The following is a 72,089-nucleotide window of genomic DNA, read 5'->3' on the forward strand; positions in this document are numbered from 1 at the left end:
GAGATTAAGACATAGACACTCACAAAGGGAGAATCATGTGAAGACACGGGAGAAGACAGTTACTGGTAAGCCAAGCAGAGAGGCCTCTGAGTAGTAAATCAATCCTCTGACACCCTGGTCTTGGACTTCTAGGCTCCTGGATTATGAGAAAATAAATTTCTGTTTCTTAAGCCCCTCAGTCGGTGGTACTTTGTTACAGCAGCCTGAAATGGTTTGGCTCTGTGTCCCCAGCCAAATCTCATCTCAAATTGTAATCCCCACATGTCAAGGGAGGGGCCTGATGGGAGGTCATTGGACCATGGGGGTGGTTCTCCCATGCCAACTCAAGATAGTGAGGGAGTTTTCAAGAGATCTTGATGGCTTAAAAGTGCCAGTTTCCCCTACGCATTTTTTTTTCTCTCTCTCCTGCTGCTATGTAAGACGTGCCTTGCTTCTTCTTCGCCTTCTGCCATGATTGCCATTTTCCTGAGGCCTCCCCAGCCATGCAGAACTGTGAGTCAATCAAACCTCTTTTGCTTATAAATTACCCAGTCTCAGGTAGTATCTTTATAGCAGGGTGAAAATGAACTAATACACAGCCCTAGCAAATGAATACATGGAGGGAGAGGTTCCCATTCAGGTCACCATTTTAAGGAATTCTATTTATCCCAATATAAAACCACTAGGCAACCTTGTATGTCTCCTCTCTGAGGAACTAAACCCATGCTCTTTACCAGGGAGATGCCCCTGGTCTCCCAAGAAATATGTCCCTGCCCTCGGGAGGATGATAAAAATGTTCTTGAGCTTGGCTATGTCTGGTAGGGGGTCTGGGTTTAGAGGGCATCCCCAGGGATGGTGATGGTGGAAAGAGCCCTGGGAAGGCCTCCCACTGGCTCCTGGTCTGTGAAAGTCTGGCTGTAGGAATATTTAACACCTGCTGGGACCAGAACCCAGGTTTCATTTTTTCCTAATCAGATTGTGCCCAAACTAATAATAGTTATCCAGATAGAGCTGTGCGAAACTAGCAATTTTCACTTCACAGGCATTTGTTTGGGAAAATCACAGTTTTTCACCTTTAGAACCTGCCATTTTGTTTCACAAAAAACTCAAGGTGAAAAGAAATGTAGGTGAGCATTTTCAATTTTTCATGAGCTGGATTTTGGCAGAGGTGGCAGCTCTCTCCAATCTTGTTTCATGGTAAAAGAAGCCACCATGGGGCTGGACCAGGGAAGAAGTTGGGGTGCTGGAAGACGATGAAAGGGGGTGTGCGGAGTCTAAGAGGTGCCCATCAGTGTCCTCCAAGGGAGTCTCTGGGGATTGGGTGGGACAGGGGTAGCACCAAGCTCTAGGCAAGCAAAGTGGGGCACAGGACCCTGGGACAAATGTCTGTCTCCTTTGATGCCTTGACCTGGGGTGTCTGGGAAAGAGTGAAGTGTTTATCCCCTCGTTTATGAAGGTCTCTGCACTCAAGTCTCAGCAATTGGCCATAGGCATCTGGGTCACGCCTCCTTGGAGTTTTAAAAATGCAGTGTTCATTTGTTCAGCCACTTGCCAAGTTTCTCTTTTCTATCTTTAGTGTAGTCATGATAGATACTGTACAGGTGTGCACATGTGTGGGAGAGAAAGAGAGATGGCAAAGCTGAGGGGCCAGACATACAACAGCAGAATAAGAGGAGGTCACATCTTTACACTCTAGGAATTGGCAGGCTGGTAGAAGACCAGGACAGAATTCCTGCTCAGGAAATATCTGGAAAACAGTGGCTTAGCAAGCAGAGGTACAGATCCAAGGGCAAGTCCTGGCTCAAAAATAAAATAATAAAATAAAATTAATGCCTACTGAATTTTTACATAGAACTCAAGAGTCTTAAAAATGCAATTCTTCTCCTGAGAAACTATCTGAAGGAAATAATCAGAAATGCAGTCAATAATTTGCACCAAGGTCTTCCCTGCTGATGTATTTATAATAGCCCCACATTGAGAACCAGCCTAAGCTCTAACAATAAGAAGGATTAGTTCAATAAATGGTGGTCTAGCCCAGAGATCAGCAAACTGTGGCCCTTGGATCAAACCCAGCTCTCCATCTGTTTTTGTAAATAAAGTTTTATTGGAACACAGCTATGCCCATTCTTGTGTGTATTGTCTGTGGCTGCTTTGATGCTACGATGGCAGAGCTAAGTAGTTGCCATAGGGACCATATATCCCGCAAAGCCTAAAAATATTTACTATCTAGTGCTTTAAGAAAACAATTTCTGACCTCTGGTTGAACCACATGAAGAAATGCCAGGTAAGCATTCAAAATTATGTTAAGTATTTTTTTTTTTTTTTTGAGAAAGAGTTTCACTCTATTGCCCAGGCTGAAGTGCAGTGGCATGATCTCAGCTCACTGCAACCTCCACCTCCTGGGTTCAAGCAGTTCTTCTGCCTCATTCTGCCTCATTCTCCCCAGTAGCTGGGATTACAGGTGCATGCCACCATGCCCAGCTAATTATTTTGTATTTTTAATAGAGATGGGGTTTCACCATGTTTGCCCAGGCTGGTCTCAAAGTCTTGACCTCAAGTGATCTGCCCGCCTTGGCCTCCCAAACTGCTGGGATTACAGGTGTGAGCCGCCACACCCAGCCTAGGATTTTTTATTGTCACGGAAGAATGCATATGGCATAATGGTAAGTTAAAAAGTAGGATATGACATTTTCGTATTAATAATAATAACATTTGTTAAGTGCATATGAAGTTTTAGGCACTGTTTAGATGATGATTACAAGGTGTCTTAAAAGCAAGGGAAAATGCCTGTGGTATAACGGCATGCAAGAAAGCAGGATATAAAATGCTGATGTTTAGTAAGAATTAATATGTATCAAGCACACATGAAGCTCATCACTTTGTGTATCATTTCACTAAGCCTTCAAAAAATTATATGTGGAGGCTACTATTATTGTACATTTACAGATCAAGAATGAAGACAGAGAAAGAGGTTAAGTCATTTGCTTTAGGGACCTACCTGGTGAGTGAAGGAGCCAGCATTCAAAGAAAGGGAGTCTTCTTCTACACAGAGAAAGGACTAGAAGGAAACAGGGCAAAATATTAGCAGTGGTTGTATGTGGGTGCTGGTGCGAGGACAGCTCTGTCCTTGGCATTGTCTTTGGCTCTGAGTAACTGAGAACCTAGAAAACAACAGCTTGAGCAAGTGAGGGGCTCATTTTCTTCCATTCCAAGAAGTCTGGGGGACACAGCCACGGTTGGATTGGAGGCTCTCTGACACCGGCAGAACCTGGCCTCAACCCTCTGAGCATGTGAGTTTTGTTCTCAGGTTTGTCACTTGTGTCTCAAGGTGACTGCCCACCTCTTGGGTCATTTCTTGCATTCAGAGCAGGAAGAGGGGGAAAGGTGAAGGGCTAGAGGTGGAAACTGGCTGAATGGCCCCTTTATCAAATAACCTTCCTGTAAGTTCCAACTAGCAACTAGTTTCACATATGTCTCATTGGCCAGAATGGGGTCACATGATCACCCACAGTTGCAAGGCTGGCTGGAATGCAAAGTCTTTTAGCTAAGCGCTTTACAACCCTGAACAAAATCAGGATTTTGTTAGTAAGGAAGAGAGGCAACTTGCCATGTTTGCAGCACGGATGGTTACTAACTTATCCTTTATTACTTCCTGAATTTTCCAAAATTAAACAAAGGCTTGCAGAATCTGAAGGCATCAGGATGGAGGAAAGGTGGGCAGAGGGAGTGATGGAGAGGAGTGGGTGAATTGGGGAGGTATCCCCAGAGCGGATATACTTTAATTTTCAGGGTGACTGGTGAAGAGACATGCCCGCACTTTCTTTTATTACAAGCCTTCTGAGGGCATGTAAGAGAAGCCCAGGACAGTCTGCCAGATTGGCTTCTCCCATCCTGCACAGGAACAGGAACTGCCGGGATCAACCAGCCCATGGTGAGGCTGCAGCACATGGACTCAGAAGCCATACTGATGGGGCTAAGAGGCCAGGAGGCCACTCTGACTAAGTTTTCATTGTCTCCTAGAGTGGGTAGGATTGTGTCCTCCCAAAAGTTATATTCAAGTCCTAATACCCCTATACCTGTTATCTTATTTGAAAATAGGGTCTTTGCTGATGTAATCAAGTTAAGATGAGGTCATACTAGATTAGTGTGACCCTAATCCAAGTCCTTATAAGGACCGGTGTCCTTATAAGGAAAGAGAAATTTGGACATAGATATAGAAGGCTCAGGAAAGAAGGCTGTATGAAGACAGAGGCATAGATTGCCATGAATCAGCTACAAGCCAAGGGACGCCAAGGATTGCCGGCAACCACCGGAAACAAGGAGAGAGGCATGGAACACATTCCTCCTTAGAGCCTCCGGAAGGAACCAGCCCTGTTAACACCCTGATTTTGAATTTCTGGCCTCGAGAACCATGAGAGAATAAAGTCCTATTGTTTTAAGCCACTCAGTGTGTGGCAATCTGTTATGGCAACCCTGGAAAATAAGTACTGCTCCTTCCAGGGAGGACTGGCAAGTTCTGGTCATCTTGTGTGTCCTGCACACAGGCGTCACCTGCCACTTGTTGTGCTCTACCCCAGGGGGCATGCCCTTCTTTGCAAAAGGCACAGAGGTGGCCTTTCAGCCTCCACCAAGGCCAGTGCCCAGGCTCGAGGCACGCACACAGTTCTTCACTCAGGGTTAGGGCACCTTTTCCTTTAAGTTCTCTCCAGCAACCCCAGCATCTGCATCTCCATCAGCACCGCCTCCAAAGACCCCTCCCAAATAGAACACGGTCTGCATCCATGCAGCAGGGGAGGTTTCAAGCTAAAAGCGGATACAATTTTGGGGAAGAATATAAAATTACAAATACAAAACCACAAGCAGGCTGGGTGCCGTGACTCACGCCTGTAATCCCAGCACTTTGGGAGGCCGAAGCAGGCAGATCACTAGAGGTCAGTCTGGCCAACTTGGTGAAACCCATCTCTACTAAAAATACAAAAATTAGCTGCGCATGGTGGCATGTGCCTTTAATCCCAGCTACTCAGAAGGCTGAGGCAGGAGAATTGCTTGAATCCAGAGGCAGAGGTTGCAGTGAGCTGAGATCGTGCCACTGTACTCCAGCCTGGATGACAGAATGAGACCCTGTCTCAAAAAATAAAAAATAAAATAAAATACACCCCGCATGCAGGGCCTTGAAATGGATTTCAGTGACGGGTCTCTAGGAGAAGCTTCTGGATTCCAGTGAACTCAACCCATTTGTTTTGCATGTGCACATTTAAGGCAGTGTGCCAGGCCCTTCCAACAGACAGCAGCCGCCTTGTCCTGCAAACCCTTCTGCTCGGAGTTGTACATGGCTGCTGTTAGACCCTTTCTTGGGGGCAGATTTTGAGGGAGCAAGAGTAGTTGAGGGTGTGGTGGAGAGTAGGGGAAGGAAGGGAGAGCCCAGCAGTTGCTGTGGCTTTCAGAGGGCATGAGAAGCCTGGCTCTGATACTTACCAGCTGCATGACTTGGTGTTCCCTTCTGTCAAATGGGAATAAGGGTTAGAGAAAGACCAGAGGTGGAGACTCTGGCAGATAGCCTGAAACTGTAGGTGCTAAATAAGCATCCATTCACTTCCACTTCCCTTCCCTGGAGGGAGCAAGAGTAGAGGGCCTGAATGTTAATATGGGAGTCATCAATCACAAACTCGACAGGATTCCCAAAATTTGACCTCACCTATGAGCCCTGAATTTCTTTTCTTCCCCAAAGCATCATGAGATTAGGGCTTTCCACTCGCTCTGACTTGTCTCTGAAACCCTGTTTGTCAAGACTCATCCTCGGGAGGGAAAGGGAGTTGCGCGTTCTGCATTAATTTGATGGGTTAGGCTCTTCTCGTGTTTACCAGGCGAGGCTGCCACCAGCCACGTGGCCTCAAGGCTGCCGACAGCAGGTGAGCTTCCCCTACTGGAAAGGAAAACTTGACATTTCTTCAGATTGGCTGAGTCTCTCATTCATGCAGAAAATGAGACATGATATCAAAAGCACATGGGGCTCAGAGGTATTAAGCAGCCTTTATGGGCCTGTCAAATCCCATTTGAGGGGCGGAACTTCCTTTACCTGATATCTGTAGTAACTTCGTGATGATTATAGTTCCTGGGCCCTGGGCCCTGATGCTTCTCTAGGATACAGTAACAGTTCCCTCTCTAAGTGGGACCTGGAAGCCAGTCTCTTTTCTGGGGCTACTGGGTACGGCGGCATCTAATGACAGAGTCTGCCTGATGCTAAGTCATAATTCAAGTGTGCAAAAATCTCTCCAAACTGGGATACATGGAGGGTGTTCTCCCTGCTATAGAGTGGAGCCAACCCCTTCAGTCCTCCTGCTCCTGGGCCTCTGTAGGTGGATGTGGAGACGAGAATGGGTTTCAGGCTGTATTTATGGCTGGCTTCTCCATGTGGAATCTACAAGTCCTGGTCCCTCCCACTCCCCTCGCATTGCATTGAAATACAACAGCCATTGGTCACTGTTTCCATTAGAGCTCCACTAACCTTATCAACGTCAATACTGAATCTGACCAGGTGATGTGTGAATGGCTGTGCGCATTGATGGGATTTGACTGTGTGCTTCTCTGGGGTGGGGTCTGACCTGCCTTCTCCTCTTTACATAGCATTTGGTTCAAAAATGAGGAATTTAAAGATGCCTCAATGTTCACCAAGGAGGCATCTGTGTCAGTGACTGGGAATGGTGGTGCACTGTGTTTGCCCCAAGCAACGGGTGTTTTCTAATTTGCCCAAAGGTGACATAAGGGCTAGCTGTGGTCTGGGGCAGCAGCACCCTAACATGTTAGCTCCTTAACATGAAGGATGTCAACAGAGAAAACTCTAGTACATAAATTCGAGTGGGCACTCTTCCTGGCAAAGATTTTCTTGTCAGCAGCAGGAAGAACGACCCATTACTTCTGCCTTTGCTACCACTCCTGATTCAGCTACCCTCTCTTGGGCTCCTACCAATGTGCTAGGAATATATGTGCTCTTTATACATGTGGCTTTTTACTTCTCATACGGGTATTTTTATCCCCATTATTTCAAAAAAAAGGAAATTGAGTCTCAGAAAAGCTCTGTAACTTGCCTAAATACACAGCTTGCCATGGGTGGAGTCAGGATTTGAACTCATGACTCCCTGACTCTGAGGTCAACATGTTAGGGGCCTCGAGCTGTCAGCTTTCCAGGGTCCCAGGAACATGAACGGCTCACAGATGAGGGGTCCACATTTATACACACACCCAAACATACATACGTGTTTAAATTGCAAAACATAACTTATATACAAAAATACATAAAATAAATTCACAAATACATAAATTATTGTAAAGAATACACCTTTCAACTTCCATTTAGGTCAGGAAACAGAACATGGCCAGCACCTGAGACACCCCCTCGTGTCCCTTCCAATGACCACCACAGCCTACTCTGACTCTTACAGAAATCACTTCCTTGCTTTTCTTTATTGTTTTATCACTTAAGTGAGTGTCCCCAAGCAGCACAGTTTCATTTTGCCTGTCTTTTGAACTTTCTGTAACTGCAATCATGCAGTGCAATTCAGCTATGCCTGGTTTCTTTCATCCAACAATGTGTGTGTGAGATTCATCCAGGTTGTCAGGTGTAGCAGTAGTTTATTTTCATGTATGTATACTATTTTATTATATGACTATTCTACCATTTATTTATTTCTTCTTCTTTTATAGCCCTTTGGGTTGTTCCAATTCAGGGTTATTATGAATACTGCTACTGTGACAATCTCTTATGTGTTCCTGGGTCATTATTGAGTATAGATCTGGGAATTAAATTTCAGGGTCGAAGGATGTGCCTATTTTCAGAAGATACTTGACCAAATGTTTACTAATGTCATTGACATTCCCATCAGCAATGTGGGACAATTCCAGTTACTCCTCCCCTTCACCAATACTCTGTGTTGTCAATCTTTGTAACTTTAGCCATTTTGGTAGGTATGTAATGATATTCCCTTGTGATTTCAGACACAATTTTTATGGCTATATTTATTCTGGTGAAGCACAACTTATCTTTCTCTGAGTGGATAGGACTCTGTGATATTGAGGGGAGCTTATTGCAGTACTCACCAGTCAGCTGGTGTCTGGGCATTTTGTACACACCACACATCACCCCTGTTTAAGCACAGAAGTACACAAGTGTTGAGGATTTCCCAGGCTGAGCTCTCTGCAACTTGCAAATAATGTTCTTGAAAAGTTGGCTTATGGGAAATCCACGTGGATGTCTGTGCTTCAGATCAACAAGCAGTCAAGCAGTGTGCACCTGGGCATGGATGGCAGCCCTGCTTCTTGAGGGTCCCCCATCCTCATCCCAGCTCTTCCTGTTTGTTGTCCTGGTGCCGTCAATCACCTAAGATTTCTGGGGGTGGCTAATGGTCATAGCTGACACTTTCTGGACATCTTTCTAGGCCTCAGTTTTCTCAACTGGAAAGAGGGGCTGTTGAGATGAGTGAATGAAATGGTGCATGCAAGCCCTGGGCTTGGTGCCTGGCATAGAATAGGTGCTCAGTCATGGGGCTGAGACTAGGGCGTGACAAGTGAGGTGCCTAAGGTACAAAATTTAAGGAGGCGCTCCCTGTCTGATGCCAAGCCTGCATTTGCAAGACCCTGTGAACCACTGCCTCCTTAAATTTCAGCTTTAGGCACCTTCATCCCTTCATCTACTCCCAACCCTGCTGGGTTTTGATGCTGTTGCTGATTCTCTGCCCTGGGCCTCACCCCATTCTGAGTCCTGCATTACTACTCATTATGAAACTTCAGGGGCTTCTAATACCAATTTGCTTGGTATTTTACACAACACTTATGAAACATGAAATAGAATGGAAGTTCATCTTACATAATAATTGAGTTGGGAAACTAAGGTTTCAGTTATACATACATATATGTGTACAAGTTCAGAGTGTGAAATGCATTTCTTACTGTGGGTCACAGTAAAAAGTTTAGAAAACTGCTGCTCTGTCAACCCTGCACCATCAACAGTGCCCAGAACACCACCCACTTTGTCCTCTGCCCCTGCTTCATCTGCCAAGTTAGTCCTGACCCTCAGGTATCCTGGACTGAGCACCCCACCCCTCTGAAGTCTGCCCTGCCTCCTGCAAGCAGAGGCCAGTTCCTGCTTCTTTGTGTTGCTGCCTTACATGCAACACGACAGTGAGACATCGGCGGTGGGGCCAGACGGCCTGGGTTCCAATCCCAGCCTGCTTCTTACTAGACATATGACCTGGGGCAAGTCACATGTGCTCTCTATTTCTCAGTTTCCCCTGTTTGTGAAATAGGGATAGCAACACCCACTGGTTGGACTGATGGAAGGATCAAATGAGTTAATACATGAGGGTGCTGAGACCAGCTGCTGGTGAGCTCTCATGGCGTGTTAGCAGTAGTTTTATTTACAGCTCAGGCCCTGGCGTGGGGACATTTCTTTGCCTTTCAATGATTTGTTTTCCTGTTTAACTGGTGTCCTGGACTGAGGCTCGTTGAAGGGAGAGTGTCCATCTGCTTAGAGTTTGTGGCTCTAGCTCCAAGCCCTAGGCCATGCACACGGTAGCCGTAGCCCAAGCCTCAGCCTTCCCCATGCTGAGTTTCCTCCATCCAGGACACACTGGGGAACCCAGGGTTTGTCTTGTGTCTGACTCTCCAGCAGTGCCCACTAGCATTTGCTGATCCCTTGGAACCTCCATGCACTTTGGGTCATCAACTGAGACTTCTGGGCCATGAACCTTTGGCAGGCAGGCCCTGGGCACCTGTGGGGAAGGAGGGTGAGGTGAGAACAACACAAGCTTTTGAGGCACTGTTTCCCCGTCCCCACCACTTTGTCACTTGTTGCTGCCCAGCTGGGTCAGATTTTATTGGAAAGATTGGAGTAACTCATAGGAATTACAATGCAGGGAGGGGAAGATGCAAAACTGCCCCATTCACAGGAATCCCACAGCTGTGGTCTGAATATTTGTCCCCTCCAGAACGGATGAATGCGTTATCATAGGAATGGGAGTCGTGGCTTTATAAGAAGAGGAAGAGAGACTGGAGTGGGCACGCTCAGCCCCCCTCCCCGTGTGATGCCCTGTGCCACCTTGGGACTCTGCAGAGGGTTCCCCCAGCAAGAAGGTCCTCACCAGATGCAGCCCTTTGGCTTTGGGCTCAGCCTTCACAGCTGTAAGAAATAAACTCCTTTTCTTTATGAATTACCAAATTTCAGATATTCAGGTATAAGCAACAGAAAACAGATCAAGGCACCCACAAATTCCCAAAGAAAGCCCAAAGAGGAGCTGGCTTCCTGGCTGTGGTGCCCTGTCCTTGGGTCCTCCCTTCCCTGAGAGCTGCCTCCTCCTTTAAGCCTTTTAGAGTTCATCTCTAGCCCCCATTGGGGAAGCACCATGATCTACTCAAAGGGATTGGCCTTGCCCTGGAATTAATCCACTTCCTTTCAGCAGCCAAACTGTAAACCTTGCAACTCATTTCCAGAGGCCTATCAATTTGTTGATGACTGACAAAAGGTGTATGTGTGTATGTGTGTGTGTTTTGGGGGAGACCAGAGGGTGTCTGAGCAGGACAATTTGGGGTAGAGCCATACCATGTCAGTTCTTTTTCCAGATTGCCCACCAAGGGAAGGTGTGAAGGGATGATCTGCCTATGGATCAGCATGTACACACAAGTACAAATGAACACACGCATGTAAATACACAGATGCTACATCCAATGTACAGTAGACATACACATCACACATATATCTTTACTTTTATAATACCATACACACAGCAAGAGACAAAGAAGTCAATACTAAATTCTGTGCCCATACACATATAACCACACATGCACACACATCTATGAAACATAAGTAAAAGCACGCACATGCTCAAATGCGAACCTCTTTCACTGACAAATAATAATTCTCAGAGATCAAACAGCTTAAAACATATTAAGGCATAAAGACATTTTCCTAAATGTAATTTCATCCTCACAGACTCCTGCCCTCCATGGGAAAAGCTTCTACAGCATTAATGAATGTGGTGTCAGTTTCTCTCTCTCTTTTTTCTTACTTTTTTTTAAAAAAGGGTTTAAAAATTATTTTATTTTAAATTGAGAAATAATAATTGTATATATTTATGGGGTACAGTGTGATGTTATGATGCATGCACACATTGTGGAATGATTGATTCATGGTAATTAACATATCCGTCACCTCACATACTTATCATTTCTTTGTGATGAGAACATTTAAAATCTACTCTTTTAGCAACTACGAAATACACAATATATGATCAATAACTAGTCACCAGGTTGTGCAATAGATCACTAGAACTTACCCATCTTGTCTAACTTTTAACCCTTGTTTGGCCAGCCCCAGGTTACTCTTTGGAACCCATTTGCATAAGGAACTGGGGCTATTTCAGAGCCCTTGACCCATTTATGGCTTCACAATAACTAGATAGAAGTTTTGATATTAACTCTCATCCGCCTCTCAGGACGACACACCTCCAGAGCACAGCGTTCTCTTGAGGGTGGAAGGGAGGGAGGCAGGGTGAGGATTTATGATCCACCTGTATGGGCAAAGCCTTGGGGTTCCTGCTTCTATTACATAGTCACTAAAGCTTAGAGGAATAAATGAGTAAATGAATCATATTGCAGAGGGTTTTGGAATCCAACAGACATGGGCTACAGTCCTTGTTCTGTATTTGTGTCAACTTGGGCAAGTCGCTTAATCTTTAGGAGCCTAAGTCCCCCACCTGCAAAATGGATATCATAATACTGCATTCATTAGAATAAAGAGGAAACTGTAGTAACAAAACAAAGAGACACCAAAAGACAGTGCCTCAAGAAGGGCATGTCTAATTCCCTCTCATGTATCCGTCCTGGGAGAACAGCCAAGGTCGATGGAGAAGTTCTGTCCGTGCGTTATGCCAGGACCTGGGCTCTTTCCATCTTGTTGCTCCACTTCCCCTAGGACATTGTCTTCATGTCCATGGTCAAAATCAAGTGATCACCACGTTTGCACAGGAGTGGGAGGGAGATGATAGAGATAGAGCTAAAGATAGAGACAGAGATAGAGATGGATAGAGACAGAGACAGAGAGAGATAGAGATGGAGATGGAGATGGAGATGGAGATAGAGTCAGAGATGGAGATGGAGATAGAGATATCGCAGCAAGGGGCTTGCCTTTGGAGTTGAAAATGACCCCAAAGTTGCACACATGGCTTGCAATAACATCCCATTGACCTAAATGTAGTCACTCAAGGTGCCTGAGAAATGCAGTCTAGTGGGGCAGCTACAACTCCCTTCCTATGAAAGAAGGGAAGATTGCTCTTTGGTGGATAACTAGTTGTCTCATCAAAAATAGCTACATCAGATGGCTGTAGTGAGAACTAAGTCATGTAATATGTATAACATGCAAAGCATAGGACCTGCCACTCCATCTGCATTTGAGAAATGGGAGCTATTATTTAATCATTTCAAAAGAATTCTTTTAGGGTGAATGTTATAATAATGTAATCAGAGTGCACATTTTCTTGGTACTTTAGTGGGGCAGGGTGGTATGGAAAAAATAAAACAACTCAGCTATAAATGAAATGTTTGGACAAGATTCAGGAAGTATATAACCTAGAAGCCAAAAGCCTTTCGTAGGATGTGACACCTGCTCCAGGTACCTCCCAAGGTGGAGTTGTGGATGAAGCATCGACTCAGATGAGGTGTCCCTCAGATGAGGCCTAGGATATAAGGATTTTGCAATGGCTGGTGGCAACCTGTGACTTGGTTCTCATGCCACTGGCAGATTCTGCCCGTCACATTCAGGAGGAAGTCTTCAGGACTGGGAGAAAAGCAGCAGGACATGCAGTACTCATGGGATACCTGTGTCTAGTCTTAGCCCTGGGCAAATCACCTCACCTTTCTGCGATTCGTTTTTGTCCATGAACAAAGTGGGGACCCAAATCATGCTTACCCTACGGGGTGGTCATGAGATGAAGCAAGATAATGGGTATGCTGTAAGCTCTGAAGGGCTCTGCAGATGTGAGGAATTAGGGTAATTAACTCAAAGTAGGGGAAATCCATCACCAGCAGTCAGGTGTGTCCCCCAGCCCCCACTGGGGCTCATGTGGTGGGTGGGTGGAGCCCACGTACCTGTCCAAGAGAAATGCCTACCCATTCCCCTGGGAGTGGCAACGAAGCTGTCAGTCTTAATCAGAACTTCCTTTCTGCAAGCCTCTTCCTTCATGTCATAAACTTGGCACAGTTCAAACCTCTGCTTCAAGAGTTATTTTCTTTGAGTTTCACAAGTTGTCTTTTACCCGGAGGAGACAGAAGCCTCCACATTTCTTTCCACCTGGAAATCACCACTGTTCTGAGGCTGTCCTTGTTTCTCTGCTAAAGACATATTTGTATATCTACACCCCACAATTTTCCCATCTAACTTTCATTAAAGTTAATTGGCATCACAAGATTAAGACAGGCAGCAAGAGACAAAGAAGTCAGTACTAAATTCTGTCTAGCCAGGTGGCTGGGAAAGTGACAAACTTCTGGAGGAAGGGACCACACCAAGTGTGAGTCCCAGGCTGCTGGCTTGCATCAAGTGTCTTCAGAGCAAGCTGCAAAAGTGTGCTCTGTACCCCCATGTTTATTGCAGTGCTAGTCAAGAGAGCCAAGATACGGAATCAACCCGGTGTCCAACAGCAGATGGATGCATAAAGAAAATGCAGTATACATACACAGTGGAATACTATTCAGCCACAAAAAAGGAAATCCTGTCATTCAAAGCACCATGGATGGAAGTGGAGGGCACTATATTAAAGGATATAAGCCAAGAACAGAAAATTAAACACCACACGTTCTCATTCATAGGTGGAAGTTAAGAAAAGTTGATCTCATAGAAGTAAAAATTAGACCAGAGGACACTAGAGGCTGGGAAGGGTAGGGGAAGGGAAGTTAAGGAGAGATTTGTTAAGGGACACAAAATTATGGCTAGATAGGAGGAATAAGCTCTAGTGTTCTATACCTCTGGAGGATGACTGTAGTTAACATTAAGATATCCTATAGTTTCAAATAGCTAGAAGGAGGATATTGAATGTTCCCAATACAAAAAAGGATAAATGTTTGAGATGATGGATATGCTGATTACCTTCACCTGATTGCCAAATATTATATGTATAGAAACATCACTAGGTACCTCACAAATATATACAAATATTATGTCAAAAATTAAAATAAAATTTAAAAGTGCACTTTGGATAGAGCCACAGCCTAGAATCCATGTGTGAGAAGGGAATTAGACATCTTCCCTCTTCACTTAAACTGGCCTGAAGGATATTCTCACCCTTTTCTCTCTCTCGCTCTCTCTTTTTTTTTTTTTTTGAGATGGAGTCTCGTTTTGTTGTCCAGGCTGGAGTACAGTGGCGTGATCTCGGCTCACTGCAAGCTCCGCCTCCCTGGCTCAAGCAATTCTCCTGCCTCAGCCTCCCGAGTAGCTGAGACTACAGGCATGTGTCACTATATCTGGCTAACTTTTGTATTTTTAGTAGAGATGGGGTTTCATCATGTTGGCCAGGCTGGTCTCAAACTCCTGACCTCAGGTGATCCACCTGCCTCGGCCTCCCAAAATGCTGGGATTACAGGCGTGAGCCACTGTGCCTGGCCCCTTTCTCTTTTTTATGGTAGTTGAAATAGTTAATTCACATTGCAGTTGTGACAGTAACTATTCATTGGGCATCTCCTGTGCTCCTCTCTGGGTTGGGGGCTGGACCCGCACTTGGGTTTCCACAGCGGCTGTAGGAAAGCTGGGGTTACCTGCATTTTACAGATGAGGAAGCCGAGGCTCAGAGACGTTTCATGGTTTGCCTGAGACTGCACAGACCAGTAGAGGGCAGAGTGAGGGTTTAAGCCCCAATCTATCGCGCTCCACAGCCAGGACACCAGCCAGTGGGGTGAAAGCGGGAAGGGAAGAGAAGACCTTATCTGGTGTCACGTCACTTGGAGATACCTTCCCAGGAAAGCTGTCTTTGGGCTGGCTGGACCTCCAGGCTTCCCTCTGTCCAGGGCTGATGTTTGCAGGGTCTATGAAAGGCTGGCTCAGGCCATCCTGGCTCAGCCCTTCTGTATCCTGCTTCAGGCCCTGGGCTCTCTGGAGCACAGAGTCCACAGAATCCACTGGCTTGTCACCCTCTTGGGAACAGGACCCATTTAACATGCAAACACTCCAAACATTTTCCTATCTGTTTAGTGTCTTAACTGAAAAAAGCAAAATGATTAAAAAGGTACTTTTGATTTAATAATGCAAGAAAATAGGCCTGTATTTTATTCATCATGACATCTAGGTAAATTGGCAATAATGGTACAGATATCATAGACAATTCACAGAGGAAATCCAAATGGCCAGTAAGTATATGAAAAGATGATCAATCTCACTGGTAATCAGGGAAATGCTAATTAACAATAAGACATGATTTCATTCATTAGATAGGCAAAAATTAAAAGTCTAATGTTATCTAGTGATGCTCAGGGTATGGGGAAATGTTTACTTTCATTTATTTTCTGTTCAGGGGAGTATAAATCAATGCAGCCCATTTGGAGGGGAATATAGTAGTGATTATTAAAACACACACACACACACACTGTGGCTTAGCAACTTCACTTCTTGATAACTCTTCCAGTGTACAAGGTGAGATACACATTGAATCACCATATGAAATAGCAAAACCACTGGAAATAAGTTAAATATCAATAGAGGCATGTTTACACGAATAACAGAATATTCATACAATGGAATACTAGGCAGCCATTACAATGAATTAACAGATCAATATGTGCTGAAAAAGAAAGATTTCCAAGGCATATTGTTGAGCAAAACAATAGTATCCCCTGTGATATTATGTGGCAGCCAAGAGAATGAGCCTTGTACACCCCTAGGGATCATAACTGATGGAGGGTCCTAATTGCCGCACTTTGAGATCCATCGCTGCGTCTGAGTCTAGGCCATGCCTCCCATGGGCTGCTGGCTGGCAGTGACTGGATGTGGGAAGGATGATACTAAAGCAACCCTGTCACTAGAAGAAATGGGACTCCTTTATCGGCCAACTTTGAGCCCAGAACTCTCGGGTGCAGTCTAGAATGATTCCACCTACCTTCCATTACCCTTTCTTCACTCCGGGAGACCACACTCCATTGTGGTCTGCTGGTTACCCCAGGGTTGTCCTTATTTCTTGTCTGTTTCCTCCCTATATGTCTCCTTCCTTGTTTTTTCTCATACAGGATTTTTCCTTAATAGGATTCTTACACATTTAATCCAGTTTTGATGTCTACTTCTGTGAAGGCCCCGGGTTATGCATGCTTTGAATGCAGTGGTTCTTAAACTTCAGTGAGCACTGAATCTCACAAATGGTTCTCAAACTTTAGTGAGCATTAGAATCACTTACGGGAATTTATAAAACCCAGATTGCTAGACCCCACCCCTGCAGTTTGTGATTCAGTAAGTCTACGGTGGGACCTGGGAATTTACATTTTCACAAGTTTTGTGGTAATGCTGATGGCAAAGGACTACAGTTTGAGAACCACTCTGTTAACGTATAACACACACAATTTTAATATTTGTATAAGTTTGCCTATGTATGTAAATTTGAAGAAAAATATCTGGGAAGCAACAGAGCAAAGTGAAAATGGTGTCTTTCTCTAGAGAGGTCAATGGGATTAAAGTCAGCATGTTATGTTGGCTAAAGCATGAACTCTGAAGTCACACATCCTGGGTTCAAATCCCAATTTTATAACATGCTATCTGTGGGGCCTTAGACATGTTCTTAACCACCCCATGCCTCGGGTTCTCATTTGTAAAATGTTGATAGTTATAACACCAATCTCTTGAGTTGTCTGGAGGAGAATATGAATTAATACATGTAAAGCACTTAGAACTTTGCATGTTTAGCACTTGTCCTATACCTCTCGTTTATAGGAAGCACACTGTAAATACTTATTTTATTTTTTAAATGAAATGCTGGTAACTGGTTCTTTAACTCTATCAGTTTGATTTTTTTTACAAGAATTGGTAATGTGTTACTCATATAATTAAAGCCTTTAAATAAAAAGAAGAAAAACAGTTGTGCATACTTCTGTGTACAAGGCATATTCTATATTCAATCTACATGCAATGTTTGGTGAACGAATGAAGAACAGATTCCTTGCAAACTTCTTTCCCACCTTCCATCCCTTTGCAGGCCCTAAACTCAAAGTTATGAGCCTTTATTTTATTGATATATTTATTTATTTATTATTTCAATTAAAAAATATATAAATAAAATAAAGGTGGGACAACAGGTGGGTTTTTTTTGGTTACATGGATAAGTTGTTTCTGAGATTTTGGTGCATCTGCCACCTGAACTGTGTACACTGTACCCACTGTGTAGTCTTTTGGCCCTCACCACCCCCCTTAAGTCCCCAAAGTCCATTATGTCATTCTTTTGCCTTTGCATGCTCATGGCTTAGCTCCCACTTATCAGTGAGAATAGACGATATTTGGTTTTCCATTCCTGAGTTACTTCACTTAGAATAATGATCTCCAATTCCATCCAAGTTACAGCAAATGCCATTATTTCATTCCTTTTTTATGGCTGAGTAATACTCCATGGTGTACATATGCCACATTTTCTTTATCCACTTGTTGGTTGATGGACATTTAGGATGGTTCCACATTTTTGCAATTGTATATTGTACAGCTATAAATATGTGTGTGCAAGTGTATTTTTCACATAATGACTCCTTTTCCTCTGGGTAGATATCCAGTAGTGGGATTGCTGGATCAAATGGTAGTTCTACTTTTAGTTTTTAAAGACTCTCATACTGTTTGTCATAGTGGTTGTAGTTGTTTACATTCCCACCAGCGTTGTAAAAGTGTTCCCTTTTCACTATATCCACACCAACATCTATTTTTTTTTTTTTTATTTTTAAATCATGGCCATTCTTGCAGGAGTAAGGTGGTATCACATTGTAGTTTTAATTTGCATTTACCTGATATTTAGTGATGTTGAGCATTTTTTCATATGTCTGTTGGCCATTTGTATATCATCTTTTGAGAATTGTCTATTCATGTCCTTTGCCCACTTTCTAATGGGATTGTTTTTTTTTTTCTATCTAGTTATGAGCCCTTAAATAAGGCAACTGCCACTGCTTTGTTGGCCAAATTTAAAAAAATTAGTGTAACCCAAATACAAATAAGGCCCTGCATGGCCCAGTCCGTACAGAGTCAGAATCGAAGAAGCACAATCCTTTGGCCAAAACTAATTAAAAATGAATTCCCCAAACACACAGAAATATTAAAGGAGAGCCATTGAACAACCTCAACAACAGTTCTTAAAAATCCCTCTCTCTCTTCCTCCCCAGTTCTTCTCAAACAGTTGTTTGGAGTTTTCCACATTCCAGTCTCTCTGCACTCCACTCGCCCAAAAAGCTCTTCCTGATTGGGAACTAGTTTTTCCCTTTTCCTGCCCTCTCTCCTACTCCCAAGTTCTTTAAGATCTATATTGATGTATTCTCTCTGGGTTCTTTGTATTTCGATTTTTACTTCCCCATTCCTGAATTCAGCACACAAACAAAAGCCGAGATTAGCCCAAGAAGAGAGATTTCTCCCAACTCCCCATTTCACTATTCCTCTAACAATTTTTCTGCATTTGCAACCCAGAAAGCCCAGGGAAAGCCTGGGTGTACTTGCCTGTTAACAGCGGAGGTCCCTGTCACACTGGATTCATCAAGGAATCAGTTTAATTAAGCCTGTAGTGCTAACAGACCTCCTGTTTTTAAAAGGAGACACTGCTGCTATAAGAAGTTCCCTTTTCCTGGGCACATAATCCTATTTTAACATTGCGCTATTGGCCATGAAACCTTCCTGCATTAGGCAGATTATCAAGTAAATCATGTACCACTTATCAGGAGAAGGGTGATCAAGAAGTGAGAAGTTGGAAGAACCTCCTTTTTTAAAAAGAATTTTTGGTTTGTTTTTCCAAATTTCTTTATATATTGATTTATTTAACAGTTATTTTCTGAATCTTAAGCTAAAGGATACGCATATGTTATCTCGTTCCCTCCTTGCTTGCTACTCCAGCTACGAAGTTGCCATTTTTCATAGGAATAACCTGGGACTCAGGGAAGTCAAATAACTTGCTTACGGTCACTCAGCTCCTAAGTGGCAGAGCTTCTGTGATCTTTTCACTGTAGTAGCTATTTTGCTACAGTAGGAAGTAGCGAAGTTCAGCTCCATTGTTCACTATCTCTATGAGATTAAAAATGTTTCTTAATATCTCTAAGCCTCACTTTTCTCATCTGCAGATAGGGTTGTAAATACCTAGCTGAGGGACTTTTTATGGAAATTGAATTAATTTACAGACATGAAAGTATTTAGCTCAGCACCTAATCCACTGTAGGTATACTGCAAGTTTTCTGGTGTATGTATTCGTTTTTACAGAAGGAAAACCATGGCCAACATGACTGGCTGATTTTGTAGGTTAGGTCACTTCCTACTCATCACAACTCCCTTCTAGCTTATCTTTTCGTATTGTAGATGCCATCAAGCTAAAAACAAAGCAAAATAAAGCTCCATTTCCCAGACTCTTTTGCAGCTAGAAATCTGCATATGATCTGAATTCTGTCAAGTAGGTGTACCATGCAAATCTTGGAAGTGAAGTGAGCAATAGCAGTTGGTCGCTATGCACAGGAAGATCAGATGTGAGGGCAGGGTGGTGTAGGCATCTGTTAGAGCTGGCTAGGGTGGAGTTCCTGCAGCCCATTGCTCAGCATCATCAGTTCTGAAGAGTAGGCCACAGGGACCTTGTGTTTCACAGTATAACATGGTCCCATGGTGTGGGTTGCTATTTCTCCCAGCGAAGTGGCCCCTTCGCTGCGATATTGCTTGTGGCATTTGAATCTGGTTTCCCAGCCCACCTAGAGATTCTATGATCTGTATAATCCTCCTTAAGAAATCTTTTTCTATAAATCATTCTACTGTAAAGACACATGCACACGCATGTTTATTGCAGCACTATTTACAATAGCAAAGACTTGGAACCAACCCAAATGTCCATCAATGATTGAATGGATAAAGAAAATGTGGCACATTTACACCATGGAATACTACGCAGCCATTAAAAAGAATGAGTTCATGTCCTTTACAGGCACATGGATGAAACTGGAAGCCATCATTCTCAGCAAACTAACACAGGAACAGAAAACCAAACACTGCATGTTCTCACTCATAAGTGGGAGCTGAACAATGAGAACACATGGACACAGGGAGGGGAACATCACACACAGGGGCTTGTTGGGGGGTGAGGGGCAAGGGGAGGGATAGTATTAGGAGAAATACCTGATGCATGCAGGGCTTAAAACCTAGATGTTGGGTTGATGGGTGCAGCAAACCACCATGGCACATGTATACCTATGTAACAAACCTGCATGTTCTGCACTTGTATCCCAGAACATAAAGTATAATTAATATTTTTTAAAAAAGAAATCTTTTTCTGCTCAAATTGACTAGCATAGATTGCTGTTGTCGAAAACTAATATTCAAAGACTGACATGGTATCATCTAAGAACATGGAACTGGAAATGTCACCCTTTAGTGTCCAAGTTGTCTACTGGCATGTGACCAGCATTCTGAACTAACATATTTTTAAATACATAGTATGGTTCCAGGTGGCACTATCAAGGCAAGGAACAAAAGACTGATGGGGGAACAAAAAGAGTTTCTGAGTTTTCTCTTGATTTTTATTTTATGAATTATTTTAACTATCTGTAGTAATTTCACACTAACAGTCCTGATGCACCAGGAAATGCTGACTATAAAGGTAACAGGGACATTTGAAAATTTAAAACCCAAATTATAATTCTGCAAAACAATGAAGTCAATTTCCAGGTCCCCAACAGCAAATCATATCTATGGTTAGCAACTGGTATTGTTCTTATTACTGGTTAAATGGAAAACCAAAATACAATATTTAGACAAGATTAACAAAGATTCTGCACGATGAAGAGATAGCATAGAACATCTCACAGCAAGCTAGAGAGAATAAGGTATTCAGTCAAAGAGCACCAGCTTCCCGTTCTGCCATGTGCTCAGTGACTCTGGACAAGTTAAGGGCAGAATATCTACATAGCTTACTTTACTGTGTGGTGAAAATTAAATGAGACAATGCCTGGGAATGGGCCTACCACATAATAAATATTCAACTCATGATGGATACTTCTTGTTTTCCTTTTACCTATTTCAGTAAATAGAGCGGTATAGCACAATCAGTTGCTGCACTTCTGAAATATTCTATGTGCATTGAATTTTGAAATATCAAGTAAGACTTGATCTATGTCAGGGGGAAACCCATTGTAAAACTTTTTTTTTTTTATTTTGCAAAATGAAGCTCTTTTTGTGATGTGGGCAGCTCTTCATGTAATTTCTTAGCTTTCTAAGTTTGGATTTTTGCCTGAAGTTTCATATTTTGTGTAAGGACAGGGCACCCTTCTCTCTCAAGCTTCAAAATAAGGATGGCCTTAGGAATGCTTATTGTGGTTAGTCACTCTAAATGGGTTTACAGACATCAGAGCCTGAGGGTGAGGGAACCAGGCTGATGAAATGAGAACCACACCCAACATCTGTTCCTCGGTGGCAGCTTTAAAGGAATCTGCTTTACTTACATGGGTACCTGTGAGCAATAGGTAGAAATCTGCCAGGGTGTTGGTCTGTGTCTCTGAAACCCTCCACTCCTCTTCCATGTCACCCATTCTATCTCCCACAGTTTTCAGTCCTCTGTTAAGCTCTCTACGACCACACCAGATGGTCACCTCCACCATTGTTAATTCTGGTGATCAGTTTTCCACATGTCCTCCATCTTGACTTGTCACTGCCTTCATGTAAGATGCTGTTACTGCCTTCTCGCTTCATGCAGTAGATTAGATTAAGACCAGACTCACTCCAGGCACACTCTGCCTTGGTCCTTGGGATGTGCTGGGGAGAGGCATTGGATACTTTCTCTAAAGTACTGTGTGGTAGAGACCAGTGGTTTTCTTCCAATGTGCAATTTCCCTTCCTACCACAAAGACTACATTTCCAAGCCTCCCTGGCAGCTAGGTGTGGTCATGTGACTAAGTTCTGGTCTTTAAGAAGTAAGAGGGTTTTCTGGAAAATATCCTTAGGAGGAAGAACATGCCCTTTCCATCCCCTTCCCTCCACTCCTTCTTCTTTTTCTCTGGATAGCGCTAAAGATGTGATGGCTGGAGCTGTGGCAGCCAGTTAGGACCATGTGGAAGAAGGCACTGCTGGCAATGACAGAGCAACAAAGTATGTGAAGCCCGGGATTCTGATGATCATGGAGGTGAGGCGCTAGTTCTGGACTGTTGACCTGTGGACTTCATGTATGTAAAAGACAAATACATTTCTTTCTCATCAAAGTCACTATTATTTTCAGTTTCTTGTTGCTAACAGTTGAACCTAATCCTAATTGGTGTACAGACAGAAACTCTACCATGCTAGGGGGTAAAAGACCACATGACCAGAAGCCTGGAGGTAGGATTTTATCCACCACCCATCACTCATCTTGAGAATCACAGCACTCACCTGCTTTCCCATCTATAAAAGGGGCAGAAAAAATGGTTCTTAATTTATTTTGAGTTACAGAACTCTGAAAAATGTTGCTTAAATCTGTGGGTCATCTCCTAAAAAAATACAGATAGATACAAATATGCAAAGTTTTGCAGAGGATATCAGGAGATTCCTTGGAGACCTCTGTAGCGAGTTGATGAATTCCTTATTGGTCTAAGCACCAGATTAGAACCAGAACTCAAGAAAATCTTTCAGCTTTAGGAACAAATCAACACTCTCATTTTTTGGTTGTACATTATTGTTTTAAAATACTTTTCAATTCCTTTCAACTAGGAACAAAATCAAAACACATCTGAAAAAAGACACAATCCCAAATCTCCTAACAGAGTACATTTCTGGGTCTTATATCTATATAATATATACCCATATATAAAAGTACATCATATGTAAATATATACTACAATTATATGTGTGTATTCATGTCTGTGCATATGTATATCCATGCACATATATTTACATACACATGTATATGCATGTATATATGTTCACATACACATACACGCAATAGATATACATATATAATATAAAAATTGTATACATATAGTTAAGGGTTTTTTTTTGGCTTCAAGGCATTTAGGTAGATATGTGATAAGCCAGAAACCTTCTGCATCTGCCAGCCTGGAAAGGGTCCTTGTCACTGTGTTAGTTCCAGTCCTTAAACTTTCAGGTCAGCTCCTACTTGGCACCTTTCTGGCTAAGTCAGGAGGCCACAGCACCAATGGATCACACATGCTGAGCGGCCCCTTGAATAAAGCCAGCACTTTGGGTCTGGGGTGCATGGAGGAACTAGTGAGACAAGCTCAGCCCTGAAACTGCCTGCACTTACTCCTTCCTTAGATAAGCAGTGGTAAATCCCTGCCACCGTCCCTCCAAGGTGCTTCCAGTAGCACTGCTATTAAGTGACCACTGAAGGTAAATAAAGAGCGAAAGAAAGAGGGAAGGCCAAGGAGGTGACTTAGATGACCACATTTTGCCACTTAGAGGTTACCCAGCTTTTGCAAAACTCTGTCTTCCTTGTTTACTTAGCTGTTTCTACACGTGAACAAATGGACCTTTTAAAAAAAATAAAAGCTGAGTAAGAGGCTTAGCTGTATCCTTAGACCCAAGTTTTCCACAGGTTAGATTAGCTATAAATTAACCAGTCTGCAAAATATATAAATAAATAAATTGCTTTGTCTGAGCTATCTCCAGTAGGGCTCTGCCTGCTTGTTATGAAGCCTGGTGGCCGTTCCACTGCCCAGTGCTTTTATAAATACTAATGAGTGACATATTGAGAAAAATTGTACCTACAAAAGCAAAGTCTTCTTCCATGCAAATCAGGCCCCAATTCCCCACAGATAAGGATCTTTTTGATGGAACACATGCAAAATCTCCAGCTCTTAATTCTTTCATTAGTATTCCAGGCAGATGGCTGCCAAATAACAGAGAAAACTGTCTGAATTGCTGTGTCTGAAACCTAATATTGATTTGTTTAATAGTGTCAGGAAGTCAAAATTCACAAATCTCCTGTCGATTGTTTATGAGGCAGTTAGCAGAGAATTGGTTGCCCCTGCTTAATTAATAACTCATTACTGAAATTTGATTATATGCTTGAATGCTTTAAATGGGTTCTAACACAGCGTCTGCAAAGTGGCGTAACGACAAGGTAAGGCAGCTCAGGAAGCTTCTCTATTTAGACTTGTGCCATTAGAATTTCCCCACAGTCATACAACACCGGCCTCTGGTGACTTTCCTCCTAGAGGCAACCTCCCTGGTGTTAGCATGTTGGTTTAAAAGGTGTTTTGGGGTCCCCTGGACTGAAGAGAGGGGGGTCTAAAATTTGGGGTGGAGACATTTCTAAAAAAAACACTAGACGCGGACACATCTGCGGTATTATCTGTGGGTGCACAAATTCTAAGGTAGGAGTTCTGACGGAGGGGATTAGCTGGTGACAAGATTGACAACATTCTATTATTCAAGTGTTGTTTTGAAAAATGACAATTCAGCATGGCCAGTCACCCCATGTGGACAGACTGGCAGGATCAGAGCTGAGGGTGTTCCTGGCATTATCTGACCTTGTACTCTGAGGCTGGGGGTCTCTGGGGGAGGCTCTCACGGTTCCACACAGCCCAGTGCCAGGGACAGATGGGGAAAGTTAAAGTGACATCAGAGGATGAGCATGCCTCTGCTGTATCTCCAGATTAAAACACGAATGCCTTTGAGAGATAATGCCCTCCAAAGGTCTGGCATGGGCATGCCAGGCACTGCCATGGGCTGGCAAGGGCACTGCCCTCCTGACCAACTTATAGCCCCCACCCTGCTGCCCCACCCATCAGAAAACTGGCTTTCACCAGGGATCAACTCCAGCCCAGGCTGAGTCTGGGCAACTCTGAATCCCCTTCTATTTTTGTTTTAGGTTCAACCAAGGGGAGAAAGCAGAAGGAAGGGGCTTCCTAGCTTTGCCCCTTTTTGTATCCTGCTGAAAGCTGTGGCAGGGGTTGAGTGTGAGGAGGCATGGGGACATGAATGAGTTTCCCCTCTGCAGCATTTGCCTTGAGTGGAGGATGGGGTAAACTTCCCAGTGTAGCCCAGAAAAAAATCTAGCTCACAGTGGCTGAAGACTGTTGACTTAACAGCTATACAGGCACCTGCAGACACAGGTTGTATGACGGGAGCGCATCTGTTGAATGCTGTTGCAGTTATGTCACAGGCAAAATAGGACTTACTGGGCTAGTCTGTGCCCTGGTCACTGTGAGTGCATCATTTTAGAACATCATTATTTTGGAAAAAAGGAAGGACCACATTCTAAATTCCAAACAGCTGACTCATGAGCGGACTTTTGGAAGCCACCAACCCTTTGTCATTGAGAGCTGCCTGATCGCAGGGTCACACAGAGGTGTATAAAGGCCGGACTTCAGGCAGTCATGTGAGCATGCTCACAGAGGCCGAGTCGTGTGGCAAGCCTCGTGGAGAAGTCTGCAGGCTTCTTGCTCCTAAGAAGGTAAGGAGCAGCTCAAGGCGGTATACAATAAAGCCCCAGGTGAAGGGACTCACAATACAGTTGGAAGATTTCAGAAGGAGAGGTCACTGCCAGCTGGTAGGGCCAGGGAAGGCTCCTGAGAGGAACCAGAATGGGGCCTTGAAGTTTGGGTCAAATTTCACCGGGGGAGGGGGGCATTCCAGGCGGGCACAGAAGTGGGCTGGTCAAAGGCAGGTTTCAGGACGGCGACTGGCCAGGCCGGCTGGAAAGGAGGGTAATATGACCAGCTTGTCTCCTGCCTGTGGTCTTAATTGAACCAGTCAAGCTTTCAAAATGAACAGTTGATCATTTGATTAAGAAGGGCCTTTGACTCTTTCAAGACCCGCGGAGACTGATTTTTATCAAAGTGGATCAGAAAGGTTTGCGTGGAGGAATGCTGACCAGATTTGGGAGGGAGGTTCCTTGCCGCTCTTACGGGCCAGCCTGAACGTCTCTTTCTCAATGAAGTGTTCTCAGCTGGGTGGGCGTCCAGGGCTGAGGCCGGAAATTGCCGCCCAGTTTAGGGTGGCTGGGTCCCAGGGCAATGCTTGCATTTGCTGGTGACAGGAACTTTATCAAGTCCTGCTTCAAAGGTAAAACCTGGGCTTCTCCCAACAGCCTCCAATCAGGAATGCCTCCAAATGCTTCCACTTGGCTTAAACAGCTCCAGTGCAAGGAAAGGTTGCTGCTGGTGTCTGCCATGAAACCAATTTGTCAAAATGCTATTAAGAATTTTCAGTTATACAAAAAAAAAAAAAAAAAGAAGGAAAGAAAAAATAGAGTCAACTTTTTAAAACTCTAATTTATTATGCTTGATTACGCAGCTGGAATGGGAAGGTAGCTGCTGTTTGTAGTTAAATAACTCCTCACAATTTCTTAAAGAAATGATCTTCAAAGCTTTAACGGGTCAATGGCTCAAGTACAAAGGAAAGATTGATTTTCATCCTCCCACCCTTTGTTCCCAGAGTTTAAAACAGACACGTTTGGGTAAATTAGTTTGTCTGTGTTATTAATGGAAGAAGTTATTAAACTCCCATAAATATACGGTGGTATCTCGCTTAAAAGGCCAAATTTGTTTTAAGGGAAAAAAGTAAGAAAGAAAATGTGGAAAAGCACAGAATGTCTATTAGTTATTCTTATTTCTTTTCTAGATGTGAATTTGGAGTAGTGAGCTGGAGAAGCAGCTGGCTCTAGATTTATCCCCCAAGTGGTGGGATAAATGCCCGAGGAAGGAGACCCCAGCACGTTGAAAAAAAAAATCATCGTATTTGATGAAAAGCATTCAGAGGCTGGATTGTAGTAGGGGTAGAGGTACATAGAAGGAGAAGGGTGCAGGAAAGATATTCTTTCCACTGCCAATGAGATGATAAAGGACTATTCAGCTTTTAAACCTCAGGGGCTGGTGAACATTTGTTGGCTGAAGGTAGAAGGGTTTTATCTACTCAAGGCACCTTTTTGGGAGAGGGGATCAGAGATGACTCACCCAAGTGAGGGAGGCAGCCCCTAGCCCACATCCTAGGCCAGAATGTAGGGGAGACGCAGCTGCAGGAGCCACCTGTGGGGGACTGCACCCAAATAGCTGGAGGTCTGAGGCACTAGTGTGCTTATAAGGGTAATTCTCCAACTGTGTCCACACTTAACAGCTTATAAACCCTGGGGTTCCATATCTCCTTTGAATCTCACAGTGACCCTGAACAAGGCTTGTGATCCTCCTTTTGCAGATGGTGAAAGGCAAACACAAAGCATTTTGGTTTTGCCCCTGAGTAGAAAAACAAAACACAGAAAAGCATTTGGAAAGCAGAGAAAAGTGAAAAAAAGAAAACCGTAGTTACCACCAGATGACAGTTAGTGTTTTGGGTTCTTTCCTTTTAGACTTTTTTCAGTGACCGTACACACCCATGCTCACGAGCAGACCCACGCTTGCACATACAAAAAGGCACACACAAACGCACATGCACACACACACACACATGCAAACACACACGTGTGTGCACACACACAAATGCACACTCACATACCCACTGAGTGCTCAGTGTGCCAGGGACTGTCATAAGTGCTTTTTACATACTCATTCATTTACGTTTCAAAACAACTGTGTTAGGTAGACACTATTACTACCTACATTTTACAGAAAACTGGCACAGAGAAGTTTTCACTTGCCCCAAGACACACAGATAGTGGAGGTAGGAGTGGGTAAGGATTGAGTCCAGACAAACCAATTGGCTCCAGCCCCCGACCTGTGTTCCTAACCACTCTGCATTTGGCCTCTGCACACATCTGTGGAATTATTTAATATGGGTGAAATCATATCATAGCCACAGTATTGCATCCTGCCTTTTTTCCATTCAGTATTGCCTCATGAGTGTCTCTGATGCCATTGCAATTCTTCTAAAATGATTTTCGGTGGCTGCACCACCAGATGGAGACGTTTTGGCTAGAGTTAACTGCCTTACATGGGACCCACAACCCAGGATTAGAACCAGGTCCTCTGGCTCAGAGTTCAGCACTCTTCCCCTTATACACTGTTGAGATGGTCACAAAACAAAACAGAGAAAAAGCATGAATCCAAAAGTCGCCAAGATAAGTTGTCAGATCTGGAAGTGGCCCTAGTACCTGTTAGCTTTGGGCTAAGACTCTTTTTGTTACCCCAGTTGACCTCATTTTAAACTCTGTGTGAGAAATTAATTTTTGAACTCAAGACCAGGAAAACCTCTGTGTCCCCTGAGAAGCTGATATGCTTCTTTTCTTTCCTCCTTCATAAATGACTATTTTTCTCTTTTCACTTTTGCCACCAGGAAGCTCAGTGTTAAATCTGAAGCTAAACTGAAGAAACTATGTGGTCTCTTACGACTGGTTGCCACAACAGATGTTGCCAGGTGTCCTTGGATAGTGACCTCCCATATGAAGCCACTTTCCTCTGATCAGGCCTGACAGCTTCACACTGTGGAGGGAGCTGAGAACAATAATCTTTCAAGGAACAGAAAACCAGACGCCACATGTTCTCACTTATAAGTGGGAGCTAAACAATGAGAACACATGGACACAGGGGGGGGAACAACACACACTAGGGCCTGTTGGGGGTGTGGGGTCAGGGGAGGGAGAGCATTGGGAAAACTAGCTAACACATACTGAGATTAATACCTAGGTGATGGGTTGATTGGTGCAGCAAACCACCATGGCACATGTTTACCTATGTAACAAACCTTCACATCCTGCACATGTACCCCAGAACCTAAAAGTAAAATTAAAATAAAAAAAATCTTGAGCATTCAATGTTATGACCTGTGCCACTCTTTATAAAGCTCATGAACAACCATAATCCCAGTGTATTAGTCTGTTCTCATGTTGCTAACACATACCTGAGACTGGGTAATTTATAAAGAAAAAATGTTTAATGGACTCACAGTTTCACATGGCTGGGGTGGGGGGCACTCACAATCATGGTGGAAGGTGAAGGAGGAGCAAAGGCACATCTTACATGGTGGCAGGCAAGACAGCCTGTGCAGGGGAACTCCCATTTATAAAACCATTAGATCTTGTGAGACTCATTCACTACCACAAGAACAGTATGGTGAAAACTGCCCTCATTCAATTATCTCCACCTGGCTCTACCCTTGACACGTGGGGATTATTACAATTCAAGGGAAGATTTGCATGGGGATGCAGCCAAACCATATCACTCAGTTAATCCTCCTCCCAAGCATCCTGAGAGGAAAGTGGCTGAACTCAGCCCTATTTTGGAGCTGAAGAAACTGAGGCTTGGAATAGAAGTGCTCAAGATCATGCCCAAGTCTCTCTCCACTCCCTGGGACTCCTCTGAAAAGTACCATGAAGTCTCAGTGCAGAAGTGGGAATTCCTTTCCTTTCTCTTCTCCTAGTCTGGCTCTTCCCCTGTGTGTTGGAGTTTCCCATAATGCACCAGTATGTGAGCTGATTGGAGTTACTGCACTAAGCAACCTTTTAATATTTTGAAAGCTCTGTATCAGTTTTAATAAATTCTGGTGCATGAAACTGGTTTTCCATTTACAATAATAATATATGCTCTTTCAAAATAAATGCATTAAATTTATAACAAAAAGCAAATCAATTTACAGTAACATTTTTAGTAAGGAATAGAAGGGTAGGTGTGCAGATATGACCAAACAGGTGAGACCACTGCTTCCTGCCACCCCCAGCCTCATTCTTAGCCCACAGCCAACTGAGAACTGCATTTGCATATACAGGAGCTGGTCTCACAGAGAGGACTCCAGAAGACCAAAATGTTTTCAGGAGCCAAAGGAATGAATCCCTAATGTAAAAATTTCAGGTGAACAGTGAGGGAGATGCCTCAAGTCTGAAAGGCAATCCACCCTCTAAATCAAATATCCAAGGATAAAGTGGTGGCAGGTTAGGGTCCCCTCAGCCACCATGGCAGCCCCGTTAATCTCTCTGCATATCGGTGTGTTCATCTGTAAAATGGGTGATGACATCTATCTGGTTAGGCTGAAGTTAAGGTTACTTCCCCCAGGACTGACCAATCTTGCTTCACCAAAAGGTACAATGTTCCTCTCTCTCTTCTTCTTCTCAGCAGGCTTAGCCACACAAGACAAATTAATTGACCCTTGGGTGAATTAATGGCCTGTGGGTGCAAAAAGCCAAGAAGAATTATCTCTGTGAGACACGCCAGGCTCTGCAAACACTCCGTATGCCCATAGGGGAGTGACTGCGTGGGCCTCAGCTTGTTCATCTTGGGGATGAAAGGGGATGAACTACATCAAGTCTGTCAAATAGGTAAGAGCTTCATGGAGTGCTGTGTGTAGAATTCTGAGGCCACACCCAGTCTCTGTGAGAACGAGGGGAGCAGCGAGTGACTGCTAGCATTTATAGATGATGGCATGATTGTTAACACAGAAACAGCCCCAACAGTTAGAAGCCCCTGGACCACTGAGTTCGTGGGTCCATAATCCCTAATTCTAGTTGTTTCTAGTTGCCCAAAAGGTAGCTCTGAGAGAAAGCCTGCCTACCTGTCTTTATTCCTTCCTTTCTCTCCTTTTCCCAGCCCTGTCTCCATGGTGATAATGTGATTCCCCATCTCTTAGGAAGGCTGCTAGACTCATGCAAGTCATTTGTAGGAGCTGTGCAATTTGTCATCCATTCTGAACATTTTTGAGAATGAAAGGGAGCACGTTCAATAATTTTCCTGGGACCACAGTTGTAACCTGGGACTCTCCTGGGGAATTGATGTTACTTAAGATGGTGGTTTGCAAACTTTACCACGCATAAGGATTGCTGAAGGCAGGGGAGTTTTCTAGGCAGTATCCTCAGTAGGGTTAGGGCCTGAGGATTGGCATTCTAACAAGTTCTCAGGTGCTGTTGCTTCAGGTCCACAGACCACACTTTGAGGAGCCTAGGTTCACAGAACTCATTCACAGCATGTTCTTATTGAACCTTACAGAGAGCCCAAAAGCCATGAAAAGTTATCAATACTGTCATGCTAAGCTGGAGAACCGAGACTCAGAGAAGTTAAGTGACTAGCTCAAGGACACCCAGCTACAAGGGGAGAAGCCCTTGTTTAAATCCAGAGTTGCCAACTTGCAGCCTCTGCTTGGCTCACCAGGCCCAGCAGCCTCTCAGCTTAGGAGCATTTTAAGAGCTGAGCTGATCCCCCTGGCTCTGCAGCAATGCCTCGTTCTCTGCAAATGTTTCTGGCCTGGATTAAACCCAGCTCTTTTTGCTTCATAAAAACTACTTCAAGTCAGCCAAGAGGACTGTAATTTGGTATAAGAAATTACTTTGGCAATGCTTTAGTCTATATTTATACTTAATTAATATTTTAATGTTTTAATATTTTGATGTATGCATAATTTTAATGTTAAAATAATCAGATGTATATCATAGAACACTGGTGCTAGGTATTTTCTGTTTTACATCATTGAAATGGAGCTCCATTGGCCTGGTGCTCAACTTCCATACACTAAATCCTCAAGTGTATTTTTTCAGGAATGCAGTAGGAGGCTGCCTGTATCATTTAACCTCTCTATGCCTCATCTATAAAATGGGGCAGGGAATAGTGCTTCCATAATAGGAGAGGTGTGGAGATTAAATGAATTAATTCACATTAGCTTAATTAGAGGAGAGCCTGGAAAATATTGAGTGCCCACAAAGAAAGCTCTTCCTTTTTAAATTCTCTGCTGGACTCCCTTTTATTCTTTTGTCACTTTTATAACTTCCCACCCGTGAACTCTTTCCACACATAGGCTGAATTTTCTTCCCCACTATATTCCTTCAAATCTTGCACACAGTAGGTGACTAAGACTTACTTATGGAACGAACACAAAATTTAAAATATTTAGGAATCCCAGAAACTCATCTTTATACTGCGAAACCATAAAATCCAAAGCCTGAGTGATGGGCTATTTCATTGAGGTCCCACGGAGGTTGTTGGAACAGCCCAGATTGGCCGTGACCCAGCCTCAGCATCTCTCTTCCAGCTGCATGGAATGAAGTCTGGGCTCCACAGCACTCACTGTTCCAGACATGAGACCTTTCCACTGTGAGTTCCACTCTGGGCTTGGAAAGCCTGGAATCAACAGATCCAATGGGGAATGAAAGTGAATTTGGTGGGTCTCATTCAGCCTTGCTGGCTGCTGATGGATTTGGGAGGGATGAACAGTTTCCTCTGGATGCCTGGCTATGAAAGGAAAAAGAAAAGCAAGAATCTCATTAGGTGTGGGAGGTTTTGTGGTTTGGTCCAAAACCAGAATCAAAAGTGAGAACCAATCTCACACCCAATGGCCAAAGATTTAGGCTTTTTAAAATGAAAATTCTCATTTGTCAGTTGCTTAATAAGCAGAGAAATTTCATGGTGCTCAGAGGCGGTGACAGGAAGAGCTTTATTGAATCTCACCAGGTCTATGGGTTTTGGGGTCTCTAGCAGAAGTTTGAACATATCCCTAAAGAAAGAGCCAATTAAAGAAGGAGAAGGCATAAGCTGAGTACCTCTCAGATAATGAGAAAAAGCACCTGGCTCAGGAGAGTGTTTTAGTTAGTGCTTGCTATGAAACAAACCACCTGCAAACAAAGGGGCTTCAGCAACTACCATTTGTTTATGATTCAAGGGGTCAGCAAATTAGGCTGGGCTCAGCAGGTCAGTTCTTCTTTCCTAGGTAAGCTTCCTCATGCATCTATAGTCAGCTGCAGGTCAGGTAGGGTGGCTTTGCTTCTGGAGGTTAGCTGGCTATTAGCTGGACAGTGAGGACAATTGGGCCATTTATGTCACATCATCCAGCAGGCTAGGCTGCACTTGTTTAGGTGGTGGCAGCAAGATTCAGAGAGAGAGAGAGAGAAAGAGAGAGAGACAGAGACTATAAAGGCATGAAAAATGCCTCTTGAGACCTAGGCTCAGAATTGGTGCAATATTGCTTCTGCTACATTTCACTTGCTAAAGCAAGTCACAAGGCCAACCTAGATTCAGAAATACATTCTGCAAAAAATATACTCCACCTCTTTAGGGAGGGAGCTGCATAGTCACATTGCAAAGAGGCATGGATATTGGGGAGAGTTGGAAAATTGGGGCTATTTTGCAAACTACTACAGATAAGATGACTAATTAAAGGCTGTTGTTAGAGGAGTGACATAGATAAGGAAACTGTGCACTGAGAATGATTATTGCTGAGGAGTTGGAAATTCCACTTAGCTTCCTGCTTGCCCTTTCGGAGAAGAGACAAGCCTGTGTATGTGTGAGTGGGTTGGGAGTGGGGTGTAGTGAGGGGATGGTGAATGGCATGAGGTTTATATCCTGATCCACCACTGATTAGCTATGTGGCTTTGAGAAAGTCAGTGAATCCATCTTAGCCTTGATTTTTCCCATCTGTGAAATGGGATCTCAGTTTCTACCTCATAGGGTTGTTGTGAGGAAGAAAGAGGCAACAGGTCTGGCATATGGCAGGCGCTCGAAAAATGAAAAACAGCCACAATAATGAGTAATATATGATATCAATCAAGTAGCAAAGAACAGCTTATATGATGAAAAGTGAGTAATAAAGAGTAATTAAACTTATCCCCAGCAGATGAGCCTGGCATATCCTATCCTGGAAGGCAAAATGGCATTCTAGATTTATACCAGCAAAGCTGCCATCTCTGTGAGGCAATTACCAATTCAGGCCTCAGAACTGGCCGCTAGCCACTTAATACCTCCACGGTCTCAGATGTCACCCAGGGCTCTGTTGGGTCTGGTGACACACTCAGCCCTGGGTCGGACCCTGGCCCTGCACACAAGTCCAGGCGCAGTGAGGAGAGGTCTTACTGAGGAGGCAAGGCAGCCTCTTACCAGGCTCAGAAAAAAACCTCTGGTTTTGCTCTTTGACTCCATGTGTTGGTGTCTCTGGGTGGGAAAGATCAGGGGAATGACCAGAGAATTATGAAAAGCTCTAGCTTAGCCATCCTGAAAACAGACTATATCTGCATGGTCCAATCTGGTGGCTACTGGCCACATGTGGCTACTGGGCACATGAAATGCAGCTAGCTAGTGCAACCAATAACCGAATCTTTATTTTTTATTTTACTTTAAGTTCTGGGATGCATGTGCTGAATGTGCAGGTTTGTTACATAGGTATATATGTGCCATGGTGGTTTGCTGCACCTATCAACTCATCATCTAGGTTTTAAGCCCCGCATGCATTAGGTATTTGTCTTAATGCTCTCCCTCCCCTTGCTCCCCAACCCCCCGACAGGCCCCGGTGTGTGATGTTCCCCTTCGTATGTCCATGTGTTCTCATTAAGAACCGAATCTTTGAGTTATTTATACAAGCACATGTGGCTAGTGGTTAGCATATTGGACAGCACAGTTCCAGACAGCTGAGCCTCTGAAGAAAAGGGGCCCTGGAAGGTTCTGAGTGATGTGGCCATCACCCCTTAGTGGTTTGGAGATCCTGTCTCAAGGGTGCATGAGAGCCAGACAAGGGTTTGGATATGGGTCAGCTAAGCAGCAGGGCCTTGGTAGTCTTCAAGGTTATTGCCTGGACTCTCCCTTCCTATGTCTAACAGTGCCGAATCAAGAGGAAAGCTCATAATTCTGAAGAAATCGAAAATCCAGTATAGACCTAGCTTCTCTGCCACCTTGCCCTTTTCTGAGTGGCACAGCCACTTGTAGCTCCCAGAAAGGCCAAGGCTTTGCATGCTACCTCACTCTTTATTGTGCAAAAAACCGACCCATCTGTCCTGTCAGGGAGAAAGGAGAGGACCCTTATGAGAAGGAAAGGAGTCCTTCCCATTTGGATGGTTGCTTTTGAATAAAAGGGGCCACAGGATCCAATGTGGATTTTGAAGACGTTAAGATAGCTCATGAACCTCTGTGTGTGTGTGTGTATGTATAGGCACAGGTGTGCATATTCACACGCACACACAGTTCACTCATGAAAGAATTGACTTTTGGAACGTCAGAACAAGATGCCTTGGTCTGGAAAAACTGGAGGCTTTGCTCCTGTTTTAATTGGGTTCGAAAAGATGACAAACTAAATCTGCCTCCGGCTTTGCTTTTGAAACTCACATTGAAATTTATTTCAAAACCTTCCCAACTGCAGCAGAATGCTGCTTATGGAAGCGATGGTGGATTTTGCTCTGAGATTTTTTTCTCCAATTGCTTTTCAACTCTAGCAGCAATAAGTGGCCCAAACCAGTCACAGCCTTTGTGTGTAAGCTGATGACAAAAGCCACTCTCTATCCACCTCGCCAGGCTCTCAATCCCCCAATATTTCTTAAAGTTGAGACTTCATTGCAGGCAAACATCTTAACGTCCTTTAAAGGATAGACTCTTTCTGGATCCTTCAATTAATTGACTGTGGTGGATACCAGCAGCTCCTGAATGGGCTTTTTGCGGTGGCGTGGGTGAGATTAGTTTTCTGCTATTGCCATAATTTACAAGGCTCACGTAACCATGTAACGACTTGGTGATTACATGAGAAATATCGTATAAATACATAGTAATTACAAGTTCATGCAGATTACTTGGTATATACATTTGAAGTTACCGAGTAGTTCAAAGATTAATTATCCTGTAACTGGCAGTATTTAAATCATCTTTTCTCATATACGAATACATTGAGGCCGACTTCAAGGCTGGCAAGGACGCGGATGCGATGAGTATGATCTGAAAAGAAAAAATGAAATTTGACAGGCATGGATTATTTAAAGCATGCATATGTGAGCCGAGCAGCCACTACACTTTGATGCAAATCGTAGGGGAGAGAGCCGGGGGATGGTCTGTAGAGAAAGGTGCTGAACAAAGTAAAGATTTCCTGCTGGCGACTTGAAATTTAAACAAATAATTATTTAAATGGCGGCCCGGCATTACGTTCCAAGTTGTGTGCATTCATGTCAACATCTGGTACCAACATTTTGACAATTCTATTAAAATGCCCCAGCATTCCCTATCTAACACCTGTTAGCTCTAATTTTCTTTCCTGAGAAGCACACCAGTAGACAGGGTAGATTCCAAATCCTTTATCACTTTTAAAGTGCTTCCATATGCGCGTTGGACCCAGCCTGGCCCTAGGCGAACGTTTTCTGAATGCATTAAAATTCAGGACTATTTTTTTAAAGTGTAGACACCAATGTTTCATTGAATTCATGTCTGGTAATTATTAGCTTAAATTATGGCTCACACATGACTTGACAAAGTGGACCATGAATTAAAACACACATACACACACACACTTGCACACACCACACATACACACACCCCCCAGAACTCCTCAATAGATGCACCCAACTCATACATTGCTCGTTATTGAGATGTCAGTCAGTAATCATTAGGCAAACACTCTTCATGGAGAGAACTGCTAAGAGGCCCAGGCGTCCCAGGAGAGGATCTAAAAATGTCAAAAATGTTACAGTATAAATGAACGACACCAACAAGAGAACATGTGTTAGAGATGCAGGCAATTAGTTAAGATATTACAAGTTTCAACCTCTGAGCAAAACAGGCAACAAAAATTTCCTCTTGACAAAAGGCTACACATAAGATCAAGTCGATTCCCAGACAACATAATCTCCCTGAATTGGAGCAGCACTCCAGCAGGCTGGGAGGAAGGGATGAACCTGGGGGGATTCAGGGGTTTGTAAGGTGTGGGCCCCCAGGGTAGGTCCTGCCTTGCCTGAAAATGACTGATTTGACTGCCAGGCTCCTGAAGGGGAGAAGTGAAGTCTGAAGTGAAGGAAGTCGTCCTGCGACCCATGGATCCGGCTCATGAAGCTAACAGACTACTCCCGGCTGGAGCTTCGGAATAAAATTTAGAAGGTAGAATGAAATCATATTGCTGTTTTCAAAGGAAAGGAGGTAGCTGCAAAAGGCAGTGGGGAGTGTGTATATATGAGATGGATAAATACTTGCTCATTGCTTTTCAGAGATTTTTAAAATTAGATATTGTAGATTGTACAGTTTCTCTCTGTATATATACACACACATAATACATACATATACGTACATGCACATATACACACAAATATATATGGAGATGTTTTAAGCAAAAAGGCAAAAAGACCCACAACACCCTCCATATATACACATACAGGAAATATATTTTAAGCAAAATACATGATTTGCACTTTGGATAAGGATTTGAACGGGTCTCTTAGAAATACGAGGAAATACTGAGAATACAAGAAAGAAGGGATGAAAACCTGAGTGCACCAACTCTAAAAGTAAAAAAAAAAAAAAAATTGTAGACAGTTAAAATGTCTGTCTCTGTACACACGCACACCTACACGTTCACACTTCCTCTGTTTACTAAATAACATTTCAGCACAGTTTTCATCTTATAAGGAAAGTGTTTGAAACTTGGAATAAGTGCACTTAATTAAAGGAAGGCTGTGAAAATGTGCACTAATCTGATATGACTAATAGCAAAGTGCATGAAATTGCTAATTAGAATTTCATTAAAGGTGCTGCTTTATCAGACTGTGAATATCACAACCTTTAAAATTCTTTCAGGAGAGCTTAATTCCTTTTCAAACAGAAATATTCTTTAAAGACATTTGATTTGTTCTGAAGGAATTCATGGCTTAGGTTGGAACTTAAAATGTTGCCGATATTCCAGGAGGTGACATCAGAACAGGAATATAGATCGGGGACTTTGTTTCATTTGCTGATGAATCCCCCTCCCCCACCTCTATGGATTATTGTTCAAAAACCAATCATGAAAAATGCAGTTGAGTCTTTGTTTTGCTCCATACATAATTTGTTTTCTGCTGAAGCCAAGCATTTATTCTCACCTAGCAGAATAAAGGAAAAATTATTAAAAAAAATTTAAAAGTACTATGAATAAAATTAAACATTTAAATTTTCACATACATTAAAAAAAAAGGACAGCAGACAACACAATATTTTTTCCTTTAAAAAACCATTTTTTTAAAGCCAGTACCCTTTTCTCTTTCTTAAAAAAATAAAACTCTTAAAAAAGGAGTCACCTTTCAATCATAAAATTGTACTTTTCAGAATTGGGTGAGTCCAATGGTAACAACAGTAAAGGCATTTTACTCCTTCCCTGACCTGTTTTCCTGGGTTATCAGGTTTTCTTATTTTACATTTTAATTATTCCCTGAACTAAATCTGCATTTCAGCTTGCTTTTTGTCAATCAGATTTTTAAAATTCTACCTTTTTATTCCTTCATCTTTTCTACTTTCAACCTTCTTTTCTGCCACTTCTCTTTATTTTCATTTGCAAAAGTTGCTGTAACAGGTTGTTACCCTCTCTGCACACAGCTTCCAATGTTACCAACCGGATTTTTGTATTTGCTGTTTTTCCTGACTGTTGAAGGGTTCTTACAGTTAGTAACTGGGTTCTTTTTAATACTCAAGCTTAATTGAACAGTTACATTTTGTTACTAAAAAGCCATGAATGCTAATGGAAACTACAGCTCACTCAAAGCATCAGTTTACTTTTACAGAAGTTGTTAAAAAACCAGCTCTGCTCCAAATTTGCTGAACACACCAGTTAACAGTGATGTAATTTTGGAGAACTGAATATTCTAAATACATTTTAAAACCTTGGTTTAAAAGCTAATCAGTCATATTTACACCACCGTATCTGAAAGGAGAGAAAATGAGAACAGAAGTAACTTTATTTGAGAAACAGTGTGATTTCTTTGGACATTTAAACAAGTCTCAAGTGGGTTAATTACAGTTTGTTCTGATTTTAACTCCAGCAACAGGAATTTTCATGGCATTTAGATAAGTTATCAACTGGGCTAGGTAACAGATAAAAGATTGCATTTTCTTTTCCAACATTTGGGAGGTACACTTGTACAATAAGTGCAACAATTTGAAAAATCGGTCTAGACTTCAACGAATGAAAATTATGCTTGTTAACTGTAGTGTCTGGAGTCCGAGCTGGGGTGTCAGTCTTGCCTATCCCTGGGCCACCGTCAAACAAAGCTGCTAATTCTAAAGCTTTAAGTTTCAAATTGAGAAATATTGTTCTAATATGGCAACAATGGGGCTGTTGTCCTTTCAAGAGCTCTGCGATTACAGGCTCGTTTTATGCAAAACAAATGGCAGGTAATTGTGATTTAATTCTTTTCAAGTAAATTACAGTGAGTGCGTGACACAAAGCTGCTGCGGACCCTCCTTTCTCTGTCAATAGTTGAATTAATGATGGCAGGAGTAAAAACAGCAATTGTGCACAGCGACTCTCCCCGGGTCCCCCACCCCAGCCAAGAGGGAACCTGCCAATCAGGCTGCGCCACCACCAGGCTAGGAAGCCTAGGGTCGCCGATGTTCCAGGATGGAATGTTCTGGTGTCACCGTGCGGGGGGGTGGGGGGTGTCACAGAGCTGGGAACTCGCTCAGAGCCAGGGTCTCTGCTGGGGTCAGCGTCTGTACGCTAAAGCCAGGGCGCAAAGTGCGTGGGCACTGCGGACACTAGAGGCTTATGGCGCTGGAAATACAAGGCCGAGTTGCCGGCGCAAAGAGTTCCCCGGGCGGGTTGGTGATGCGGCGCGCTTTGATAACAGGTTAATCCGGCCAACATTCGCTCCGCGAGAGAGCCATCGGAGGGCTCCGGGAGACTGCGGCGCCACGGAGGGAGAGGCGGCGAGAGGCCCCTCTGCGAGCACCCTCTGGGCGCAGTGCGGTGGGCTATGCTCTGCGCAGCCCCGGGCGCGCCTGGGTTCTCAGAGCCCAAGACCTGAGCCGCTCCGAGCGCAGGGCGCCAGTTCTCTTTCAGAAGCGGGAGAAGTTCAGGTGGGACAGGAGACACGGGGGTGAGGAGATCTTTGAGAGGGCCGGCCGGGAAAGTGGGGGTCGCCTGTGGCTGAGAGGGCCGCATGCCGAAGGTCCCGACCCCAGGCTCACGACAGGCAGCCTGGCACGCAGGAAGGGGCTTTGGGATAGAACGTAGCACCTGGCTGAGTGCTTAACAACGATTGAACTGACCTCTGAAGGACTGTGGGCCCTGACCACTTCCCCTTGTACTTGGAACAAAATCCAAACTCCTTCCTGAGGCCCATGGGAAATATGTTCTCGGGCTTTTGCCGGGGCGTCTGCTCTAAAGTGCTCTGGATTTGAAATGCCAGGATGGAATCCTGCCTGCCCTGTCCTTAAATGGTGACTTGGAGCAGATTCCTTAACCTCTCTGGCCTCCCAGCTGTAAATGGAGTTAACGGAACCCCACCTTCAAGGGCCCTTATGAGACTTCATGAGCTACTAATAGAGTGCTTAGAATGCGGCCTGGCACAAAGTACAGTGCCCAGTAAATATTAGCAGGGGTCACTCCACCTTAGCCATGTCCATCTTCTTCATTTTCCTGGACCTCCCTAACCGTGACCCTGCCACAGGACTTTTGCACTTGCAGGCAGAGCTCTTGCCCTGCCCGTCATGGCTTCTACTTCCGGCCTCAGCTCATCCTTTCTGGATGAGAGGATGAGACCATCAACCATCCCACCCTTCACTTTCATAAAGCTCTTTGTTTTCTTCCTAATATTTATCTTGATCTGAATGTTTGTTGCCATTTGCTTAGCGTTTATTGTCTGTCTTCTTCTCCCCAAAATGTAAGTTCCATGAGAATGGGGACCTTGTGTTTTTGTTCTCTGCAGGTGCCCAACACCTTGATCAGTGCCTGCTTTGTAGTAGGCATTCAAATACTGTGGACTGGATGAATGGAGTCACTTCCCTTCCAACCTGCACACCAACGTGGTTGAACTGCCTCCTTTCTAAGTGCCAAAGTCTGTTTTACAAGGCTGTAAGTGAAATCACTGACATGGAAATTATATTTTCAAAATTAAAGGAACAATTTTCTAAAGAAATCTAGGTTCTCAAGAAGGATGCCAGACAACTGGAGACTTTTCTCTATGTCAGCATCTTTCTACCCTGACAAGTTCTGACTGTGGGCTGGAGCCAGCTTCTGTGAACTCTCTCCACAGCTCCCTCTTCCTGAGGATGGGGCTTGAGGGATGGTACAGGGGCCTTTGGGATTCCTCTTCAGGTGAGGGCTGTGCTGGCTGTGGCACAGCTGGGCCCTAGGAACCCTCTAGACCTCCACCCACAGTGTAGCAATGCCTGCTTTATCTGCCCTTCGATGCGCCCTTCCCACTCCAGTGACTGCGTCATGTGGCACTGGCCTTTGTCCTTAACCTCCTTGGTCAGAGCTTTTCTGTTCCTTTGACTGCCCCTCTGTGGCTTGGCGTTAGTCACAGATTCACACCTGCTTTTTCTTCTCCCCAGAGCCAGCTGCTTTAGACTGGCTCCTGCTAGGCTTGCCAGGCGGAATGAGGGAGTCTGAGGGGCTGGGTGGGGCTGAGATGACTCAACTGGCCAGGGTCATTGTGTCTCAGTGCCCCGGCTGGAGCCAGGGGCGGAGTATTTCCAAAACTGGCCTGCCTCCTGTCTCATGCTATTTATTTACTCAGTGAGATCATTATAAACAATGAGTATCTGGGCCACAGTGACCATCCTTGGTGGCAATTCCCATCCCAGGGTCCTATCTTTGGGATAGAATTTGGAGAGGATCTCTTGCTATCCAGAGAACAAGAAATATAAATACTCAACTCATTCATGTATCCAAAAGCAGCTGCTTAGCACCATTGGGCACAGTGGTGGGTGCTGGGGACACAGATACAATAATAGCTAACACTTGTTTAGCACTTCCCATGTGCCAGGAACTGTTCTAGGTGCTTCATGTGTGTTACATGACTTCATACAATACTCACGAATAGGTTCTTTTATTGTCCCCTTCTTATAGGAGGAAACTGAGGCTCAACACAGAAACAGATCACATGGCCAGGAGGTTGCAGGATCTGGGCTTGGAACCAGGACCTACACTCCTAACCATTATGCTGCACTGCCCCTCTGTTTCAGTCCCCAAAAGGGATAGGACACAGCCTCAGCCCTCTTGGGGCACAAAGCCACAGAAGCAAACAGAGAAGGTGGGTGGGAGGGGGTAGCTCCCTGCATAGGAGATCAGTAGCGACATATTACGGCTCTTACTACATACCAGGCCCTGTTCTAACTGGTTGACACATACTGTTAGCTGTTGAAATCTTCGCAGCAACCCTAGGTGGTGGGGAGTAACATCACCCCCATTTTATAGGTGAGGCAGATCCTGCTGCTTGCCCATGATCGCGGGGCTAGAAACTGGCAGAGCTGGGACTTGAACTCGGAGACCCTTTGCTCCAGGGTCCCTGCTGTTACCCTCATCCTGCATGAGGCCTCTGTCGGAGAGTCATGGTGCCCAAGTGCTGATGTGCAGGCAGCCCAGAGGGTGCTGAGTCTCTGATTGCTCAGGTGTTACGAAAAACACCCTGTGCTTAGAGTTCGAAGACCTGGCTTAGAGCCCCAGAGCTGCTGCTTCCTAACTGAAACCCTTGGGGAATCTCCATTTCCTTGTTTGTAAACGGGGGTAATGAGGTCAGCTCTACCTGCCCCCCAGGGCCACCGTGAATGAGGATTAAAGAAGATAATATACAGGGAAGCGCTCTGTGAAGTGCAAACTGCTGACCTCAGAAACACTCAGTTCCATGGCTCTGGTCCATGCTGGGCCCACCTCAAAGTTCATGCCCTCTAGTTCAGGATGCATGGCCCATGGAAAATGAAGAAGTGATTTTAAAAAATTGCAAAACGGCTATAAAAATAAGACAGTGAGATGTCTCATTTGATGATGCAGATTATTAGAGAATTAAATCTGTTACTTTAAAAAAAAATCTTTTTCTAGAAGGATTGGATTCAAAGGCACCTGGGTCAACACTTGCAGATGCCTGCAGGCCAGGCCTGGTGCTGGTGCTTTATGTGGTCAACCCCAGTGGGCCTTCTGCAGCCCTGGGAGTCGAGACTGAAATTGCATCCATTTTATGGGCCAAGACATTGAAAGGTGAAAGAACTGGAGCTAATGAACAGAGGAGCTGGTCTCTGAACCAAGTGCAGCTGACTCCAATCCCCGCAGCTTTGTTGCAGCTCTGCAGAATCCTCACACCAGCTTGGGGAGAAGGCTGCCTTTCTCTTCTGCTTCAGAACTTTCCGCTTTAGCTGCACATATATCTTGAGTGACTCCTCCCCACAACCTCAGCACTTTCATGTTTTTCAGCCCTTCTTATTGTTTTTTTTTGTTTTGTTTTTTTAATATTTTTAGTTTTTGAGAGTCTTGCTCTGATGCCCAGGCTGGAGTGCAGGGGTGTGATCTCAGCTCACTGCAACCTCCATCTCCCAGGTTCAAATGATTATTGTGCCTCAGCCTCCTGAGTAGCTGGGATTACAGGTGCGCATCACCACACCTGGCTGGTTTTTGTATTTTTGTAGAGATGGGGTTTCACCATGTTGGACAGGTTGGTCTTGAACTCCTGGCTTCAGGTGATCTGCTCGCCTTGGCACCCCAAAGTACTGGGATTGTAGGCATGAGCCACCGTGCCCAGCCCAGCCCTCCCTATTCTTAGGGCATCTACCACCCACATAATACCCCTGTTGAGTGTCTGGCGGCCAATTCCACAACCTGTCCACCTACCCAGCAGCTCGCTGCTTTTGTGTTAAAGGCTTGTGGTCAACACCCTGGACTTGAGCAAGGTGCAAGGCAAGGGAACACGCTCCGTCCCAGGTGCTCGCTGTGGGCCTGGACCTCCCCCAGTGTGAGCAACACCTTGGAGGGCCAGGATGCATGTGTTCGAGAGGCGGTGTAGCCTTGGGTTTCTCTCCACATTCACATCAGACCTGCCTCTGGCCCCAGGGGCTGAATTTATTTTGGCTTAAATGACAGGGTGGTCCGAAATAGTAAAAATACTCCCTTCATGAAGCCACTGGGTGAATCTAGTAAGGTTGTGAAGGGGATGTCAGCTGCCTCTGGGATTGTGGTGCCACTCTAAATGGGCTGCTGGGCCCTGGCATGGTGCTCAGGTTACCGGTGACTTTACCGGGATGCCAATATGCCCTTGGGAGGGTTCCTGCCTTTAGACCATGACTTCCAAGGAGGCCGATTTAGGCTGTATGATGGGGCATGAGGACGACGAAGGTATGTTCACTGCTTGCTTTGAACTCATGGGTGACCAAGAGCAACTCCATGCTGAATGAGTGCAAGAATGGGAATGAGGAGTCACTGGGGATGGAGGCCCCATTCCTTGCTTACTAGCTTGAGCAAATTATATTATTTCTCTATGCCTCAGTTTCCTCATCCATAAAGGTAAGGTCGTAACTGGATTGGGAGGAGTCAATTATGCAATATATAGAAAAGCATTTTGAATGGTGTTTGCCACAGAATAAGCAGGCAATAACTATTAGCTGACCCCAAAATATCAGCTTGACATTATCTTCTCTATGCACATTTGCCTTCCCATTCAAAATACGTAACACACAACAGTCACAAAGTGGAATGCCTTTTCAACTACATGTTGACAAGAGATGAGCCAGAAGTATATTCCTGGTTTCACCACTTACCACTGTGTGATCTCAGGTAGTGACCTAGTTTTCTGTGCTTCAGTTTCTTTATCTGTTAAATGGGTATAAAATTTAAAAAATCAATTACTGATAGGACTAAATAGTGTACATAAAGCAAATAATGCTTATCATTCTTCTTCATCTCCTTGCCCTTTTAACATTTTTCCCTGTCCAAGCCCTTTTGAAAGACTGATGTGTTCTCCAAGCCAGTTTTCTTTCCTTTCTGGGTGCACAGGAAGACATTTCCCAACCTCCTTTGGAGTCAGAGCCCCATGTGACTGAGTTCTGGCCAATGGAATGTGGGCAGGGATAATATATGCTGCTTTCAGGCCTGGCCCCTAAAATTTCTTGTAAGATCCTTCTTGCTTGTTTTCTCCTCCATCTGGCAACTGACTGTCAATGCTCAGCAGGACCTTGGGAACTATGTGTCGAAGATGCCAGAGCCCCTGCCAGGAAAACCCTGCCCTTCATTGCCTGTTCCCTGCAGGCCTGCTTGGACTGGGACACTTTGTATGAAACCATTGAGACACACAGGGTATTTGTTATTGCAGCTAGCAGTAAGCCTGTCCTGACAACAATGAATTTTATAGAACTTGTATCTAGTGTACACACCTACTTACATTCATTCAAGATTTTGCATGTATTTTAGTCTTCTTGGTTCCAGCCCTCTTAGGCCCTTACTGCCTTAAAAAGCAAGACTCAGCAGTTGTTATTGATGGTAGTGAGACAATTCCTGAGAGCAGCTTCCTGGCTTCAGGGTCTCCCTGCAACAGAGAGGTTCTGAAGACAGCCCCTTACCTAAGGAATTTTAGTGACAGCTGGCCTTTCAGGGCACAGGTCTCCTACAAAGGCACCGCTAATCACATTGACACTCTCCTTTGTGCCGCAGTTGCCAAAGTGCTTGCTCTCAGCCTCATGGCACACCCAATACATTTGATGGATCACAGGTTAGAGGATCAGGCAGACTGCAGCTCCTCCCAACTGAGCCCTTGAGACTCTGCTCCGGAGCCCCCTCCTCCCCATCCAGCCCTGCCCTGGTTCTGCCTTGGGTGAGATGGGCTCTCTCAGTGCTGCCTCCCCGTTCAATCCCACACTCCCCAGAGGCTGAAGCTGTGCTGTTATCATTCCCCTTGACTGCTGCAGGGTTGGGGTGCACGGCAGACATCATTTGTTTTGCGCAGAGTTGTTGATTTCAGGCATCAGGGACAATTCTGATGGTCTTCTGGAAAAATTAAATTCCTCAGCTTGAGTGAGGTTTAAGTTAATAAAAGATAATGTAACATATCGAATGCCTGTTCTGTTCCCGTCCCTTCTCTTAGTTTGTTACCACCCCCTCAATCCTATAAGGTGAGTTTTAAATAGCCTATGTTGTAGGTGAGGAAGAGGAGGTGTGAAGATGCCAGGCCCAGGGTCCCAGAGCTGAGGAGGCAAACAGCTTGGGTCAATCCATTGGTCATAACGGCTAGCATTTCCTGGCCCTTAACGGTGTGCTGGGAGCAATGTATGTTAGGTGCTTTCAATGAGTTATTTCATTTCACTTTGATAATTTCCTTATGGAGTGGGGACTTCTGTTACCACCATTTTGCAGGTGAGAAAAACAAGTTTTTGTAGGTCAGGAGATGTGGAGCCTAGATTCAAATTCAAAATCCTCTGCCTTTAGAGCTTGCACTTTCACTCCCTTGGCACCTGCAATGCCTACTCCTGCCACTTGGAAAGTGCATCAAGGACCAAGTAGGTGCTCCTCTGGGGCGGGAACTTTTGGGTGGGAGCCCTCCTGCAGTCAGGGTGAACCAGCACCTACTGTGTACAAACGCTGGCCCGCAGCCCTGTGACAATGTGCAGGATGCTCGACTGTCCCAAGCATTGGCATCCTGGTGGAGAGGGGGCTGTGTACCTCCATTTCCAGCCCAAATAAGTCAGTGCCATGGAAAGGAGGATACAGCTGTCCTCAAAGGAAAAAGAGGCCACAAGGGTAGGGGTGGAGATGGCTTCACCCAGAAAGTGGGATTGGGATGAGCCTTTTTTATTTGGATTTGAATCCCAGCTCTGTCACTTGTTAGTGGAATGACTTCGGGGAAGTTATCTAACCTCTGAGTCTCAGTTTTACCATCTATAAAATGGAGGTGATAAAAGTACCTACCTAATAGGATGAGCAGGAGGATTAAATGAGTGAATTAACAAGTAAAGTGTGTGAAACACAGTAAGCTATATTATATACTTCTTTACTCTTTCTAATTACCAAGGACTTGTAGAATTTTAACAGGTGAAAAGAGAGGCATTGTATTACTCCGTTTTTATGCTGCTGATAAAGACATACCTGAGAGTGGGAAGAAAAGGAGGTTTGACTTACAGTCCCACTTGGCTGGGGAGGTCTCATAATCATGGCAGAGGGCAAAAGGCACTTCTTACATGGTGGCAGCAAGACAGAATGAGGAAGAAGCAAAAACAGAAACCCCTGATAAACCCATGAGATCTCATGAGACTTATTCACTATCATGAGAATAGCATGGAAAACACTGGCCCCCATGATTCAGTTACCTCCCCTGGGTCCCTCGCACCACACTTGGGAATTCTGGGAGAGACAATTCAAGTTGAGATTTGGTGGGGACACAGCCAAACCATATCAGGCATAATGCACCAAGTGAATGCCACAAGCAATTCTTCAGAGTTGAGAAAGCACAGGTGTGTTTTGAGAATAGTGAGCATCTCTCTCTGGCTGGTTTTTATTGGGAACAATAGAAAATGAGGCTAGAAAGAGAGGTCGGGCCAGGTTGAAGAGTGTATACTTAACAGGCAATTGGGAACCAATGAAGGTTTTTGAGCAGGGGAGTGTCGTGGCCAGAGCTGAGTTTTAGAAAAATCCTTCTGACTGCAAAGCATAAGGCAGATTGGAATGGGAGTAGTGGGAGAAGCCCAGGAGAATCCCATTGTCATTGACCAGGGGAGAAGATAGTGGGACCTGGCAGGACAGGGAGAGCATGAGCTGGCACACATGGCAGAGGGAGGTCCCCTGAATCTTGGTGGTCTGTGTGCTGTGTGGGGCATGTGCTACCTATGCTATGTGCCTGGCCAAAGGCAGGCATGGCAGTGGTGCCCATCTCAGGTCCAAGTGAGCGACTGGGACCCACTGCAGGGCTTCCTCTTTGCAGGCCCAGGCCTGGAATGCAGTCCTTCTGGGCATGATGTCATCAATGGTAGCTTTGGGCCAAGAAAGAGACAAAGGTAGAGAAATAGGGGACCAGCTTCCATTTAGTCCTAAGAACTCAGGACACCTGGTATCCTCAGGGTGATAAAGCTCCCTGATGGCCCCCCCCCCCAAAAAAAAAACAGGTTCCAGAAGACTCGGATGGAAGGGAAAAGGAGGCAGACTGCTTTTGGGTTTTCATCTAGGTTTTTGAAAAGCAAAGCAGACAGGTGAAAGCCGCCTGTCTGAGGCGTGTTTTATCTTAACCTTTCCATGTAATCCTGAAAGCCCACCTAATCAATTGAAGATCATAAAATATTAGACTTAATGCTGCAAAGTGCTGCTTTTTAATTCACATAACAAGCTCCTAAATAATTCAAATAGCAAACAGACCCTGTAAGTCAATGGTGGGAGGCTGCTTGGATCAGCAGGAGAGTGTCAACACATGCCACATTTCCCAGATCGACTCCATTTCAAGATCCCTATTAAGTTAATTGCCGGTTTCTGACAGCAGAGAGCATGCTGGGAGCACAGCACGCTTTATTAGCCTCCGTGGCATCTGGAGGCCTCAGCCATTTTGCCCCTACTTGCAGGCCCTAGGAGCAGCGTGGAAAAAAGTAAATCAAATTATGAGACAATAAATGCTTTTGGCAACACATGGGCATCAGATTCATTGGCGAATCCAAAAGCCTTCGAGTGTCAATTGTTGTTCTGTTAAATTTTTTACAACAACATCATCTATATGCTGCAACAGCCTCACAGGATGTCAGGAAGCAGTTCCATCATTTGGCACTGCATGGCTGATGCAGGTGAACGTTAATGGAAGTGAGGGGTCCCACCTACTGATGGAACCACTGGGTGAAGACAGCCTCTAAATAGAATGGGGGTTGGGGAGAACCTTTAAAGAGGCCCTCAATGATCCCAGAGTCCATGTTGCACATTCAGATTTGTAAGCAGATCTGCCTGGGTTTGGAAACCCAATGGAGACATGCGCAGGCTTCCAGAGTGGTCAGAGAGGGCCAGGGAAAGGCAGAATGAAGGCAAGCTCCCCAGCCTTCAGTTGGGGAGATGTGCTCACTATGAGGGTCCCAAGCAGAGCAGGCATCAAGGCATTGTTTCCATGGCTACCTGCTCTCTACTTGGTGGTCCTGGTATACACTGAGTTCAGAGTGGAATGGAGGCATTGTGGCAGCTTGGAGATCTACTAGCAGGTGTATGCAGGCTCTGATCTGTCCAATATCAGCACCTTCTTTTTTTTTGTTGAGATGGAGTTTTGCTCTTGTTGCCCAGGCTGGAGTGCAATGGCGCAATCTCAGCTCACTGCAACCTCTGCCTCCCCGGTTCAAGTGATTCTCCTACCTCAGCCTCCTGAGTAGCTGGGATTACAGGCACCCGCCACCACGCCTGTCTAATTTTTTTGTATTTTTAGGAGAGATGGGGTTTCACCATGTTGGCCAGGCAAGTTTTGAACTCCTGACCTCAGGTGATCCACCCGCCTTGGCCTCCCAAAATGCTGGGATTACAGGTGTGAACCACTGCGTTCAGCCCAATATGCACCTTTGACACATGAGAAAATTCAGGCAAAGAGAGATTCTGTGACTGTCCCAGTGTCACACAGCCAGCCAGTGGCAGCTGGTTTTAGGACAAAACTATTCTGATACCTGGCCTAGCCATCTTCCCATATTTTGCCATTTTCTTTCAGGCCTCGAGATTATGGTACAGTGGTGACAACCTAGATAAAATCTGTCCTGGCTCAACCACTTGTTGTCTCTGTGTCCTTAATTTAAGGAAAAGATATATAACTTCACTGTCCCTCTACCTTATTGGCAAAATGAGGATGGCATTGCTTACCTGATGGATGCTTATGGAGAGGGTTAGATTAAATGACATGTATTAAATATCTAGTTCAGGACCTCAAGCATGGTAGCCAGGCACTCTGCCAAATTTCCTTCCCATCATCTGTGTGGGAGACTCTTAGAAGAGCAAATTTATTGTATTTCTAGATAACTCCGTTAGAAACCAATGGTCTCCCAATGTATTAGGTTTGCACATCTGAATTTTTACAGGAAATTTTCATGAAGTAAAACAAACTACTCTCTCAAGTCTCCTCTTGACCCAGTCCTTAGATTAAGCCTCAGTGTCTGCAGAAAGGATGCTTTGTTCTGGATCAGGCCCTTAATACAATCGGAATACAAGAGGAAAGAACATTGGAAAATGATTAGCAGATTTGAGGAGGCTGGGGCTAAAACTTCCAGCAGGTCAAAGCGAGAGCAGGCAGATTGACTGTTTTGATCCTGGTTCTCCAGGCTGCCTGTATGCATGGAATTGCTGCACTTTGATGCTGGAAGGAACCTCAGAAATGTAGTCTGGCATCCTCATTTCATGGGTGGGGAAACTGAGGCTCAGAAGGAGTAGGTGACTTGTCTGGGGTCAAAGAGCTAGTTAGTGCAAAGTCAGTGACAGGAGCTGAGTCTCCTCCCTCCCATTTCTGTCCTTTTTCCAGTTCTCAGACAGTTTGGAACAGACCTTCCTGGCAGAAGAGCTGATTCCACCTTCCCTGGAAGACACAGGGCAATGCCTAAGCATTGCTACCTTCTGCATTTACAGAGAGGACATGCCATTGCCCCAAGACCTCTCTCTGAAAATAATTTTGTCAATTCATAATGAATCTGTAATAATAACAGCTATCATTTTTAAGAACTGAATTCCAGGCATTTTACTTACATTATCCATGCAGCCCTTTGAGGTAGGTGTTACTATGATTCCCATTTTACAGAGGATAAAACTGAGGCTTAAGGGTTAAGAGGCTTTTGCCCAAAGCCACACAGCTTGTAAGAATCAGAGGTAGGACTCTGGTTTCATTTTGACTTATGCTCCTTTCCTGTGGCACCTATTTCTCTTAGATTTCAGGCTTTGGCTGGAAGGAATGGAGGTCTCTAGAAGGTGAAATAGGGAGAGATGGGTCACTTACCCTGAGGTTTAGCACCAGCCAAGATGCATAGGTACTAGGACCCTCATCCTGCACCAGGACATTCTGCCCCCTTCCTCCCCATGCCCCGCTGTGTCTCTTGCTGAGAATGGACTGGTAGCCAGGGACCCAGAGCTCCTCTTTGACACAACCACCAGCCTCGAGTAAATAAGTGTGTATATTAGGATCAGGCTAAGCTGCACATAACAGAAACTCCAGGAAACAGTGGCTTAAATGCAGACAGACTTCCCCTCTGCATTGAAGAAGTCCTGGGTAGGCTGGTGTGGTGGCTTCGCAATCATCTGGGCCCAGGCTGTGTCTCTCCTCTTGCACTGCCATTCCCAACATATGGCTTTTGTCCTCAGTATTTCAGGATGCCTGCTGCAGCTCCAGCCATTGTGTCTGCATTCCAGGCAATGGGAAGGAGGAAGAGGGTAAAGCAAAAAGGACTTTCTCCAGTTGTGTTTTCTCTGTTTCAAAGAACCTTCCCAGAAGTCCTTCCCTACTAGCTTCTCATGTTTCATTGGCCAGAACTTCATCGTGTGGCCACACCTGGCTGTAGAAGGGGCTGGGCAGTAGAGTCTTTGACTGGAAATATCACTGACTGTAGAACAGAGGAGCTCTCGATGGCGGAAGAATGGGAGATCGGATCCTGGAGGAGCAGCGAGCAGGCTCTGCAATGCCAGATTCTGTGCCAGCTCTCTTACTTGCCAAAGTCTTGGTGATGGAGAATGGTGGTATTTTGAACCAGAGAAAACTCAGGTTTGATGAGTTTTGTAACACTCTGAGATCATTGGAAACAGCCTGCGATGCCACAGGCTTACGGTGCTTTCAGGGCCATCTGTTCTGGAGGTGGCAACAATGATGAAATCAATAGCAATTCATACTGTCAGCGGCTTTCACCCCAGAATGTCCCCTTTCAAAATATAGATAAATTTTACTTCTCTGAATTTATTTTCCTGTTCATGACACATTTATCCTGCGAGTCTTCTGAGGCTGACTGGAGGATGGATTTCCTGTTCTGAGCTGCTCTCTGATGATGATTAGTCTATAGACACAAACACAGACACCACTGAGCCAGCACCATCCATACACCAGCACTGTACCTGTGGCAAGGCATGTCACCCTCATAACAGTCTTGCAGGTTGAGGGATCATGATCCCATTTTACAAGTAAAAAGTGGAGGCTCAGAGAAGCTAAGTAACTTGCCCCAAATTGCACAGCTGATAAATTCCAGAGCTGGAGAGAATGCTTTCCAGCATACTGCACAACCCCTCAGTTCATTTACTGTCTTCACCCTCACCTCACATGGCTGACAATGGTCCCTTGTGACAACAGGGGCATTCCTGAGACCTCCAAGCATACACTTTCTTCTAAAGCCCTTTTCTTGCCTCCACCTCTTCCTTTCTTTTCCACTCTGGATCTTCCTCTAATCTTGGAAAGACCCCTGGAAAATTGTATCTTGAATGTAGCCTCATCCCCCGACTCCCTTGGCAGACTCAGGCCACCCATGCCTCCTTTCCAGGCCCTGCTGTGCCCATCTGGGCACCCAGTCCAGCCTCCCTTCCTGGGCGCCTTGACTCCCAACTGCAGATGAAGTGTCTGGAAATCATGGTACTCAAGGTAGGATCCACATTGCCTGCCGGCCTAGGACCAAGATCTGCAAGTCAGAACGAAACACCAGCTGTCCCTGTCTCCTGCACCCATCCCCATCCCGGTGAGTGAAGACACAGAACCGAGGACGAACCCGGAAAGCCCTCTTCTCACAGCCCCAAGAGGCAGGAAGAGAAGTGTGTGTGCAGCGGAGGCCCTGTGGCCCGGCAGCGTCTCTCGGGTTTTGAGATACATAATCTAAATATATACTTTGAAAATTGAAAAGTGCTCACATATAGAATGTGGCTGCGGGGAGAGGATGCTCTCTTTGAACATGTCTCTTTAAAGACAAAATTTGCAAAGTGTTTTCCTGCCCTTAAGGAGACACTTAAACATGGCAGAAGATGTAAAATGGAAATTGAAGTGTCTCTCCCAGGCCACCATACACGGATCAAACAGGCACGGTCTATTCTAAGCGTTCATTAATAGCTGGTCTCTGAGGGCCTGGGCAGCAGCCAGAGGATTTTACTCATTAAAAAGGTGGCAAGGTAGAGTTTTGTGCTTTCCCGGCTTGTCGCTGTGTAATCTTGGTGCTCAGACGTCGCCAGCAGGCCTCATATGAACGCCCCGAGATTGCTGGCATGGAGGACTTTTTTGCCGGGTTTGAAAGCGTCACCCCCTCATGGATGGGGCGAGAAGCCCTTGCTGTTTGTCAAGTAGATCTCTCTCTTCCTAGGCGGGCCCAGAACAGCATTATCTCAAGCTAAATGCAGAGAGAAAAGAGCTTTCACTTGTCAGCTAAGAAAAGATCGTCTGCGATTCCCAGCGCAGCTCTGTGGTCATCTCGACAGCCCAGCAAACCACACAGAGCCACCAGGCTAGGCTTTGCGGGGAGGCCTGGGGTCCACAGATGGCCCTGCCAGGGACCAGACTCTTGGAGGCTTTGGCATCTCCACAGTGCCCACTGGCACGGGGGCCGCTGGCTTATTTAGAAGGGAGTCTCTGGCCCCATTTTCTACCCCCACTTTTTGTTTGTTCTCTCTTTTGATTCTTTCAATGTCTAGCATCAGCATTTTGTGAGTGGGGTGACATTGTCTTGTCACCATAGATGCATTCACAGAGGCTGCAAGCAGTTTTCCCAGGCATCTTGAAGGCTGCCTCTTCACCCTCGAGCCTCCTGGTGGAGGCCAGGTGGAAGCCTCACTGGCCTCTAGGCTACGGTGCCTTTGTGTGCCCTGTTCATTCCTGCTCTGGACTTCTGCTATGGTTCTCCATGACTGCAGCCTCCCCCTCCTCTTCTCATGGCCAGCTCAGATGCCGCCTCTTCTGAGAGGTCTTTCCAGCTGCTCCCCTGCCGGCTGCTCACTGTTATCTTAGTTCAATTTGGAAAGATCTGGTTTATTGATTGTGATTGTGGTCTCACTACACTGCAAGATGAGGGCCGAGAGGGCATGGACTTTCTTCACCTTGTTACCCTGCTTCCCCAGTGGTTAGCATGATGCTTGGCCCCCAAAGGTGCTCCATTTTTTTTTAATTTTTAAATTTTTTATTAAAATAATTTTTGTTTTTGAGATGAAGTCTCGCTCTGTCGCCCAGGCTGGAGTGCAGTGGCTCGCGATCTCAGCTCACTGCAACCTCTGCCTCCCAGGTTCAAGCGATTCTCCTGCCTCGGCCTCCCGAGTAACTGGGATTACAGGCGCCCACCACCGTGCCTGGCTAATTTTTTGTGTTTTTAGTAGAGATGAGGTTTCACCATGTTGGTCAAACTGGCCTTGAACTCCTGACCTCAAACAATCCACCCGCGTCAGCCTCCCAAAGTGCTGGGGTTACAGGCGGGAGCCACCGTGCCCGGCCAGTGCTCCATTTATTGAATACCTAACAAAGGAATGAAGGAGGGGTTCTCCCATCCCAAAGCCCAGCTCTTAGCCACTCTACAAAGAGCAGCCCTTTGGGGATTTAAAAAATGTGTGAACTTTAGTCACTTCTGGGCTACAGTCCTCAGCTCCCCGGGTGCAGAAATGCTGTGCGCTGCCCTACAGAGCACATTAGGTCGGGGTCTCCACAAGGACACGGAGCCAAGACTAGGACAGGGAGGAGGCCCTGGCAGAGAGTTTCCTGTAGGGGATGTTTTCATGATACAATATCAACACTGTGTCAAGAAATGAGTTGATCTATTTTTACCCCTCATTAGCAGATATAAAATGTATTGTTTATGAAATGCTTGGCTGTCTAGATCAAACTAAATTGCAAAATAATTAAGTTCGATATTAATGAAATAATAAAATATGTTCAGGGTTGGAGGGGGTGGGGAGACAGGGTGAACATTCTGCAATTTTTTTTTTTTTTTTTTTAACGCAAGGGACACCTGGCTTGTCCCTGATAGGACTTGAGTTGGCCTGTAGAAATGCATCCTGTACATCCACAAATGTAAGGGAAATAAGGCAGGAAAATAAGTTCGAGTGAGGACTCACTGCACAACAGGTAGGCCACAGAAAGACTGGGAACTATGCATTTGGCTCTGAGTTTCTTAGAAGCCAAAGCAAAGAGAGAAAGAAAAACAGTTCTGAGGTTCTTAAGAGGTGCAAGGCCTGCAGCTTTGGAGGGAAGAACAACAGAGACGGAAAAATGGGGATAATCTTGATTCGGTTTTAAAAAGAACCTCAAATAACTCCTTAAAAGATCAAAGAATTATCAGGTATGGTCTTAAGGTGCCCATCCTGGTGCTGAAATGTACCTCTGCAGTTACTTAACACTGCCTGGCAGGTGTGCCATGATGCTCTGAAGACCTAGGGGCACCTGGCCTCAAAGTCCACCCAGGCCTCTGTCTGAAGACCCACCATGACTGTACCTCCTTCCTAGGGAGAGTGTATGATTATATCACTGGGTGAATGGAGGATCCAAGAGCAGGTTGTGATTAAGGTGTGATGGTGCAGAAGTCTGGGGCCCTGGGACTGGGTGAGGCTGGAGGGTGAGGGTTTGGGCCGAGACTGAGAACAAGCATGCACTAAATTCACAGGCATGGCACAGTGCCAGTTGGATGCTGTGGATGGCTGGTGGGATGGAGTGCCAATTGTGGCACTACTGCGCCATGTCCGGGATGTGAGCCTCGTCTCTCTGGTACACATTAGGCACCCAAAGTGTGACTGGGCCACAGAGTCCCTGGAATCTCCAGACTGTCCTGACAACAGGCTCAAAGTCTCCTTCTTCCCTGAGAGCACTGCATGTTCATCTTTGTTTTGTAAACAACTATATGACATTTGAAAAAAGTCCCTGAATGAGTGGAGGAATTAATGATTGAACGAGTAAATGCCATGATTATCACGGTCCAAATCCCATCCTTCCTTCACATCCCATTCAGGGTCACTTCCTTTAGGAAGCCCTCCCTGAATTCTTCTGCCCTTTCCTTCTCAGGACTCTCGCAGTGCTGGCTGTGCAATCAACATGTAAATACTTCCCTAGGTGCTAAGAATTGGTATGTCTTTCTCATGTTTTCTCTTGTTCCTCACTCCAACTGGACAACAGAGTCATTTCTTCAACAAACATGCATTCAGCTGTCACCATCTTCCCTGTACTATGTTAGACCCAAAGGATTCAAGAGCAAGCCAGACAGATGTGAAGCTTACAGTCCAGGGCAGGGGCTGGTGAACTGCTGCCCACAGGCTGAATGCAGCCTGACTCTTGATTTTTGTAAATAAAGTTTTATTGGAACACAGCCATGCCCATTTGTTCACGCATTGTGGCTAACTAGCATGGCAGAATTGAGTGAGTTGTCATGACAGAGATCATATGGCCTGTAAAGCCTACAATATTTCTAATCTAGCCCTTTACAGAAAAGTTTGTTGACCCCAGTCTAATGGGGAAGACAAGCTAGAAACAGATCATTACAGCAATGACATATGACTTGAGGGATAAGAACGAGGTGATAGGCAGGCCGGGCGCAGTGGCTTATGCCTGTAATCCCAGCACTTTGGGAGTCCGAGGTGGGCGGATCATAAGGTCAGGAGTTCAAAACCAGCCTGGCCAATATGGTGAAACCTCTTCTCTACTAAAAAATACAAAAATTAACCGGGCATGGTGGCGCATGCCTGTAGTCCCAGCTACTCGGGAGGTTGAGGCAGGAGAATCACTTGAACCTGGGAGGTGGAGGTTGCAGTGAGCTGAGATCAGGCCACTGCACTCGCACTGCAGTGTGGGTGACAGAGCAAGACTCCATCTCAAAAAAAAAAAAAAAGAAAGAAAAGAACGAGGTGATGAGGACAGCAGAGTGGGAACATGTGGGAACATGTGGTCAGGGAAAGCTGCTGTCAGGGAAATGTTATGTGAGCTGAGATATGACTAATGAGAAGGGCCCCATGTGCACATCTGCGGAAGAGCATTCATGGTGGAGGGAACAGCATGTGCAAAGGCCCCCTGGGGTGCCTGGTGACATGGAGAAAAGCTAGGTGTCCGGGAATGTGGTGAACAAGGGGAGTGTAGGACAGATCCAATGTCAGGGAGGTGGCAGGAGTCAGAGCAGGGGTTCCCAAGGGGAGCAGTATTGCCCTCTAACGTTTATTAGGATATTTCAGGGGCAGTAGCTTGGTGAGCAGGTGCCAGGGAGGATGCAAGGTTTCAAGCAGTACAGGTAACAGTCCCACACAACCGGGGACTGTCCTGGGTCCTGCCTGACTTCAGGATGTCTTGGTGGATATTCACATAGGTAAAAGGCCTATTAGTGAAAATCTGAGCCTGGACTTAACTCTCTTATTCATATAAACAGAAAGTGATTTTTTAGCATAGTTTCAATTATATGTGGAATTGTCTAGGAATGCAACTACTATGTAAATTAAGGCAAGATCACACTGTGTTTTGTTTAGAAGGCTCACAAGCAGTGTTGCCCATGTTGGGAAAATCAGGTCACCCATGGTAACATCACTCTTGGTATTTGAATCGCCAAAACAACATACATGTTGTCAGTCTGTATTTGGCATTCTCTATGGTTTTACACCCAAACACAGGTACCTGATTGCTTTCTGGTGCTCACTAGAGAATCATGTCAGAGGATTTACCCATTGAAATGCATGCTGTTTTGTGACAAATTACTTCTTTTTTGTTTGTATATTACATTATTTTGGTTTTTGTTTTAATTTATATTAAAATAATATATTTTAGTATAATATTAAAATATATATCTTGTATTATTTTGTTTTCATATTATAGTTAAGACATTATATTTATTAAGACATCTTGTGTGTAGATAAATTATACAATCTCTGAATTTTGTTTCAGGATATCAAAGGAGCATTACAAAATATTGTCTAACAGAAGTACCAGGGCTGGATCCCAAAGTTTTGTGTAGATCTTGATAAAGAGTTTGGATTTTATTCTAACAAGAGTGAAGAGCATGACAATGTTTGCAGAAGAGTGATGGCTTCTTTCAGGCAACAGTGACAATTACACCTCCTCTTTTTCTCTTTGATCCTCCACCCTCTCCCTCCAGCACCTGGTACAAAGCTGGGTACCCAGCAGACACTCTGTAAATTAAAGTGCTGCCAGCCTGAACAATCTCAGTGGAAGAGCTAAGTGGGTCCATTTCCTTGCTTTACAAATGAAGTCGCTGAGGCTCAGAGGGGTTAAGTTCTTTTCCTGAGCTAGGTAATATCTGGTTAAGTAAGATCTGATAAGTGTGTGTGTGTGTGTGTGTGTGTGTGTGTGTGTGTGTGTGTGTGTGTCTGTGTGCTTGGACAGGGGGTGCTTCCGCCTTTCACTGCCCCAATAGGAGTCAGTCCTGTTCCTTTTCACTTCTCTACTTGATGCTCTACCCACCGGCCTCAGGCCATATGCCCTGGTCCACCCTGCTCACAGAACTTCCCGCCTGGCCCCTGTTACCTGACCGATGCCACAGGCATCACTGGGTCCCAGGAGCCAGCCTCTTTACTTTTGGACCCCAGGCCAGGATCTAAAAATATCTCTGAGTATTTCCAACACCTACAACAGATGCGCCTGCAAATTACCTGGTCCCAGTGGTGGGGAGCAGGGGAGGAAAGGGCATCGTTGTTCTAAAAGCATTACACATTTAATTTGCAAAGTTACATCATGCATTTGTGCACAGGTCAACTTTCTAGGAGTCGATTTCGAAAACAGAGACAGGTTGAGGATCCTGAGGGTGTTCTTTGCAGAGAAGGCAGGGGAGGTTGTGGAGGCCTGTCAGATGCTTTCACACACTCAAGGCCAGTACTCCTCTTCCCTCTCATAGATGAGAAATGATGGACATTCATGGGGTCCTTTCTCTGCGTGTGCCAGGTACCTCTGCAGACACCATTATATTTCTTTCTGAGATCAACCTTGCAGAGTGTGCCTTGGTGTCATCCTCATCTTACAGGTGTGGAAGCTGAGGCCTAATGAGGCCATGTGTCTTCCGTTCCCCTTATACACCATGGGACATGGGGCAGAGCATAAGCTTGAACCCCGGTCTCTAGGTTTTTTTCTACCACACAGTGCAGTGAGAGACATGAAGGGGGTTGATGTGTATGGAATACATATACATGCGCATCCAGCTATACTTTTAAAAAAATTATTATTGGATGGGTCTGGGTTCTCTATTTTATAAGTGACACATACAACTATTGAACCCATGTGAGATTATAGCCAGGAGTGCATAAAAAACTGTCCTCAGAACAAGTTGAATGGGAAGTTGGTAAAAACGAATAAGGTTGAGTTCACTCCACAGCCCCACAGATGCAACTGATTTAATTGACCAAATAGTTTTCTTGAATTACTGTTGTTAATTTAAGAGTTTAAAAAAATTAACTTGAGAGTAGTTTTGTGTGCTAACCGGATGATTTAGAAGGTTATTTGGTTGATAAAATGAATCCTTGATACATTATAGTTATAAAGTTAAAACCCTATTCCTTACTTATGCTTCTAAATTCTGCTTATAAATTATATTCTTCTGTTTCTTTTAGTGATGTTGTTTTAATTGTGGACAATATGTATAATGTAATATTTACCATTTTAATAATATTCAACTGCATAATCCAGTGTCATTGAGTATATTCACACTGTTGTTCACAGATATACTTAAAAAAAAACAAATAAAAATTCTCTTCTGAGAATCCTAGCAAAGAATAATTGAATCAAAGGCTTTGAGGGGAAAGAATACCACCCACATCCAGTTCCCAGGGTCCAGAGACTGCTTGAATGCACATCAGCTTGTCCAGGAAGATGTGCATTTCTAGTAGATTTCATCAGTCCCTGAGACTTCTTGCTAACCAATGAGACATCCTCTCAAATTCAGGCCTCCTCTTCCTCCCTCTATTTTTTCCCCAACCAGATTTACATTTTCAAAAACCCTTCAGATAATCACAGACCAAAGAAACTTCCACTCCTCTGAGGTTTAATTAGGAGAATCTGTCTTTCTGGTACTTCCGAGAGCCTTGCTCTAAATTTCTCAGAGGAAAGCGAAGGTTCACAGTGGATGAGTGGGAGTGAGCAGAACCTGTGAACAGCCTCCCACTGTGGCCCCCTCTCTCTCCTGCAACAGGGAGAAAGCCGTGTTGTAGGTCATGGAAATCACACTGTGCGTGTGCCCTGCATCATTACGACCCAGAGAATGGGGACGATCGGAACGCAGGATAGCACATTAGCGATAGATAATAGAGTCTAAATAAACATAATCAGCTTTCCTCTCTGTCTCCAGACCAAAGCTTATCTATAAATACCCTAATGACGCCCAACCAGCCAATTACTCCTTTCTTGGAAGAGTCCCTTATTAATGGCGTTGCAGTGAGGGAAAAACATTAATTATTGGACACAGTGGGATCTTTTACGTTCTGTCTGGTCCGGACGGCACCAATTAATGCAACAATTATCAACGACCAAGGCAGCATTCTGAGTGCAACCACCCTGGGTTGGCTGGCTAGGGTGGGAAGAATGTGTCCTTGGGGGAATATCACCCACACCCTTTTAAGGAGCCTGCTTCCTCGTCACTGTGGATGTTGCTGGAACGAAGCAGAGGGTGGCCACAGTGTGTTGGTTTTTCTTTTTAACCTTAAGAAAGTGCTTCCGGGGTTCTAAGTTGGGGGAAGGGAAAGGAGGTCAGGCACTGGTCTGTTGCAAGGAGTTGCTAAGTGAAGCCAGGCAGAAGATTTAAAAAGATGCTGCCTCCAGAGCAGGGAACACCTGACTTGGCCCCTGCCCACTCCTCCAGCCCCCACCCCCTCACTCATCACATTCCAGCCCCACCACTTCTCTCCCAGCTTCTCCAATTCAGCTGTGCTCTGTCTGCCCTAGGACATTGGCACAAGCTCTTCCTCATGCCTGAAAGGTCTTCCCCTGCCCTTTGCAAGAGCATCTTTCTGAACTCACTCTTAAGGTTATCTTTGTAGGAAGGTCTTTTTTGAGCCTGAACCCAAAATATTCCTCTTCCCTAATTTTCATCACTTCTTGTTTCTATTTTTTTGCGCATCTATCACAAATCATATTTAACAGATATGTCTTCTTATTTTTTCAATGTCTGTCTCCCCCATAGGAATGCCAGCTCCATGAGCAGGGGCTTTGTCTTTTCTCCACCATCTATCTGAATGTCTTGCACTTAATAGGTGCCTCATAAATATTTGTGAGTAAATGAATAGATCCGCCCATTGTGTAGAAACAAATTATACTTGAGAGTCCCCATGCCAGCTGTCACACAGACTAAACCGGCTATGCTCTTGCAGAAATTGCACAGAAAAAGAAAAAAAAAAAGCCCAAACTGTTCTATTAATAGCATAACATTATGCTAACTCCTGCAAACTCTATGTCGACTCTTTTGCATTTTAAAAGCGATGAACATGTGGCTGGGCGCGGTGGCTCATGCCTGCAATCCCAGCACTTTGGGAGGCTGAGGAGGGTGGATCGCCTGAGGTCAGGAGTTCGAGACCAGCCTGGCCAACATAGTGAAACCCTGTCTCTACTAAAAATACAAAACAAATTAGCCAGCCGTGGTGGTGGGCACCTGTAATCCCAGCTACTCGGGTGGCTGAGGCAGGAGAATCGCTTGAACCTGGGAGGCAGAGGTTGCAGTGAGCTGAGATCATGCCATTGCACTCCAGCCTGGGCAACAAGAGTGAAACTCCATCTCAAAAAATAAATAAATAAATAAAAATAAAGTGAGGAACATACTTGAGGGGCCTTTGCCAAGCTATCCTATAAAATATTGGCCTCTATTATTATTTACATCATAGATTTATATCATAATACTTTATTTGAACTTGCTAAAAATGAATCTGCTCTGCCCAAGGTATAAAACAGTTGCAGGAATGCTTTTATTTTTCCCTTCTTGCTGACAACAAGAGGATTTCTTCTGGGAGTCATTAATTACACAGTACTTTGGAAAATTGGTTCAGTGAAGGCTCAGAGAATTCCCCTGAGCATTGGTCAGGGTTCTGAGAAGTGGGTTTGCCCGTGTGGCCCTCCTGGAGAAATATCTCTGGGCTATTTCCATTAGACGCTACGCTTTTGAGTGTTAAACAGCTCAGATGTGTTGTTGAGAGTCACAGCCAAGTCCGGGAAGCTTATTCAACCTTGCTGAGCCACAGCAATCCCCAGCCACTAACAAGAGCCCAGCCTTGTTTATTCTTGACCACGGCAATATTTTCCCAAGTTTTTCTAACCAAAGTGGAACTACAGCAGCTTGAAGGCGGCCACGGGATCCCTCAGCCTTGGGCTGCTGAACAGATGTGGCCATGGCAAGTGTTACTTTCCCAGGCCTCCTAAATAACTATCCCCAGGGAATATGCCAACTGAAACATACTTAGAAATGACAGGGACTCTCAGGGTATATCTGTCAGGGTTGCTTTGCTTTCATCTGGAAGTGGCAACGACCTCAACTTGCAATAATCTCACTCCCTTGGCATGCCTCCAACACATTTGGTCTCGACCATGCATTTGGTCCAAAGTGTGGGCTGCTCAGCTTCCAAAGGCAGACAGGGTCTGTGGCATCCCCACACCCTGCCTGGTGCTAGCTTGGTGATGCTGGCTTGGCAGAGTCCAGTAGATGTTTGTTTCATCGCCACATTGTTTTGACCTTATAAGTCTATCCATTGGCCCCCAGACATGCCTGTGGAGCAGCGGAACTACCAACTATCCATCACTGTATCTCCAGTGCCTGGCAGAGAACCCATGCCCAGAAAAGTTTTTCCAACTTCAGAATGAGTGAATGCATTGGCCTTTGAATGGAATTGCTGCAGGGACATTTCAAAGGTGGCAGTACCCGCTGCAGAATGACCTTCCCTTTTCTTCCCCAGAGAAGGAGCATTTTGGGGTTACTGTGGGCTTCTGGGTGCAGAGAATGAAAATAAGAACGAGGCATCAAGTGAGATGGTTGGAAACAAGGAGGCCGACAGATCTCGGTTCGAATCCTGGTTCTGCCACCTACTGGCAGGAGGACATGGGGCATGTTAATCTTTTTTTTTTTTTTTTTTTTTTTTTTGAGATGGAGTCTTGCTCTGTCGCCCAGGCTGGAGTGCAGTGGTGCAATCTCGGCTCACTGCAACCTCCGCCTCCTGGGTTCAAGCAATTCTCCTGCCTCAGCCTCCTGAGTAGCTGGGACTACAGGCATGTGCCACTACGCCCAGCTAATTTTTTGTATTTTTAGTAGAGACAGGGTTTCACCATGTTGGCCAGGCTGGTATTGAACTCCTGATCTCAAGCAATCTGCCCGACTTGGCCTCCCAAAGTGCTGAGATTACAGGCGTGAGCCACCACGTCCCGCCTGTGTTAATCTTTTTGTGTCGTAGTTCCCTTGTATGTAAGATAGAAATAAAAGTCTGAGCCTGATAATGATGTTGGGGGGTTCTATTGGGTAATGCTGGTAGAGTGTTTAGCATAGTGTCTGAGATAAAGTCAACCTCCAATAAATATTAACTTCTGTGATATATTTTCTTTTTTTTCTTTTTTTCTTTTTTTGAGTCTGGCTCTGTTGCCCAGGCTGGAGTGCAGTGGCATGATCTTGGCTCACTGCAACCTCCATCCCCCAGGTTCAAGTGATTCTCCTGCCTCAGCCTCCCAAGTAGCTGGGACTACAGGCATGCACCACTGTGCCCTGCTAATTGTTGTATTTTTAGTAGAGACAAGGTTTCACCGTGTTGGCCAACTGCTGTGATTTCTACTGCTGGAAATGAAGACTTTCAGAACATGGGAGTGAGGCCTCCAGGACAGTCATTCAGCCAGTCCTTTGACAAATTTATACTGAATACCCAGTATACTTACTGTGAGCTAAGCATTGTCCCAGGCCCTGAGGATACAAGAGTGACACAGATTGGTTCTGCCCTAGAGAATTTCTTGTGGATTAACCAACTGTATCATTTCATTCTTGCATTGCTATAAAGAAATACCTGAGACTGGGTAATTTATAAAGAAAAGAGGTTTAATTGGTTCACTGTTCTGCTGGCTGTACACGAAGCATGATGCTGGCATCTTCTTGGCTTCTGGGGAGGCCTCAGAAAACTTACAATCATGATGGAAGGCAAAGGGCGAGGCAGCACTTTTAAACAAACAGATCTCGAAAGAACTTACTCACTATTGCGAGGACAGCACCAAGGAAGATGGTGCTAAACCATTCGTGAGAAACCACCCCCATGATCCAATCACCTCCCACCAGGCCCCGCCTCCAACATTGGCGATTACAATTCTACATGAGATTTAGGCGGGGACACAGATCCGAAGCGCATCACCAACTATGGTTTCCGGCTGGCTGGAATCTCATGAATTCTGGAGATCCTGGCCTGATGTGAACACGGTGTTTGATGAATGAAGGTAACACAACGGTTGTGGAGTTTGGGCTGCTTGGGAAGGTGCCAGAGAAGGGGTTTGGTTCTTATTTCATAAGTAGCTGTAGTGCCTAGGATTGCACTGGAGAATAATTTACCATTTTTACATCAACCAGTGCCTTTGGCCATGTAGAAATGCCCATGTCAGAAGTATCAGAATGGGAAATCATGGGCTGTAATAAAGATGTTCTGCTGTTAGGAGTTTAAATCAGGACTCGTATTTGAAACTACTGCTTATTTTCTCTGCGGCATCTCAATATATTTGACATTTCTTTATCAACTGATATTGAAGGTCTCTCCTTATAATCAGCTGCTCAAGAGGATGACTGTTTCTTTGGGATCCCCTGTAACCACCCAGGTGAATGTTGTGTGTGCCATGTAGTCTGTATCTTAAGTTTGGGCATTCTGAATATATTTTCTAATTTAAAGAAAATCAATGCAGGCATGTCACATCACGTGGGAACAAATGGGCGGAAAGGTACATTACGAAGATTGACTGTGGAGGGCTTCTGCTTGGTGCTACCTATTTTTCTTTGTTTCTAATTCATCCTTTCCCCATTAACTCCTTTCCTCTCTTCTCCCACTTCCACTCTCCCTCAAATGCACAGTGATCTTTGATTTTCTGGATAGTGAAAGAATAGGGCATTCATTTAATAATAATAAAATTCTTTACTAAAGTTTTACCGTAAGATTTCCATTATTGTTCAAGACAAAAGAGTTTTGTTTTGAGTTGAGAAATAATTTACTTCCAAAACAACAGTACAAGTTCCACATAGACGTTCAACCCTCTACTGGGCCGTCAGCGATTTCTTCCTGCAAGTGGAAATACAGATGGAAAGTGACATTCTCGTTTTCTGGGAGTTTCACTGATACATTTCGGTGAAGAAGGAAAACTCCTAAGAACTTGCCTTCCTCTTGTTAGTTTCGTTTTCCACCTGACTGTACTTCCATCACGTTCCATGGCTTGCTGTCTCATGACATTCTGTGGTGCGTTCAGTATCTTCCTCAATGTGAGTGGTGATATAATTGGGGTCCCTCCCTTAATATGTGTAGCTTACCTGATTTTTCCAGCCATGTACCTTATTTAATTGGAAACCAGGAACCTTTGCGTGATCTAATGGCATCTTATGACTTTCATTCATTTCTGCCTGTTTGCTTAGTTGCCCATTTCTAAACTTGTTCTAAACCTTGATGAGGAAAGTAAATGCTGAGCGGGCAGGTACCAACAGAGTGTATTTAAGTGAGAAATGACATACTGAATGAAAACAAATGAAAGAATGAAATCAGCAATTAATGAAGTCCACAAAAATATAAAGTCTGGTACTGAAGACCATCTCTCCCGAGCGCCAACAACGCTTTTCTTTGAAACTGGAAAAGACTCCTGGGGTCTGTGTGGCATCGGGCAGAAGGGACAGGGAGACCCTGGTGCAGTGAGTGGCTCAGGAAACAGGCACAGAAACAGAGTTCTGGCCAGCCACATGATCTGGGGCCAGTTATCCAGGTTTATGGGGCTTCTTTTCCCTTAATTATATGAAAGGAGCCAAAATTAGTTCCACTCTTTTAGGGCTGTGCTGGGCTTAAATGAGATAATTCACGGGATGTGCTTAGCACAGTGCCAGGCTCATAGGGAGCACTCAATAAAGAAAGGATAAATGCCTTTCTAATAACTAGACCCATTTAAAGATGGCACGGGCTTCCTTGGGGATGGGATGGTGAGTTCCCTGCCACAGGAAGTGCTTAAGAGGAGATAATGGGGTTTTCAGAGTTTCACGTGCAGGAGCAGATGAATCACCTGAGGAGAGCATCAGTAGATTCTGATTTAAATAGGTTCTGGGTGGGGCCTGAGAGTCTACATCTCTAACAAACTCAGGTGATGCTGTTGCTGCCAATTGGCCGTATGTGAGTAGCAAGGAACTAGATGATTCCTTAAAGGATGTTGAAGAAGATCTGTGATCATCCATCAGATGGAGTGATGTGTTAGGCTTCTGTTGTCCCATGCGGTGGCCTCTCACCACAGGTGACACTGAGCATTTGAAAGGAAGCTAATTGAATCCAAAAGGAGAAATTCTGTGAGTGTGAAATACACATTTAATATAACAAAAAGAATGTAAAATAATCCAATAATTTTTATAGTGATGACATGCTGAAATGATAATATTTTGGATATATTAAATTGCTGTTTTTCTTTTTTTGCTGTGGCTTCTACAGAATTTAAAATGATGTATGTGGTTCACATTCTATTTCTGTTGGACAGTGATGAACTGGGTCATCTCCCAGGTCCCTTCTGAATGTGAGCACCCCGTGAACACTCTAAGATGACATACAAGCTTGTCCACGTGTGCATCTCCTGCGGAATGTTTGTAGCTTATTTCCTCCCACAGCTAAAGGCAGCCAGCAGAGAGACAGAGGGAGAGAGGCGCTAGGCTTTCCTTAGCTTCCTTTCTGCCTGGGGCGGGGGTGAAGAGTGAGGAGGGAGCTTGTGCGTTTGTCTTTGCTTCTTTCTCCCCATTTTTCTCTCTCAAAATTAATGGGAGACAAAATGCCTTGTCACTCTAGGGATATTCAATTTTTACCTTGAAACTGCCTTTCTGGACAGAGGCAAACCTTGTCTTCAGCACAGAGCTCCTTGCTAAGGGAACTGGAATTTTTACATCACCGTCTAAAATAAAGATGGCTGCCCGGGGGAGGCGTTCGTTTCCTTTGAGAGTTACGTGGTTAGGAACCTGGCGGGCGGAGGCCCTGGCAATGCCCATGGATGCAATGCCGTCACCTAGAAAGTTGTCTGGTGGACCAGGCTGTAATGTGCCTGAAGGGCTGGGGAGCAGAACTGTAGCCCTGCAAACCATGGGGCAACCAGAGCCGTGGGACAGGCAGCTGCTAGTTCAGGTCCCACCGCTGCAGACTTAGCATCATCTCATATGGCTTTGCGTGAGACCCTGCAGAGTGAGCCGTTAAGAGCCTGAATCCAGTCCTTATTCCTTTCTAGCTGGATGACTTCAGATAAGTGATACAAACTCTTTGTGCCTTGATTTTCTTATCTGTAAAATAGTGATGACAGTTATACCCACCTCATGGAGTTGTGAGAATTAATGAGTTAATATGGTAAAGGGTGGAGAATAGCTCCCAGCACAAGGTAAGGATAGACACGTACTGCCTGTTATTCTGAGATAATAAGAGCTCCCTGAATGGCAGCGTCTTTTTTTGGCTGGCAAATTACTCAGAAAACCCCCCTAAATTGCACACTTGTTTGAGTAAGAGTCAGGTCCCGTGTGGCAATGATGTAACATACCTATTTTTGGCAGACTTGGCAATTCAGGGAGTGACCCATTTTCCTGTGCTTCGTGGAGGTCATTGCAATGGGTTTCATCAACCAGCAGGCTTGGAAATGAGCCATAGGGTTAGAAGGAGCTTTTTCTACCACTCTAGACTGCTTTCACGGCGGTGCAGCTTATGTCAGGATTGGGGAGAGGGTGAAAGGATGCTGCCATGATGACACCACGTTCAGAATGATGGCCATGGAGACGGGTGGAGCAGTGGAACACATGTTCTTCACCCGACTCCCGCGGGGGACATTGGCTGCATCACAGGAAGTAGAAGTGTTTTTGTTTGTTTGCTTAGTTTTTGTCGTGGTAAATGCAACCTTGAGTTTCTAGGTGTCCACAGGACCTTTGGAAGATTCATGACAGCAACAAGGTGTTGTGAAGCTCCTGCTCTGGTGAGGCCCCAGCTCCCATCAGAGGATCAGAAGGTTCCCAAGTACCCCAGGACAAGAAGTGAGCTGTGTGGTTAGGGACCCTTGTCTGCAAGAACTTCTTAAAGAGTCTGATCTTGTATTTTGAGAAGACATCGTCATAGGATTTCTGTACCACCCATCTAGTTGGAGTAGGGGACTCTGTCTGAAGGAGACTCCATTAAGTACAGAGAATCTTAGGGGGTTCAAATTATTTTTGGAATGAGGCCAAGTATGAGTAATAATGTACAGACAACGAACTAATTAACTAGCTGTCCCAGTGTAAATTGTATTGTCAGTGTTGGTAGCTTTTGAATCAATCAAGGGTCAATCAAGTAAGGTCAATGCTAAAAGCACAGGTTTGGGACCAGATGTTCCTTGATTATAATCTTGCTTCATTGTTCTCGGCGGTGTGTTCTTGATCAAGTCACTTAACCACTCTGAGCCCTTGTGTGCATGTCTGTGCAGTAAAGGATAATGCCAACCTGGCAGGGCTGTCAGAGAGGGTAGATAGGAGGCAGCCTAGGCTTCCTGAACTGCCCAGTGGAGACCCAGTCTCTGCTGGTCCCACCTGGCCCTCAGATCCCTGGTTCTTCGTTCTCATCCTTCTGGTTTCAGCTGAATTGTCAGCTCTTCTGATAGACCCTCCCTGACCACCCACATAATGTGCCGTGGCTTCTCTTCCCACCTCCAATTACTTTCCCATCTCTTTCTGTAGTTTGGTTCCTTCCCAAAATGTGACACCATCTGTGATTCTCTCGCTAGTTTTTGTTGGTTGTTCTTTCTTGTTTGTTGACTACTGACTGTCTTGGGTCATGAGACAGAGGTTACTGAAGGCAGAGGCTCCATGGGTATTATCCAGGGATCTCGAGTACCTTGAACAGTGCATGGCTTACAGCAGGTGTTTGAATGAATATCTATCTGTGTAACTAGAGCAAGCTCCTGACCCTGGTGAGTTCTCAGCTTTTCCTTCTCTTTAAGGAAAAGCCCCTGTAAAGGGTTGTGGTAAGGATTCACTGAGATACAGTGTGGATTCACTGAGTACAGGAAGTGAGTGACCCAGAGTGGGTATAGAATCAATAGTGTTCATATCGTGAGATGGCATATGGAATAGTGGGTGTCTCCCAAGTAATAAATATTTTGATTCTTTTTTTTCTCTGCTCTTTCCTTCTGTGTATGGAGTTTATATTCCTTTTTTGCAAATACAAGTTACATGGAATGCAAAGTTTGGAGTAGCAGATGTAACTCTGAAAAATGAGAGCAGGAAAAACAAGAGTTTTCAATTTCTCAATTTACAAAACCAGCGATTTCATTTATAATGTCAGTGGAAGTGGCCAGTGGGTGAGTTCACACATTAATGTGCAAACTGGCCGAATGAGTCAGTCTAGATGAGAAAGTTAGTATCTTTGGACTTGGTTGGCATCTTTCCTCAGAAAAGGGGCGCAATTCCTCTCCTCTGTGAGGTTACATATGGACATTTCTTTGTGAAGTAATCTCTTCTAAAAAGAATGGATGTTTCCTCATCGATGAAAGCTATGGGACATAGTGGGTTTCTCTTTTTACTGAAGTGGCAGGAAACTCAAAATTAATGTCAAAATTTAATAATAATGTTATTATTATTAAATAATAATAATAGGCTGCAGTCGCAGTTGCTCTTAGTAGCTCTCCTATTTATCTCTGTTTTGAAAAGAAGCAGGATATAAGTGAATAAGGGCATTTTGGAAATGTGATTTGCTTACAAAAATCCTGTGTCTAAGTTGTCTGGATAGACCACCAATACTGAAACTTCTGAAGTTTCTCTGTGGCACTTGCCAGGAACATCTCTGTGACCCTGGGCATGCCCTCCCTTGGTCTGGTCTGCAATTTCTCAGCTATTAAAAGAGGTGTTTAGACCGAGGTGGGTTGTTCGGGGCACTTGAGGATTTTTCAATGCTTTCACTCTTTCAGATGAGCATGAAGCCTTCTGTTCTCATTCAGCTCCATCTCAAGCACTGAAGCAGGGATTCCCCCCACCCCACGCCAACCCCAGACTTTTATTTTAAACAACATTGTCCTTGTCCAAAATAAACCTGATGGGGAATCTAAGTGCATGAAACAAAACATTGCAAACAACTGTGGTTAAAGTGAGGGGTGAGGTTGTGGGCCTAGAATCCTCACCTCTTCTTCTCCTCCTTTCCAGAGCCCCCAAGGCACCTCTGAGGCATCCCTAGAATTTCAGAGAGCAGTTTGAAACCAAAGCATTGTAGAACTGCTCAACATCTGCAGAATTAAATTTACTTTCTAAAATTTACCTGTCCTAAACCAAACCTGGATTGTAAACTTCTCAAGAGCAAGCAGTACTGGTACCTGTTGAAGACACAAGTGTCTGTCCAGTGAATGAAAAGGCTAAACAGTTTATTTTATTTCAGGGATTGGGCTTCTCCAGCCCCTGAGCACACCTCCCTATAATCCTTCATCATCTTATAAGGTGACAGTCCACAACTGCTTGGGGACTACAGAGCTTGTGTTTTCATTGCCTTTGTTCCAGGATGATTTGTGACTTCTCAGGTGGAACTGCTGGTGATAAAACTAACATTTCAAAATTTTGCAACTGCGAATTTAATTTCTTTTGAACATTAGGGGATGTTTAAAAAGTAGCATGAGTATTAAATTTGTACTTTATGGGAGTTGGGAGGAGGAACAGGGAAAGCAGGAGCAGAGAATTTCCCAAAACCATATGAAAGAAGGATGGAAAACACTGTTGAGTTTTTGCTAGGAAAACTACTTTTTCCCCCCAATTGAAATATTGTTTTAAAGCATTGGCAGGCTTACAGAAGTGAAATGAAAAACAAATCCCACAAAAATCCTGGAGTACCATAAAAATAATGAATAAAGTAGTGCAAAAGGCTTTGATTTCAGTAATATTTTTCAATAAACTTGGTGCATTCCAAACAGATTGTGTTTGTCTTGAAGGAGGCCCTCTGCATTGTGGCTTAAGAGTTTATAACAACTTTTTGGTGGCCTTGGTTGTAATATGATATTAGAAAATACTCTTGTAGTAAACAAAGGCATGGGCTTTGAAAGTGGGCTGACCTAGGTTCAAATCCCTTCTTCCTCTACATTCCCTGGGTTTCTTTAAGTAAGTGGTCATCCTCTCTGGGCAGTTTCTCTTTATCTGTAAAAATAAAAAGAGTAATGCCAACATCAATGGGCTGTGGTGAAGTTCACGTGAGCAAATTTAAGTGGAAGCTGCTGGTAGAGTGTGTAAGCATCAGAGCTGAGTTTGGTAAAAATAGTGATTCTGTATTTGTGTCCAGGGTTCTTTGTAAGATGTCTCTAAGATTACACAAGGTACAATATTCCAGCACCATGGAAAACTATGGCTGTTTTCCCTTGTTTTCCTTTTTGTTTTCCTGGCTTTTTTCCAATTATAAAATGAATATATATTTACTGGAGAATGCTTGAAAGCTGAAGATGTATATTAAGAAAGAAAGTAGAAGTTATCCACAATTTCAGGATTGGTGTGCTTTTCTATGTATATAAATATACAATTTTTCTTTAGCCAATTTATTTTTCCTTCCAAGAAAACAGTTTTATTCATTGGGATTTTCAAATGTATTAGGATGTGGTTGTGTGTAGTATTCTCTTATAATTTCTTAAAATATTATTTTTATTAGTATAAGAGAAATACATGTTCATTGTTAAACATGTAGAAAAAGTGAAGGCCCAAAAAGAAGAAATGAAAATATCATTGGTATAATTACACAAAGATAGTCACTGCTGACATTTAGTTTCATATCCTTACCATTTTTTTCTTAATTAATATATACATAAATTAAAAAGCTTAAACTGGGATCTTGTTGAGTGATCAATATTGTAGACTACTTTCTTTTGCCAAATATTATATTGAGAATACTTTCCTATATAATTTTTCTTTTATGCCATAATTTTTAATGGTTGACATTATTTCATTGTTACATACCACAGTTTATCTTATTAATTACCTTTTAATAGGTAGATTTCAATATTTTATTGTCACAGACAATTTTTCAATGAACATTCTAATAGTGAAATCTGTGCTACATCAATGATGAATTCTTGGCTGGGTGCAGTGGCTCATCCCTGTAATACCAGCACTTGGGAGGCTGAGGCAGGTGGATTGCTTGAGGTCAGGAGCTCGAGACCAGCCTGGCCAACATGGAGAAACCCCGTCTGTACGAAAAATATAAAAATTAGCCAGGCATGGTGGTATGTGCCCGTAGTCCCAGCTACTCGGGAGGCTGAGGCACGAGAATTGCTTGAACCTGGGAGGCAGAGGTTGCAGTGAGCTATTATGCCACTGCACTC

At 44.5% G+C, this 72,089-nt stretch overlaps 3 long non-coding RNA genes across 4 annotated transcripts, besides 1 other annotated feature; all 3 read left to right on the top strand.

Moving 5' to 3' along the window:
- Window positions 1-22,012: 22,012 nt before the first annotated feature.
- Window positions 22,013-36,919, top strand: LOC107984274 (uncharacterized). Its single transcript, XR_001747600.1, has 3 exons — window positions 22,013-22,325; window positions 30,178-30,380; window positions 36,769-36,919. It is a non-coding gene; the product is annotated as an uncharacterized LOC107984274 (long non-coding RNA).
- On the top strand, window positions 25,016-28,883 carry LOC124902556 (uncharacterized). 2 transcript variants are annotated; one of them, XR_007062386.1, is made up of 2 exons: window positions 25,016-25,592; window positions 26,762-28,883. It is a non-coding gene; the product is annotated as an uncharacterized LOC124902556 (long non-coding RNA). The 2 variants fall into 2 exon arrangements; XR_007062385.1 differs by having other exon boundaries at window positions 28,406-28,883.
- Window positions 25,335-25,629: an enhancer, noted in NCBI's record as "tiled region #1206; HepG2 Activating non-DNase unmatched - State 21:Repr, and K562 Activating non-DNase unmatched - State 24:Quies". NCBI's record gives its function as "activates a minimal TATA promoter and a strong SV40 promoter by Sharpr-MPRA in HepG2 and K562 cells {active_cell/tissue: HepG2 | K562}" and the evidence as "EXISTENCE:reporter gene assay evidence [ECO:0000049][PMID:27701403]".
- A 2,476-nt stretch (window positions 36,920-39,395) lies between the features above and the next one.
- LINC02674 (long intergenic non-protein coding RNA 2674) lies at window positions 39,396-57,799 on the top strand. Its single transcript, NR_187475.1, has 3 exons — window positions 39,396-39,828; window positions 40,680-40,825; window positions 57,513-57,799. It is a non-coding gene; the product is annotated as a long intergenic non-protein coding RNA 2674 (long non-coding RNA).
- Window positions 57,800-72,089: the final 14,290 nt, after the last annotated feature.

This window comes from Homo sapiens, chromosome 10, assembly GCF_000001405.40.
Source record: "Homo sapiens chromosome 10, GRCh38.p14 Primary Assembly".
NCBI lineage: Eukaryota > Metazoa > Chordata > Mammalia > Primates > Hominidae > Homo > Homo sapiens.